Source organism: Abrus precatorius, unplaced genomic scaffold (genome assembly GCF_003935025.1).
Source record: "Abrus precatorius isolate BTA unplaced genomic scaffold, Abrus_2018 Scaffold5, whole genome shotgun sequence".
Taxonomy (NCBI): Eukaryota; Viridiplantae; Streptophyta; class Magnoliopsida; order Fabales; family Fabaceae; genus Abrus; species Abrus precatorius.
The window spans coordinates 18965874-19037962 of NW_020874395.1; the positions used below are offsets into that span (position 1 = coordinate 18965874).

The 72089-nt window shown below is 30.6% G+C and overlaps 4 protein-coding genes across 13 annotated transcripts in view; 2 read left to right on the forward strand and 2 right to left on the reverse strand.

Annotated features, from left to right (window-relative positions):
• The first annotated feature begins 9016 nt into the window (after positions 1-9016).
• On the forward strand, positions 9017-12927 carry LOC113867488 (UDP-rhamnose/UDP-galactose transporter 6). Of its 2 annotated transcripts, XM_027502851.1 has the most exons (6): positions 9017-9168; positions 10367-10592; positions 10733-10917; positions 10993-11193; positions 11334-11495; positions 12351-12927. In XM_027502851.1, exons 2-6 carry the CDS (start codon positions 10463-10465, stop codon positions 12639-12641), a joined length of 969 nt encoding a protein of 322 aa, XP_027358652.1. In that variant the 5' UTR covers positions 9017-9168; positions 10367-10462; the 3' UTR covers positions 12642-12927. The 2 variants fall into 2 exon arrangements, with proteins under 2 accessions (XP_027358652.1, XP_027358653.1); XM_027502852.1 differs by lacking the exon at positions 10367-10592 and having other exon boundaries at positions 12351-12786.
• A 4095-nt stretch (positions 12928-17022) lies between these two features.
• On the reverse strand, positions 17023-17457 carry LOC113866865. Its single transcript, XM_027501663.1, has one exon. The coding sequence runs from the start codon at positions 17455-17457 to the stop codon at positions 17023-17025; it is 435 nt and encodes a 144-aa protein (XP_027357464.1).
• Positions 17458-29794: 12337 nt separating this feature from the next.
• Positions 29795-33822, forward strand: LOC113867505 (receptor-like protein EIX2). Its single transcript, XM_027502875.1, has 2 exons — positions 29795-33190; positions 33581-33822. Exon 1 carries the CDS (start codon positions 29840-29842, stop codon positions 33161-33163), a length of 3324 nt encoding a protein of 1107 aa, XP_027358676.1. The 5' UTR covers positions 29795-29839; the 3' UTR covers positions 33164-33190; positions 33581-33822.
• A 25993-nt stretch (positions 33823-59815) lies between these two features.
• The window catches only part of LOC113867300 (protein GIGANTEA-like), a 13161-nt gene continuing 887 nt past the window's right edge, over positions 59816-72089 (reverse strand). The window contains exons 2-15 of one of the 9 annotated variants that reach the window (XM_027502534.1): positions 71677-71882; positions 70408-70479; positions 70194-70248; positions 69957-70099; positions 69464-69738; positions 68877-68932; positions 68289-68529; positions 68051-68201; positions 66182-66391; positions 64546-66075; positions 62651-62719; positions 61963-62181; positions 61200-61292; positions 59816-60497 (exon numbers count right to left, since the gene is read on the reverse strand). In XM_027502534.1, the coding sequence (XP_027358335.1) occupies positions 60207-60497; positions 61200-61292; positions 61963-62181; positions 62651-62719; positions 64546-66075; positions 66182-66391; positions 68051-68201; positions 68289-68529; positions 68877-68932; positions 69464-69738; positions 69957-70099; positions 70194-70248; positions 70408-70479; positions 71677-71763 (3492 nt within the window). In that variant the 5' untranslated portion in view covers positions 71764-71882 and the 3' untranslated portion in view covers positions 59816-60206. Of the gene's footprint in view, positions 60498-61199; positions 61312-61962; positions 62182-62227; positions 62372-62575; positions 62720-63011; positions 63114-64545; positions 66076-66181; positions 66392-68050; positions 68202-68288; positions 68530-68876; positions 68933-69463; positions 69739-69956; positions 70100-70193; positions 70249-70407; positions 70573-71676; positions 71883-72089 lie in introns of those variants that run through there. The other 8 variants (XM_027502537.1, XM_027502536.1, XM_027502535.1 and 5 more) reach the window with 8 other exon arrangements.

Genomic DNA, 72089 nt, shown 5'->3' on the forward strand with positions numbered 1-72089 from the left:
AACGCGCAGTTGCGCGTAAGCACTCTAGTTATTAAAAGTAGCTACGTGCAAGGCAAATTCACACAGAACACATGTGCGTAGCAACTCTTGCTACTGAAAGTGTCTACGCACAACATCAAAATTTGGGAAACTATTTTTGAGTGTCAACTTTGGGCATTTAAAGTTCCTACTTCAGCCTTAGAAGCTTCTAGAAGGACTTCTACATTACGACTCTCAGTGATTAAAGTGCCAACGTGGAAGAAGGTGAGAAAATTATAAAAAGCAGTTGGAAGTTTAGATTTGTGATCTTTTCTCTTTTTTTTTTTCATTTCTACACCTTAGGAGAGTTAGAAAGGGAGATTGAGGGTGACTTCCAAGCTTTGGACCTAGAGGAATCAGGCTGGAGATTGAATTTATGAAGAAATTCTACAACTCCTCTTCTTCCACTTTTTCTTTATCTTTTTTTTTAGGAACATGTTTTGATTTCCTTTTATTAAGGATTGATGGATTCGATTTTGATATTGTAAATTAATTGTGGATCTGGATTTCAAGATCTTGATTGTATTGAACGTTTAATTCTTTTCTTAATGCAATTCTTGAATTAGCTATTCAATTGAATTGAACCTAGAGGATTTTCATCAATGGAAGTTAAGTTAATTTCTCATATATGAATTGAATGTCAAGGTTATGGATATCTTAGAGATAAGAATTCATGATCTTGTGATCTCTTAATTTTTAATGCCTAATGCAATGTTTGACTGAATTACACTTAAGGAATTAGGGTAGTTTAGTTAGATATTATGATCAATAAGGTAAATAATTGTCCTTTGATTAATCTAGTGAAATTGATCATCAATCAATTAAGGAACTTAGAGTTTATATCTACTTCAGTTTTGCAATTGATAAAGAGGTGAAATCAATCCTAACTTCATTTACATATTATTCCATTACCAAATTCGTCACTCTATTTTGCTGTAATTTTATAATTTCTACACTTTATTACTTTTGTTTGTTAAATGATTCAAAATCTCTCCAAATTCGTTTAGCTCAACTAGTTATTGATTTGTGAAGTGGTAATTGATAGACCTAATCCGTGAGGACGATACTTGGGACTTACATTGATTTCTAAATTTTATTACTTGTAACAACTACCTAGTACACTTGCTAGTTAGTGATTTTATGTAAAGCATTTTGCTGCAATAAAAGCGTAAGAACCTTCTAGTATATGTAGATGACATCATACTAGCAGGGCCAAATATAGATTCTTTGCACATGCCAAACCCTACTTCAAAATTTGTTTAAACTCAACATTGTAGGAGATCTCAAATACTTCTTTGGATTGGAAATTGCTAAGTCAAATCAAGTCATTCATTTATGCTAGAGGAAGTATACTCTTCAACTCTTAGAAGACACAAGTTTCAGCAATGCAAAACTAGCTGTTGTTCCAATTGATCCAAATCAGCATTTCAACTCAACTGATGGTGAACCACTTCAAGACCCATTTGCTTATAGAAGGTTGCTTGGAAGACTCATGTATATAAGCATATGTAGACCTGATGTTTGTTTTGTAGTAAATAAGCCGAATCAATTCATGAGCCAACCCCGAACACCACACCTTCAAGCTGTCCATTAGATTTTGAGATACCTAAAGGCAACTCTTGGGCAAGACATTTTTTTCTCTTTACAGTCCAAGTTAAATCTGAGTGTATATGTAGATGCCGACTAGGGCAGTTGTATTGAAAGCAAAAGGTCTACCACAAGCTTTTGCATCTTCATGGGAGATTCTCTTCTAACATAGAAATCAAAACGGCAAGCTACTGTATCTAGATCTTCAGCAGAAGCTGAGTATATAGCAATTGCTTCTATCACTTCAAAATTATTATGACTTAAACAACTCTCAGATTCTTCTAGAATCAACCTCAAATGTAATGGGGTTATGTGACAATATTTCAGCCATATATCTATTAACTAACCCTATCTCTCATAAAAAATCAAAACACATCAACATTGATGTCCATTTTGTCAGAGAACGCGTTGAATTTGGTTTCATAAGAATTATCAATGTGAAGACACATCAACAAATAGCAGATATATTTACAAAAGCTCTTCCAAGACATAAGTTTGAAGATCTAACAAGCAAGTTGTCTCTCAAAAACATTTTTAGTCCAACTTGAGAGGGGCTATTACAATATACCATTGTCTTTTTATTATTTTTTATTTTTATTTAAGTTGTTAATTAGTTTCTTATTTGTTAGCTGTTAGTTTTAAATCTATTTAGCCGTTAGCCTGTGTACTTTAGTTTTTTTCTATTTTGTTATTTTCCTTAGGTTATATATGACTTTGTATTTTTTTTTACAATATATAATTAATATTTCATTTAGTATCTTTCTCTATTTCTCCTTGATCATCTTTATTTACTTTCTGCTCCTCGCTCATCACCTTCACCATTAAAGGAACCTTGATACACACCCTTGGCAAGCATAATGGGAGCATCGGGTGTGTTCGAAGCACGCCCCAAACAATGGCATCCATTGGACATGTCAATAAAGGCATGCTAATATCCCAACATTCAAAGGGAAAAACAATTTTGAAATAAAGAAAGGACGTTGTTTTATACCTTTCCTTACATCTCAACAGTCATTTTTTTGGACCTTCAATGTCCCAGCTCCACTTTTTAGCATTCTCACATTGAAGTAGCAAAATTCTTAGTATATTATGTCTTCAGATCCACTTTTGAGTGTCTTAGACTCTGAGTGATAGAGTTTTAGACATTAAATGTCTTCACAATCACTTTTGAGTGTAATAATTCATGAAGGGCAAAAAGTTATGTATAAAAGTTCTCACATTCATTTTTAGGTATCCTAACTTATGAGTGGTGGAGATTTAAGAACTTTTATATGATAAACTTTGTTTCTTCTACAATTTTTTTCTTCTCTCATCAGTTGTTTTTGCAATCATACATCAAATTGGTCATCATCATCGTCAATCATTTCTTCTAACCTTTATGTGATTAACAATGAAAAAAAATGTTAATCTTTAATTAAATTCCTAACTATAATTAAAATGAGATTTTTTATAACAAGCATGTGAAAGGAATATGAAATGCCTCCCATAAACACTCCTTTAACATTATTAATATGAAACTTCAATTAACAAATTTAAAATAACTTACTATCTTTATGATCACTTCCTTGTATAAAATAAAATATAAATATGATTATGGAATGACTTCTACCTGGATCCTATTTTAATTTGGAACATAGAAGTCAATTGATTCTTGTAATATAGCTACTAATTTTTTGATCCATGGTTTCAAATATAAATATCCAATGAACAATGAGCTTTTGGCACCTCTCACATGATAAGTCGAATACTCTAAATATCATTCTCTAAAGGCTAGATTACTAGTTTAAAATTTTCTTTCAACGTGATTCTACGTATATGGAGTTTTGGTCCCATCTCTGCTATATAAAAATAGTTTTCACTTTTGCTCTCTATACACTTTAACAACTTCTCTACTTTCACCTTAGTTAACAAAATAGTTCACATTTTGATAAGGTAAACATACTTCATATGTGAAAGTAAGGATTTGTGTTGTAAATTTAGTTTTTTACTGTACTTTTTTTTTTTCATTCTTCTTTTTTAATATAATTAATATTTTTCTTGTATATTGCACGAATATCATAAAATTATATTTTATTTTTGCTAAATAAATACTTAAAATGATATTATATAACTAGTTTAAAAATTAATAAATAGAATAAAATTAAAAAATAAATATTTTAATAATAATATTCACTATATTATTTGAAATTTAAAATAAATATTCAATTTAAAAATAAACATAATGCACAAGAAACAACTTGGTACGATGAAAAAAACTAATCTAAAAAATTGCTCTTATTTGATAATACTTATAAAAATGTTAATGCAAATGCTTTAGAATACTTTTAAAGTGAAAAATGAGTACTTATAAATTATATATAAATTAATTTTATTCATATGAAAAATATTTATACAAATAACTAAAGGATATTAATAGAAATAAAAAAAATGTGACTCAGAAATTAAGAACCCATGAAAACAACAAGTAAAATCGATCATAGAAAAATAATCATGAAATTCGTAACAGTAAAAACTTAATTGACAAAATTTGGATAGATTAAGCCTCTGTTTGTTTTAATGCCAAAAATCATTTTTTACATTTTAATAAAAATATTTTAATATAAATTTATAGTTGAAATTATTCAAATTAATTCTATTTAATTTTAAAATAAATGAGTTATCACTGAAAAATTATTTTCTTTCAAAATAATAATATATCAAAACTAATTAGTAGTTGTACAATTTATGAATATATTTTAAAAAATTTCAAAATTAAACAAATTGATAAATAATTATATATAAATACTAAAAAAATTATTTTTAAAAATCTTTAAAATTATTCTAGTTAATGAAATTTTCTTTTAACGATGAATTATAAACATTTTATTATATTCAACTTTGATTAAATAAATTTAATTATTTATTAATAAAATTTTGAAAATAAAATTAATTAAAAATAAATAAATATTAATTTATCATAAAAACCCATGACATGTGTTATAATAAAAAAAGATTAAATCATATATTTAGTTTCTCCAGATACACATTTATGAATTAATTTCTATACTTAAAAAAGTTATGTTTTACTCTCTCTATATAAAATTTGTTATATTTTGGTCCTTGCCATTATATTAACTATAGAAGAGACCAAATCATAATAAAATAATTGTATATGAATTAAAATGTTTGTTGTTTTAAGTATAAAAACTAACACGTAAGTTTTACTAAGTATAAAGACTAAAACATAAGTTCTTTTAAGTATAAAACTAATTGTAAACATGTCAAATATAGGAAGTAAATATGTATTTTAACTAATTATAATTTTAAAGAAATTGCATAATTTAAATTTAAGTATCCTAATTAAGTATTTGTTCAACTTTTATAGGAACCAAATATTTAATTAAGTCTATATATTTTTTTATATGACATATCAACTTCTATAATATATTTGAAAAACACTTTTTTCATATAAGAAATAAAAAATTTATAATATTTGAGATGTAAAATTACACTATTACTCAAAATTTTAATAGATCAACTTTATTACATAAAAGAGTTTATAAATTTTCTATCATGATAAATAATTCTTATTATATTGATTTAAAATCTTATAAGTTGATTTTTTTTACAATTTTTTCTATCAATTAGATAAAAAAATATTTAAGCATATTTGATAAGTCTGTATTTTAGAATTCTTTATAGCCTATATATTTATTGTGACCATTATTTTATCATATTTTTACACTAATTTCTATTATTATTATTATTATTATTATTATTATTATTATTATTATTATGTAGATTAATATGAGAAGACCACATTTACGTTTTGGACACAAATTGATTGAAAAATAAAGTTTCACACTAGCTAACACGTCCATATAAGGGTTTTCAAACCTTATTAAAAAGACCTCTCTAATTTGGATTTGCATTTACTCTTTGAATAACTATGGATTTATTTATATTGTGTTGGTTTTTTTTTTTTAACTCAGGCCACTCACTTGGATGTGGCGGGTGAATCTATCACTAGAGATTTTTTTCATACATAAGAACTCAAACTCAAGACATCGCTTAAACGATACCGAAATGCTTGCCATTTGGATCAACTTCCATTGGTGTTAGTAAGTTTATTTTACTCCTAAGCCCTAATATTAATAAAATGATTGGCTAACGTCAAGGTTGAGTGAGTTAGCTCATCTATTTTAAAACGTAATTAATAACTTTATATCATTTGTTTATAATATTTATTAAATTATATTCAAATTAATTAAAAATTATATTTTAAATATAAAAATTAATTTTAAAATAAAAAATATTTATTTATTATATTAAAATTTTATCATAAAAATATTAAATATAATTATATTAAAATTTATTATAAAATGAAATTAAATTTTACTTTTACATTTGTCTAATTTTTGTAGTTGAGTTTAATATGGTATGTTAATAATTTATAATTTTAATTAAGAAATAATAATACATATTTTAACTAAACAATAATTAAATGATAAAATAGTATTTTATAAATTACTAGTTAATAATTATTTACTAAAATTTAATCTATTATAGTATGTTTGATATTCTTTAATAACTTATAATAATTATGGATTAATTATAACTTAGATTTATACATGGTATGGTTACTTTTAATATAGATATGAATATGTAAATTTTTAAATGATTATTTTTAATAAATTATATATATATATATATAATTTTGTTATATAAAAAAATATAGTTATTAATATACATTTAAAATTTAATAATGTGTAAATATTTATATAAATTAACAAATAAAAGTATTTAAAAAATTAAATTATTAGTTAATTTATCAATTTATATGTAATATATAATTATGTGTTTTAATTTATTATATCAATAATAGTTTTTGATATTACATTAATGTTATAGTGTAATTAATTTTACGTATATTTATTAGTTTAAAATAATAAATTAATAAAACAAATAAAATTAAATATTCTATAATAATTTATTTTTCTTTTAATATAATAATAATAATAATTATTGTTATGATATATATATATATATATATTTATATTTATATTTATATATTGCATTGAGTTTAAAATTTTATATTATGTTTTATTGCAAATTTTTTGTTAAGATAAAAATTTAGAAACACAAATTATTTTGATTTAAATATAAATTATATTAAATTATGATGAGCCAAGAGTTAAATTATAAACATTCATCAATTTTTAATATGCTCACATGTTATTTTTTTACATCAATAAATTTTTTAATATAAAGTATTTTATGATGAAAATATTTATTTATTTTTTTAAGATAATAACTTTCATTTAGTTGATTCAACCAATTTTGTAAGTATTATTTTTTGTTGTCAAATTTATTTGTTTCCTATGAATTTACTTATTGCACATAAAATGTCTTTACACAAAAAATTATATAAAATCTTTAATACTTTTAATAATTTTATAAAAATAAGTGAAGAAAAATAATAATATAAAAATTTAATAATATGAAAAAAAATTATAGTTAGTACTCAAATAATATTTAAATATTTTTTATAAAATTATAAAAAAATATTAAAATTATTTAATAATTATTAATAATATAGATAAAAATTAAAAAAAATATGTGAAGTAATTTAATGATAAATAATATTTTCATTAATATTATTTAATAACAATAATCATTATAAATATTTAATATTATATGAATTTTATTTTATTTTTATCTTTTTAAAGTAATTTTATTAGTCTACAAGTTAATAATAGAAAATATTATATGAAATAAATATTTTTAATAGATACTCTAATAATTATTGCAATCTATATTGAATTTCTTTAAATCTAGATTTTTTAAAAGTAGATAAATTTTTTTGGCCCATAAGGCCTTGACCCTAACTCTAGCCCACAAGACTTTTTGTTCCATAAAACTTTTAATTTGTTGGGCTTTTTGTCCTGACCCATATGGGTTACAACAAGGGCTAGAGCTGAGTCAAATAGACTTTTTGACAGCTTTACTCTTAAACGCATAATAATTAATTATATTATATGCAATCATATCACATGTAGTTAATAGATTTATAAGGTTAAATAAGATAAAGATTTAGGTGGATTAAACTTAATTTTTCTTTTTCAATCGTTATTAAATTAACATTTCATAAACTTTTTATATTTTTTCTTTTTTTTTACCTTGCATAATCATTGAAGGTGATAGTTTAGAGAGAAGATTATTAACATTGTATAATCATTAGGTGTAATAGATTTAGTATGAGTGATTGACAATTATAAAGAAATTAAAATTACAATTAATCAAAAAGTAAACATAAAGAAGTATAAAAATGAAACTATACGTCATAAGTTCTTTTTAATTAAGTTTATTGTTAGATGTTGTGCTATTTTAATTTCTTTTTAATTAAGTTTTATATTTAAATATTGTTTTATTTACTTTTATATGTTCTTTAAATTCAAACAATCAAATTAAAAAAATTTTGATAATTAAAAATAATCATTGTAAAATGATATTTCAAAAATTTATTTTAAAGTCTTTTATTACTTTTCAACAGAATATCGAATCTCTTTTTTACCTTATTATATTGACTCAAAAAAACTAGATATGTCAAGATTTTTTTTTAACTATAATAAATTTTTTTAATAATATAAAAATTATTGTTAGTCTTTTATTAACTATAATTATTATCTTTTTAATTTATTTATATATTTAATAAATTATTAAAATTTATTATGATCTTAAATTATAAATGATATTTAACTTAAATATATAACTTTTTAAATATTTTTAAAATTTATAATTCTTTTATTTAGTGATTCATTTTTAATATTTTAAATAAATTTACTAAAAATATATTTTTATTTTTAGTAAAAATATATTTTTAATTTTTATAATAATACTTGTTTAACTTAATAAAAATTATTGGTTTAGTCTATTTATAAATACTTTATTATATTTTAGTTCGTAGCATTATAACGTCATAAATACCATTAACAACAAAAGTTAAAAACGTAACAAAATATTTGTATATAGACTAAAACGTAATTTTTTTAAATATAAAAAAATTTAAAAATAAATATTAACTAAATAAATTAAATATATAATTTAACCATAAAAAAAACACAATTTTAAGTGAAGAAACAATATAATATAATTTTATAAAATATCTCAAATTTAATATATAAATACAAGCACAATTATATATAACAAAATATGCCCATGCATCCATTAGCAAGTGAGATTCCAATCCTTTCTTTCCAAAAATGAAATAACTATTACACTCTGTAATGACATTCGAAGAAAGTTAATGTTTAAAATCAATTCATTTTATCAATTGTTATTGTGCAGTAGAAACCAGACACATAATCCATAAAAAAACAAAATAAATAAATAAATAATAAAAACAAAACAGATACATACGGTTTGGTTCAGTCTCTACCTTGGGTGCGTAGGGCGTGCCACTCCTACTGGGAAAACCAAAAAAAGTGAGGAACTCCAACCTCAGACACACAACCAATAGCCACACTTCTCTTCTTTCCATTGTCGGAGGCTACCAACATCAGCATAGTGCCACCTTCACTCACGGTAAGCTTCTCCTTCGCTCTCATTCATCCTTTTCCTTGCATCATTTTCACATCCCATCAAGGATCACAAGAAAGTTGATTTTTTTTCACCCCTTTATTGAGTCTAGTCTTAAAAGGTAGCCATTTGAAGTTGAAATCTAAGAAAAAACATGTCATTTTGTGAGTACGAGGTTGTTCCCTCTCTGATCTCTATTTTTTCTCAATTAGTTTTTAATGCTGCCTTTCTGGATCTGAGGCCCCTCTCCGGATCTGTTTGTGATAAATGTGAAAAATAGAATGCATTGATCTTCTTTCTCTCCTTTTTGTTTATTTTTGTGAATAGAGGTGAAAGTTGTTTTGCATTGTGAAATCTTCATACGGGGTTCTGTGAATGATTAGAGTTCAATTTTATTTGGAATGATATAGCTGATTTGGCTGCCGCCAACGGTGATCAATGAATTTAGTCCTTTTTTTTGTTTTCTTTTATGTATTTTGGCCACCCGTCAGTTAGTAAATCAAATTCAGAATTGGAATAGACATTTTCTATTCAAATGGGTTGTACTGTCTTCAAAATTGTGTTAAATCTATCGGTTTCTCGCAGATCTGATGCTAATTTTGGATTACTATGTTTCTTATAATTAACTTCTGTAAGTTATACCTGGTCATAACGTCATTAGTGGTTGAATTGAAAGCCATGCTATGGACTAGCTTCTAGAGATATGATGTGAATTTAACAGTTAGTTATCTCCTTCATGTTATTCATTTTGTAGTTGGCCAATACATTAGTTGTTTCTGGGTGGTGAATCATTTGGGTAGTTTTTGTGAATAGTCCCTTAAGCCAAAGGATGCAACTTACCTAGTATGAATGAGAAAATGGAGGCTAACGTTTCTTGAAAGTCTTGAATGGATATGATGTGGGTTATTTATTTTGTAAACCATAAAATGATGATATGTAAAGTATTCTGAGTCTTGATTGTATCTTGTTCATGTCACCTTTTTTTATTATTATTTTGTAAATGGGACTGTCTATAGCCATTTTCATATTGTCTTGGTGTCAACTTTCTACCGGTTGAATGATTGTTAGCTTCTGACCCTTTTTGATGGCCAGAAGATGATTTTAGGTTGAAATGGTTTTGTAGAATGATTGATTGTTTTAATAATTTAATTTAGATCTCAAAGTTTCTTGACTCTCCACATTTCTTGGCTTCTTTATTTGCTAGGTGAATTGACTGGCGCATGTTATTTGGATGTGAATGGAATGCTATGGAGTTTAGTTAGGAAGCACCTTTAGTAAAGTTGTTAGAAGCATAGAGAACATGGCTCCAGCTAGTAAGGCTGAGAAAAAGGCTGCAGTGGATGCAGCTGCATGGATGTTCAATGTTGTTACTTCTGTTGGAATTATCATTGTGAACAAAGCTTTGATGGCCACTTATGGCTTCAGTTTTGGTAACTTCCCTTTTCATTTTCTTAATGACATTACTGTCACTAGTCTGCTTTGTCTTTGTCTTTTCCCAGGTAGTATATGACTATACTTTAACATTAATTTCTTATCTTCTTTTAATATGATTATCCTATATTGCCTGCAGCTACCACGTTAACAGGTCTGCACTTTGCTACTACAACTTTGATGACAATTGTACTAAGGATGCTGGGTTATGTCCAGGCTTCTCATTTACCGTTGCCGGATCTTCTAAAATTTGTTCTCTTTGCTAACTTCTCTATTGTTGGAATGAATGTTAGTCTTATGTGGAACTCAGTTGGATTCTATCAAGTGAGTTGGGCTGAGCTTTAGCTATTGATTCATTAATGCCTTCAGAAGTTATATTCATCTTTTAACCGTTGGCAGATTGCAAAATTAAGTATGATTCCTGTATCCTGTCTATTGGAAGTTGTTCTTGACAAGATTCGGTATTCAAGAGACACAAAATTGAGCATAGGTATTGTTCTTTTGGGTGTTGGTGTTTGCACTGTCACTGATGTGAGTGTTAACACGAAAGGGTTCGTTGCTGCCTTTATAGCAGTATGGAGCACTTCGTTACAACAATATGTATGTATGACGTTCCTCTCTGTATAGACAACTTATTTTAGCCTGCTGTTTACTTGTGTTGATTACTATTCATAATCTTTTTTTTATTTATTAATTTGTACCCAGTACTCACTGATTTTCAAATAATTTTTAATGTGCAGTATGTTCATTTCCTTCAACGAAAGTACTCTCTGAGTTCTTTCAACCTATTGGGACACACAGCACCTGCACAGGCTGCATCACTACTGTTATTAGGACCTTTTCTTGATTATTGGTTGACAAACAAAAGAGTTGACAGATATGATTACAACACTGGCTCGTTGGTAAGTTCTGGATATTAGAAAATTTAAAATCAAATTAAATGATTAGAGACTACAAAATTCTTTTTCTTTGAGAAAATGAGTATATTCATATGTAGATGTACGTGATATATATATATATATATATATATATATCTTTTAGTAGATGGCTTGATATGTTAAAATCAATATTGATTTGATATTTTGACCGACAAATGTATTCACATACTTTTGCAAGGGGTGTATAAGGTTTTATTTGCATGCCCAAGTCTCAAACTCTATACATGACTTGTTTCAATGTTTGTCTTTCTTTTAATTTAGATATTTAACCAACATACGTATCTGCCTGGGCTGTTCCATATTCTCTTTTTCACTGATTGTATACCACTATGTAAATTTGTTTAGATCTTTATTTTCTAAATAAAAAATCTCTAGCTACTATAAATGGACCTTTTTTCTGTTACTTTTGGAAATTCTTTAGATTTAGTCTATGATATATTGATATGGAGCTTCTCGGAGGGTTTCTATTTTTAGGAAGCACATCCCTATGTGGATCAAACAAAACAATTGTGTTCTGTCAAAAGCCAAAATTTCAAAGATACCATTTAGATCTAAATCCTCTGTAATGGTTTGTCTTGGAGCTTTTCTTGATGTTCCTCTACCTCTAATTATATTGGGCATTCCTCCATCTGATCAACACTTGTTTCTGGGTGTTTCATTGTCTTCTTCTTGCTTGTTAAAGCCATCTTAGGCATGCACTCATTCTAAATCACGAGGACACACTCATGCATGACCCTTGTTACTCTTATGGGCTGTATTATGGTGGCTAATATTTTCTTAACACAGGCTAAGTGACTCTATTTGTCTTGGTTTTGGCAGATTTTCATATTACTGTCATGCACAATTGCAGTTGGTACCAATCTGAGCCAATTTATCTGCATTGGCAGATTCACTGCTGTTTCTTTTCAAGTGCTGGGACATATGAAGACAATACTTGTTTTAATCATGGGGTTCTTTTTCTTTGGTAAGGAGGGTCTCAATCTTCATGTGGTTTTTGGAATGATCATAGCTGTGGCTGGAATGATTTGGTATGGTAATGCCTCATCCAAGCCTGGTGGAAAAGAGCGCAGGAGTCACTCTCTTCCTACCAACAAAACCGAAACACGATAGTTTAACCTCGTTCACTAATTTTTGTTGTTTTCAAGTGCTTTGGTTTTGGTTTTATTTGCCAAAGTTGAGCATACATGGATAGCTGATTCTAGGAAAGTGTTTTAAATTATTTGAAATCAAAACCTCATTGGTTCTAATTATTTCAACCTCATTTTGTAATTCTTAAAATTTGATTTCTTGTTTTGGATTCTTAGGGCCATTGGATTTGTCCTTATAGATAGGTCTAGGTTCCTTGCAAAATTTTTCATCTTTTGCATCATTAGATGAATATATTTATATTCTTTCTTGACTCATTATTTGAAATCTGTACTTTAATAGTGTGGATTTGACATTGTTTTAGTGATCCATGTGTGAGCACATCAAAGCATGTGAAGAAGTTAAGATATAAGGTTTAGGATTCTCATATTCTATTTATATCAGTTTGAAGAAAATTTTAGATCCAATCTAATCTAATTATAAGTTATTTAGACTAGACTGAATCACTCAATTTTTCTTATATATTTTTAATTCAGTTAGAAGAAAGACAAAAAGTAAATATATTATTTTATTATCTCTTATACACTACTTTTGTTTTTTTAATAAACTAGTAATTCTTTTATTTATTATACATATATTATTAAATTAATATTTTTTAATAAAATAAAAATATGATTACATAATATTATTTTATTGAAAGTATTGTTTTACTAGGTTTAACGCTCAGTGTCATTAGGTCTTTGCCACTATTTTATCATTTTCCAATTTGAATATATAGAATTAATAAAAAAAATAAATGAATGAATAAAAATTATCTGACCACCTCGCTTTTTTACATAATTGTATAATTTATATAGGGCCAAGTCATAATAAGGTCAGATTGTCAGGCAATTTATCCCAAAATTTTGCTGTTTTTTTTCTTAACGAGATTTGAAAATGTTATACTGAAATATAGAATTTTGGAGAGAATTGCAAAATTACGAAGATGAAAGAAAAATGTTACTGGTAATTTTTTATTTTTGAGAACTCAACAATAAAAATTTGTCAATGACACTTTTTCTTACGTCCCCATATTTTAGTATATAACATTTTTAAATTTCATATATTAAACAAAAAACTCCATTTTACATAAAGAATTACTATGTAAAAAGTATGCAATGAATTAGTATAACAAAAGATAATATAATAGCATAAATACAATAAGCAGCTCCTAAGGTGCAATTTCATAACTGAACAAAAAAAGTTCAGGGGAATAAAAAGGAAGAGAAAAGTTTTGCGCAAAGGGAAATTTTTGTTGTTGAATGTGAATTAACCTAAAAAGTTTAAAATTTAATATAATTATACAATTCTTTTAATTCAAAAATAAAATATAACCCCTCTCTTTCATTTCCTTCAAAAACTCAATTCCCATTAATTTATACTGAATTGTAATATTAATTATTATTTATTTATTTTTTATTTCTAATTAATTTAAAATTTTAAACAACTAATTCAATATTATTAAGGGTATATTTGATCTACATGATAAGATAATTAGATAAGATCCTACCTTTTTTTCAGTATTTAGTGATTAACAAAATATAATTGCTTATTCTATTGACTTATCTTAATCTATTATCATAGTTCAAATTCTTATATTCAGAAGAACAATGAGTTAGGAAACATTAGAATATAATAAATAAAAAATTTATTCCATTTTTACTCATATTTTATACCCTTTTGAATATTTTATAAAAAAATTAAGTAGTTTAAAAATATGATTTTAATATTTTTCATAAAAAATTATTTGAACATTTTTTTAATAATTTTTTTTAAAATATCAATGTTATTTTTAAGAAAATTATATTTTTAAAATACATTTATAAAATTTTTTAATCATCTTATAAAATATGTTTAAAATTTTTTATAAGTTTTTATTCTAATTATAATTTCTTAGCTAAAAATAAATTTTAATTATAAAAAATTGAATAAAATATATGCATGTAAAAAGTCTAAGAGGTAGATATGGACCCAAGGCGCAGAGTCAAGGCATATTGCACTAAACTTACCATGACAAAAGTTAGGATCCGGATTCTCTCCAGTTCACGCGGGAACTGGATGTCCAGTCGTTTTTTCGCTTAAAATTATGACAAAATGGCTTAAGCCAATTTTCATAAAACAAATGGCTTAAGTGAAAAAAAATGGCTTAAGCGAAAATAATAGGCTTAAGCAAAAAATGGAGAGAGAGTTTTAATTTTCACTCAATTTTCTCTTCTCCTTTCCCCTAAACATAACATTTTCTCCTCAATAATATTCCGGTACTCTACCGGTTATTACTTGCAACAGAACCAGTATACTTGCCGTGTTTGAAGGAAAATAAACCAACACTTTTATACTTAACTCTTCTCTTTCCCTCCTAACTCTCTTTTCCTTCAACCTCATACCTAACTCCTCTCCTCCTCTTCTCATTCTCACATCACCAAATACCTATCTCTCCTTTTTTTCTCTATACTCAACTCTTCAATTTCCTCTTCTTCCACCGTCACTACTATATCACCCGCTCTCCTTGTCTACATCCATTCTTTATCCTCTATTTTCTCTATAATCAACTCTTCACTTTCTTCTTCCTCTACTGCCAAAATTTTTTTATGCAAAATTAGCTTAAGCTAATTTTTCTGGCTTAAGCGAATTGTGTATTCGCTTAAGTGAATTATTTTATCTTAAGTGAATTTTGTGTGTTTGAAGATATGAAGGCTGAGTGTAGAGAAAAAAGAGGATTAAGAATGGATGTAGACAAGGAGAGCGGATGATATAGTAGTGACGGTGGAAGAAGAGGAAATTGAAGAGTTGAGTATAGAGAAAAAAGGGAGAGATAGGTATTTGGTGATGTGAGAATGAGAAGAGGAGGAGAGGAGTTAGGTATGAGGTTGAAGGAAAAGAGAGTTAGGAAGGAAAGAGAAGAATTAAGTATAAGAGTGTTGGTTTATTTTCCTTCAAACACGGCAAGTATACTGGTTCTGTTGCAAGTAATAACCGGTAGAGTACCGGAATATTGTTGAGGAGAAAATGTTATGTTTACGGGAAAGGAGAAGAGAAAATTGAGTGAAAATTAAAACTCTCTCTCCATTTTTCGCTTAAGCCTATTATTTTCGCTTAAGCCATTTTTTTTCGCTTAAGTCATTTGTTTTATGAAAATTGGCTTAAGCCATTTTGTCATGATTTTAAGCGAAAATAACCTATTTTCGCTTAAGCAAATTTTTTTGCTTAAGCGAAAAAACGACTAGACGTCCAGTTCCCGCGTGAATTGGAGAGAATCCGGATCCCAAATACACACTCCGTCAACAACAACCTTGTCCTCAAGATTAAGACATGGGAAACAGCTCCTTAGATGTTCAAGATCTTCTCGAGTTGCGTTCTCTTGGGCTTGTCTTTCCCATTCAACTAAGACCCTTGTTTTGTCAACACTACCATTTGATAAGGTGCATAACATAGGAATTGGCATTTTAGAGGGTGGGTTGGACGTTGGGGATAGGCCAGTGTCGCGAATGATTGATCCAACATATGATTTTAATAGGGAGATATGGAATACAAGGTGTATTTTGTAGTTTGTGGGTAATAATAGACGATACACAACTTGGCCTATCTGTTGTAAACTGCGGAAAGGCCCATGGAATTTAAGTTCAATCTTTGAATGTTCGTTAGGACAGGTTGTAGTACGCTTATAGGGCAAGATGCGCAGCCAGGTATAGTTTCTGACTAAGAAAGCGTAGTCTTTGCGGCTGCCATCTACTAGCTGTTTCATGTGAGCTTGTGCTTATTATAAGTTGTTGCGCAATAGTTGTTTGATCTTTGTCTTGACTTGTAGAGTATCCTCCAAAGTTCTTGCAATGTCAGATTGTTGTGAGTAGCTAGGCCACAAAGGGGATGATTTCTCTTATACCACCTGATATGGAGAAAGTTTTGTCCCTAGTGGCAGCTTGTATTATAGGAAAATTCTGCCCATTTTAAGTATCAATGCCCCAGTGTTGGTTCATGGTAGGCAAACGTCCTTAGATACTATTTGAGGTATATATTTATAACTTCAATTTGTCCGTCTATTTGCGGATGATAAGCATTGTTGAATTTAAGTAGGATTTCGCATTACTTCATCAATTAGTGCCAGAAGGGCTAATGAATAATGGGTCTCTATCGAAAACAATTGACCTTGGGAATCTGTGATGCTTTACCACAATCTCAGGGAACAGATCTACCACAATTTGAGCTGCGTAACCCGAATAAAGAGCCCTAAAGTGAACAATCTTTGGAAATCAATCCACTTGATGGGGATGCAGTTAAAACCATTGGACATAGGGGAGTGATGTCACAAAGTCCATAGAGATATCCTACTATGAGTCATTTAGGTAGGGCACGGGTTGAAGTCACCCTTTTAAGGTGTTCGGTTGGTAGTTTGACTTGTTGGCATATGGTACATTGAGCCATATACTAGCTCTTGGACGTCCTTCCTCATCAATGGCCAATTAAAATTCTTTGTTAGTCGTGAATATGTCTTAGGAACTCCAACATGCCCTCTTAGAGGTGTGTTATAGAACTCACGCAGGAGTAGAGTTCTCAAGTCGCCTATGGCAGGAACATAAATATGGTCTTGGTCGTATAAGATATCATCTCGAGTTGATAATCTGTTGGAGCTATCTAATTGCAGATTGTCCAATAAGGAGCTAGTTACTAAGTCTTCCGGTAGTGCCTTGTGCAATTCATTGTGCAGATTGCAATTGATGATATGTAGGCTAGTGAGGAAATCAATGTCATTATATTGCCTTAAGAATGCATCAGCCACGATGTTTTGGCGTCCTAGTTTGTACATTATATTGTTGTTAAATCTAATAACTTTCTCAAGTAATGGTGCTGGTTCAGAGTTTGTATTACCTGGTTCACTAACTCTTGTAGTTGTAGGCTACAGTGTTAAAATTTTCTTAATCCATTATGTAATTTTCATTATGCAATGACTATTATGAAATTATCATTTTTTATTAGATCTTGAATTACGTTGTTCTCATAATACAATACATGGTTCTCATACAATTAAGGGTTTAAAGAGCACTAACTTGAATTCATTGTTCTTTTATGTTACCTCTTTTTTAGATATTGTTGATCCCTTTGTATCTTCCACAACTCTTCCTTTCTCTTTTAGCTTCTCTCGGATGGTTGAGAGAAAGTTTCTTTCTTGCGTTTACCGTGAGCACACTTAGAGACCGTGAAAGTGATAGAAAATAGAAAATGTTGCAACCCCTATTTGGTAACTGCTCTTTTATTTATCTGAAGGGATAAGGAAGGGTTTCCTTATAATTGTATTTACAATTATACCCTCTATGACTCTATATTTTATATTTAACCACCATCACATTAAATCATTAATTAGAGTCATGATATAAGTTACATAAGCCACAATAATAAGATTATTAAAAGAATATAATAATCTCTTACTTGGCCTATGTGACGACTTGAAGATTCAATGAACTGTAAGTGCACATATCATTGATAATATCAAGTCATCATCTTTTCATGATTTAAGTTGATCGGATCATGGCGGTCACAAGTCATTTAACGACATGATTCCTTGTAAGTATCATAGAATCAACTCAAATCAAAATAGCATTAATCAGTCATTCTACAGACTGTAACTCTGATGTATTTTTAACACTCAACCTGTTATCAAACTCAAATCATACATGTACATTAACACAATTCAGATAACAAGTAAACAAGCAGAGATAATACTTTTATTGAATTTCCAAAAATGTCTGCAATAATATAAGCAAAACAATCTATACACATATATGTGTATCACACAATCATGTTAACAAAGACTTGTCTATAATGCCCATTCTACCAACATAGCCAGAAAACGTTTTAGGGGGCAATCCCTTAGTTAGCGGATCTACTGTCATTAAATCAGTACTAATATGCTCAATAGACACTTTCTGTTTCCACACTTCTTCTTTCACTGATAAGTATTTTAAGTCCATATGTTTTGCTCCCTTTAAATATTTATCATTATTAGAGAAGAAGACGGCTGCAGAATTATCACAGTATATTCTTAGTGGCTTTTCTATACTATCAACGACACCAAGCCCTAAGACAAAGTTTCGCAGCCACAAAGCATGAATAGTGACCTCAAAGCACGCCACAAATTCCGCTTCCATGGTAGACGTAACAATAATGGACTCCTTTTCGCTCTTCCATGAAATCGCACCTCCAACCGACAAGAAGATGTAGCCAAAGGTTATTTCCTTGAGTCTACACATCCAGCATAGTCTGAATCCGAGTAGCCAATCATTTCCAGGTGACTAGATCTCTTATAAGTAAGCATGTAGTCCTTGGTGCTTTGTAAATACCTAAGGACTTTCTTTGCAGCCTTCTAATGGTCCATTCCGGGATTACTTTGATATCGGCCTAACATTCCAACAGCAAAACTGATATCAGGCCAAGTGCATGTCTGAGCATACATTAAACTCCCGACCACTGATGCATAGAGAATAGATTCCATTACTTTCCGCTCCAACTCATTCTTGGGACATTGCATTTCACTAAACTTGTCTCCCTTTTGAATTGGAACCACTCCTGATGAACACTTTTTCATTTTGAATCTCTTTAATACTTTGTTGATGTAGGCTTTCTGAGACAATCCTAGTAATCCTTATGATCTGTTACGGAATATTTCTATTCCAATCACATAGGAGGCCTCACCCATATCTTTTATTTCAAAATTCTTAAAGAGAAACTCCTTTACATCATGCAACAACCCAACATCATTAGTAGCAAGAAGAATGCAAATCAACATACAAGACTAAAATGATGAACTTGCTCCTACTAACCTTCATATAGATACACCGGTCAACGGTGTTCTCTATAAAATCATATAACGTGATGGTATCATTGAACTTAAGATACCATTATCTGGAAGCCTGTTTTACCCACATATTGATTTCTTTAACTTACACACTAGACTTTCTTTACCTGTGGTCAAGAAGCCATTTGACTGATCCATATAAACTTCCTCTTCCAAGTCACCATTCAGAAAGGCGGTCTTTACATCCATTTGGTGAAGCTCTAAGTAATAATGAGCTACCAAAGCCACAACAATTCTTAAAGAGTTTTTCTTTGAAACCAGAGAGAAGGTCTCTTTATAGTCTATGTCATCCTTTTGAGTGTATCCTTTAGCAACAAGTATAGCCTTGTATTTCTCAATGTTGCCTTCTGAGTCACGTTTGGTCTTAAAGACGCACTTGCAACCGACTCGTTTTGAACCTTCATGCAACTCGACTAGATCCCATACCTTGTTGTCACTCATTGATTTTAACTCTTCTTTCATGACATTCAATCACTTTTCAGAATTGTAACATTCCATGGCTTGCTTAAATAAGATTGGATCCTCATCAATACTCAAGTCATATTCATGTGCAAGTGAGTAAACCACATAATAATTTGAAATGACAGGTCTTTTCTACCTTACAGACCTCCTCAACATTAACTCTTGTGGTTTAGCTTCCTTTAGCTCGTTTGTGACTTGCGCATTGTCAGCTGGTTCATCCTCTATATGTTGTTCTTATGGGTTTGGAACATTAACTACTTGTCTCTTTATGTTGTGTGACCGTGATACAACAAAGGGAACAACAACTTGAGAAGAGACACCAACTACAGGAGTTTCCACATGTGTCTCTATAATTTCTACCTTTCGTGTTTCACCACTCCCACTAAACTGACCATTTTCAATGAACCTTACATTTTCAGACTCAACTATTCTCATACTATGGTTAGGACAATAGAATCTCTCTAATACTCTGTTAAGCAGATATGCAACGATCTTTAACGCGTACATTCACAAAGACATAGGTACAGAACTGTAACTCAATATACTCCTAATCATTTCCATGATAGTACAATTCCGATTTTCAGTCACACCATTTTGTTGTGGTATACCAGGCACAGTATACTGTGTACATATACCTTGACTTTCTAGAAGTTTCGCAAATGGACTTGGATATTGTCCACTTTCATCAGATTTTTCATAATATTCACCACCTCTATCTGACCTCACAACCTTTACCTTTCTATCTAGTTGTCTTTCCACCTCATCAATGAACACCTGTAAGACATCCACTGATTGAGATTTTTCATGCAATACATACAGATAATAATAACGTGAGTAGTCATCAATAAAGGTAATAAAATATTTTTCACCACCCCAAGATGGGACGTCAAACAGACCACAAATATCAGTGTGTATCAACTCTAAGAGTTGACTACTTATTGTGGCTGGATTTTTTGATGTGTGTTTGGTTTGTTTTCCTTCAATACAATCCACACATACATCCCAGTCAACAAAATCCAACTGAGGTAAAATTTTACTTTTCATTAATCTCATCATCCTTTCTTTGGATATGTGACCTAACCTTTGATGCCACAAGAAAGCAGAACATTCATTACGCACATTCAAATTACTACTAACAGCATTCTCAACATGAAACAGAGATTCAGCAAATTTAACATTAAGATTGAAACGATATAAACTATTAATTAATGTACCAGATCCAAAATAGTACGAGTGTTTATATAAAGAAAATGTATCATTTCCAATCTTAAAATTAAAACCAAATTCGTCTAACTTTGCAACAGAAACCAAATTTCTAGCACATTCAGGAATATAGAGACACTTTTCTAGATCTATGCAACAACTAGTATGCAAGATCAATCTGTAAGTCCCTATTCCTTCTATCCGTGCCTTCATTCTGTTCTCCATGTACAAGAATTTTTCAGTTCCGCTTATAGGCTAGATCAAAAGAAATCCCTGCATTACATGTGACACATGAGTAGTTGCACCAGAATCTAACCACCAGGTGTTTTTAGGTACCTCAATAAGATTTGATTCAAAGCATACTGAAACATAACATATACCTTTCCTTTTGAACCAAACCTTTCTCTTCGGACAATCTTTCTTGAAATGACCAGTCTTCTTGCAGAAGAAGCATCTCTGACCCTTCTGGATTCGACCTTCACGAACCTTTAATAAGAAATTATCCTTCTTGTCCTTTTTACCTGGCTTAGCCTTGCTACTACTAGTCCCTTCATGAAATGTGAGATAGACGAAGTGCTCTTTCACCTTCTTTAGTCTCCCTTCCTCCTGAACCAGCATGACCTTAATCTCCTGAATGTTCCATTTATCCTTAATGATGTTGTAATTTACCTGGAACTGACCAAACTCATGAGGGAATGAGTTCAAAATGAACTATACTAGAAAAAATTCTTTTACCTCCATGCCCATTGATTTTAACTTTGTCGCTTGATTGATCATGTCAATCACATGGTCATGAATAAGCCGTGACCAATCAAACTTCTTAGTAGTCAGTTCAGTCAATAGGGAACTTGACACGGACTTGTCAGTAATGTCCGATTGTGCATACTCTTTTACCTTTGCTATAAATTCTCCAGCATTTTCAGTTTTTGGCATTGATGGTTTTACATTTTCAGCCATAGTAATCTTTCGCAAGTTCAAGCTCAGTCTTTTGACCTTTCCCAAGCCTCACGAAGAGTCTTTTCCTCTTCAGTACTAGTCTCTGTGATGGCTGCAGGCTCTTGTTCCATAATGATTGCTAGGTCTAAGTCCATAACACATAACTGGAATTGAACTTGTTCAGCCCAATCATCATAATTGAGCCCATTGAACTTGACTACACCATTGCTCATGCCATACGTATTCATAAGGACAGAAATATTTAACACATGCTTAAACATTTATGCTTTGAATAAACTTAATGGATTCAGACAGCCAACTGTCATCAATTATGTATCTAAGTTTACCTTTGGGTAATGCCTAAATATACAATTTATCTATAATGATGCTAATAAATAACTTTAATTGACAACCAGTCACTCAAAACCAATATGCAAGTCATCTTTGGATATACAAACATATTATGAAGTGCTTACATCTCTCTTTAATGTCATTAATCATATGCAATGATCCACCTTTGGGCAATCTCTTAGCGTTATAATTAATGAGCTAAATTGTTCACTCTTTATGTTTCCATATAGCATCAAACAATTTTGAACAATTTACAACACACAATTAAATGCTTAAAGAACTTTTAAAGTCAGGCCACTTTGGTGACTAACAAACTACCCTTAAAATTAAGCACTAAATTGTGAAGTTCTCATTATGATAATGTAATTTAGAATTAATTAACTTGAGAATTTAATCACTTTGGTGAGTAAAATTCACTTTGATGTAATTCTAAAATTATCTATATATTTTATGAATTATATTCCTTATTCTGTCTTGTTTTTACTTGATGTATGGCCATGCTTTGATGAAGTAAGGCCATGCTCATTTCTGATGCATGACCCTGCTTCCTGAAGCATTTGGATTCCATTGAAAGGCATTTTGTAATACCTTAAATTTAATTCCAATTAAATAATAATTTCACAAATTGGATAACCAAATTTTTCATAAAAGATTTTGAAATAAGTGAAGGGTTATAAATTAATATCAAATAACTGCTACAGGACTAGTTCAATTACAACATTTTTAAAATAAATTCTATGTTTTATAGCAGTCCATCCGTCCCTTCACTGAGTTCGGTGCTGATTGTCTTGATTATCTGAAAAATGAATGTAAGAGTGAGTACTCTACACTACTCAAAAGCACATAGTCAGCATAAAGTCTCACCATGTACGACCATTTATGGTGTAAATCTGTGATCACAGTGTTATAGTGAGACTCTATGCTGACTATGTGCTTGTGGGTAGTGTAGAGTAATCACTTACATTCATTTTTCAGGTAACCAAGACGATCAGCACTGGATTCAGTGAAGGGACGAATGGACTGCTATAGGACATAAAATTTATTTTTAAAATGTTGTAATTAAACTAGTCCTGTAGCAATTATTTGATATTAATTTGTAACCCTTCACTTATTTTGAAATCTTTTATGAAAAATTTGGTTATCCGATTTGTGAAATTATTATTTAATTGGAATTAAATTTAAGGTGTTACATACGCTTAAAGAAAGAAAACCAGTGTTCTCATAATTTTTAGATTTGTAATAATTTAGTTATGAATTTTGAAAAATTTTAATTTTTACAATGTCCATGATATTGATTGTTCTCCTGATATAGAAATGTGATATTGTACTTGTTGGACAAAATAATGGCTATAATGTTCTTTGTAATTGTAAATATGAAAGAGGTTGAATACGTCATGGTACAAGTGATGAACAAATAGTGTTGGTGTAACTATAAGGGATAGAAAAGCGCCAAAGAACTAAAAAGGACCAAGCATGGCTAACTTATGTCGTAGGTAGCAGAAATTTTGCTAGCCTATCCTAACAGACACTAAAGCATACATTGCCTTGTGATATGATTTATGAATATTTATAGTTACCCTTTTTTATTTGAGATGTGTCTACTAAACATATATGGATTCAGAATGAGTAAAGATGTATCAAATATGCCTACGCGAACCTTGACCTTTAGAATGGGAGTGAGATAATGGAGTTCTAATGACTCCAATTAGATTATTATCTTTACCAGTTTTATCATTTTGACTATAATTGTTGTAAATAACTCTTATTTTAACACATTAGTCATATAGGGTCAAATTAGAGTTGAGGTGCATTTTTCTCTCTACTTTGTAGCAACATATTTGAGACTTGATGGTGATCCTCCTCTCAAAGGACTACATGATTGAAGAAGGAATCAAATAGAGAGAAGAAATTTATCCTTTATGTATTATGTATGTGAGACTTTCTTATTAACCTTCTTTTCTTTATTTTGTATAATATTTAAATAATTAGAAAATATAAAAGGTCTATAATAATTTCACACACATTGTCGACATGATGCATATAAGACATTATAATATGTATGATGTTTATGAATGTGTGCTATATTAGACACTGTAATTATAGATATTATTTTTATTTTATTCTTGACTCACCACGAGAATTAAGATAACAATTAAAAAAGAATTAGTGTGAATTAGGGATGTTTGAATTTTTTTTTCTATTTCTTTTTTTCCATTTCAAAAATCAAATTTTTATATGTATAAATTTAACATTAAAATTTTAAATTTATATTATCAAGGTGTAATTAAACATGTAGATAAACTTTAAGAGATACACTAATTTTTTAAAATTAAACAAATATATTTTATTTCAATTAAACAAAATTAATATTTTAGCCTTTCAATTTTGTATTTATTTATTTTTATTTTTTAACTTTCTAATTTTTTTTTTATTTCAGTTTAGTCTTTTAACTTTTTTAAAAATTAGTCATCTAATTCTATTTTTTTTATATTGGTTCTCTAAAATATTCAAATGATTAAACTAATGAGCTAAAAATAGAATAAAAATAGTTAAAAATTAACATAAAATAAAAAATTAATTTTTTAATTAAAATAAATAAAAAAATATAATAAAAATAAAAAATCAAATTTAAATAAAAAGAAAGTTACAAATCATCTTATATTTTTCTATGTATTTAATTCTTTAATCATGACATCCTTCAAAACTAAAATTCTAACTCCGTCCCTTTCGCTAGTTAAGTAATTGAGAGTTACTTGGACAAATAATTTTCTTATATCAGAAAAAAAAATTGGGCCCACAATTTTACTCTTAAATAATTAGATGAATCCAACGACGATATATTACCTTCTTTATTTTTTTAAAAAAATTATCAAATAAAACTCATAAATATTTTACATTTATATATTTTATAAACATATTTTTTAATATTTTATCTTATAATATTAATTTTTTTAAAATTATTGGTCAGTATGTACTTTAATTATAGTTGATATTTTATTTTTAATAATTTAAATATTTCTAATAATTGACTAATGTTATTTAAGTGAGAGAATATTATATTAATATTTTATTAATATTAATATCTTATTTAACTATAAATTAGTATTAATTAATTATTTAAAAAATATATTTAAAATTATTAATATTTTATAATATTATTTATTAATTTTATATAAGATTAATTTATAAATATAATATTATTATTATTATTATTATTATTATTATTATTATTATTATTAAGCTTTAGTAGTAATAGTTTTGCGATAGGGTAAATTATTCAATCTTATAATGTTTGAAAGAGATCTATGATTTTATTTAATGAGTTAAGTGGTTGTCTTCTCATTAAACATGTTAAACAGATAGCTTTCTTTTCTTCAACTTATTAAATATATTATTATTTATTTTCTCCATTTTACATTTATACTGTAAAAAGAATAACAGATGACTTTAATAATTGAATGATAAGTATACATGTCTAACTTTATTTATTTAATTTCATACTATAATTATAAAATTAATATTTTAAATCATTATATATTTTAACATATATGACTTTAGGTGTATATCAATTTCTATATGGATTGTCTATTTAAAGTGTTCGGTAGAAGTTTAGATTTCTCTTTTTTATGTGATTGAAGTGCTAAACTTTTAGTCACTAATTAATTTAAAAATATATATTATTTATATAGAAAATTAATTATTCAGATAGATAAAATATAAAAGATATATTATTATAAAATATTTATTATTTTTATATTATAAAAATTAATTTAATGATAATACATGTATAAAATAATAAAAGAAGAAAAATTCCTTGCCCAACCATTATAGTACATATATAATTTTTTAATGTAAATTCTTACATTAATTTTATCATTTTTGTTTTTTATTTCTTTATCTATTCAAACAATTGGAATGTAATATTTTTTCCTATGGTTTTCTCCTCTGTTTCTTTTCTATCAATTTCAAAAATCATATTTTTATGTGTATAAATTTAATATTAAAATGTTAAATTTATATTATCAAGGTGTAATTAAATATGTAGATAAACTTTAAGAGATATCACTAATTTTTTAAAATTAAACAAATATTTTTTGCATTTCAATTAAACAAAATTAATATTTTAGTCTTTCAATTTTATATTTATTTATTTCATTTTTTTAACTTTCTAACTTTATTTTTTATTTCAGTTTAATCCTATAATTTTATTTAAAAAAATAAAGAACTAAAACTAAAATAAAAATAAAGATAAAACAATGATATATCACCTTCGTTAGTATTGTAGAAATTGCACTCATTATGCTAATGCCATGTCAATTTACAACATTATGGTGCACCTAACTGAGGGCGTTGTGTCAAGTTACTGTGCAATTGAAGTAAATGTATGAAACAACGTTAGAACAAGTCTTCATGCCACCTTTTTGACGTGAAATAAACTTATTAGATGTTAGTTGATCCCTGTTGGTTGCAACCACTTATCCCTCGTTAATGTAGACGTCAACTTACCAAGAAAACCAGCTACAAAGTCTTTTCACAAAGACATTTTCAACAATTTTTACAATGAAAATATTTTTAAAAACTATCTTAAATAAAATTATTTTCTTCCTCGATATCGTACACTTTTCAATCGCTATTTTATAATTTGTTTAAAATTAAAAATTTATCAATATTAATATTTTAAAATTTAAAAATAGTCATTAAAATATTTTAATTTTTTCAAAAACTTATTTTAATATATATGCACATCAATGGAGGGTTTTTTTTTTATACATGGCAACAAGAAAAATAAAGGAAAACAACGACTTAAGTCAAAGAATTGCAAGACCCATCACATCTTAAAGGACATGTGTGCTCCTTAACCTCCACATCTTAAATTTGTTGCACCACTCTTTACTAAGTGATCAACAATCACATTAATTACTTTGACGAAGGATATGTTAAAAGCTAATTTGCCAAATCTTATCTTTAAAATATTTATATCGTAAAATTTAAATATAGTCATTGATGTATTTTTAATATTTTATTGAAAATATTATTTTAATTTAATATTATTTATATAGTGTATGAATTATTCATTATGTAGATAATATATTTCAGAAATAGAAAAAGGTAAGAGTGAAAAAATATACTAAAACCCAAACGATTTGATGAAAATGTTTGTTAGTTTTTTCCCCTTATGAGAGGCATTTTACTCATTCAAAATACATTATTTATTCGTTCGTTGTAGGTGTTTTGTTCAACTACGTAAATTATTGTTGTAGGCCATTATTTATTTCACAATAGACGTACAAGACCGAGTCATAGAAGATAAACTTGAAAGAGAATGTGTGCGAGAGAGATTTCAACTCTTGTACCATTTGATAATTTTTAGTTTATTTGCATTTTTTATCCCTATATTTTAAAGCATGTATGATTCTAGTTCTTCTAATCTTTAATTAATCATATTTTGTCCTTTATTTTTTTAAAATATTCAAATTAAATCTTTGACTCCAAATTTAGACTTTTATTAGATTTTATACATTTTATTTTGTATTTTTATTTAAATCCTTGTATATCTTTTCTTTATTTATTTGTAAAAATAAATAAAATGTTATACTTTCCATATATTTTATTAACTATTAGATAAATTTTGGAGTAGAAAACTTAATTTGAGCAATTAAATCTAGAAAGACGAAAATTACACATATATTAAAATATAAAAATTAAAAAAGTGCAATTAGACAACTTTTTATTGAATAATTTAATTTTAAAATTAACTATAAGCTCTAATCATATAATGACGTAGATGATGTCTTCAAAATTTTAACTCAACTAAATTATTTTTGACATTTTGTTTATACATATCAAATTAATGTAATATATACTTTTAAAATATATGTAAATAATATTTTTATTAATTTTTAATGGTTAAATTAATGTAAATTATTTTTTAATGTTAAGTTAATGACAATATAAAAATGATCGGCTTTGTATTCAAATTTTCAAACAAATATAACTTCACGTGTCTCATAAATTCATGATTAATAATAAAAAATTATTCACAAAATATTTTTTTATGTCTAAATTTTAATTTTATCAAAATCTCTTTTATTTGTGCTTTTTTAAGTAACAATTGCCACGTTAATTAAAAAGTTTAAATAAAAAGTAATTAAATTGAGTTGATGCGGAATTTTATTCGACATTAATATTAAAACTACAAATTGGTGAAAGAAATTTAGGGGAAATACAGAAAATTAATTATTGTTTTTCAACGTTGAGAATAGAAAAGCTTTCTGTAGATAGACAACAGACAATGAAACTGTTTTTTAATTATTACTCTCAATTGATAGTTCAGAGAAATGAGTTTTTCTCTATTTTGAAATTTTCTTTTATGTAAAATTAATGAAATATATTAAGTTAGAAGATAAAACAACCGTGAAAGATTTGAAGAGACATAAACAGTTGAACGTCATTTATATAACAATTTTTATATATTTTTTATTTATTTTTCTCAGTTATCTTACATATCTCATACCATAATTTTCTCTTTTTTAAATTCTTTTCCTATATATTTATATCAATTCATAGATTAAAGTGAAACATTTATAAAGTTAATAATTAAAGCGGACAATATTAACAATCTCATATTTATTCTATTTATTTGTTTTTAAATTTTACAAAATTTACTCTCTTTTTTTCTGACCTTTGAAAACTAAGGCTAGATATTACAAATTAAACTTAGTTTCACTAACCCTAAAATGAAATTATAGTCTTAAAATCTTCAGAGGTTGATAGAATGGAGAGAGAGAAGGTTTTACATCTAACAAGTCCCAAATTTGGCATTAAAATCTAAAAAGGTTGATAGAGGGAAATAAGACAAGTCTCATATTTAATTAGTCGCTAGTTCAAATCTTAACTCGTTTTTTCATAGCAACTTAAAAGCAAATTTTACTCTTTGAAACCAACAACTTTTCCTTCCTTGAAATGAGCACTCTCTATTCTTTCTAAAAATTTTAATGAAAACTCTGCAGCCATTGAACCATGTTTTATGCTGTGTAACTATAAATTTTGAGAGAATCTATTGTCACATTCATGTGTATTACACACTCCTTTTTAAGTGGCTTTTGGCTGAAATATTTTTTTTTTCTCTTATAACTATATTAATAATAAGGGTATTTTATATAATTTTTTAAAATTAAAGTAACAATAGACATGTAAGCGTTACAATAAGCATTACCCATAATTTTAGCTATAAGGTTGGCATGGAATGACAAGTCATATTTGCTGAAGTCAATCCAAGCAGTAGGCACTATTACTCAACTATACAATTATAAATATAAACCCTGCCATCCCATTTTTATTGAAAAGCTTGACATAGTTCAGATCATTACATATCAGCAAAATTATGAGTGGTTATCTTCTCATAACATTTCAAGTACTTGTATTGCTTTTATTGAAAACCTCAGAATCCACTCTCCCATTAAATTGGCCAAGTGAAAATGCACAAGTAAAGTGCAAAGGGAAGGAAAGACAAGCACTTCTCGATTTTAAGCAAGGCCTTCTAGATGACTCTGGCTTGCTATCTACTTGGAGGGAGGATGAAAATAATGGAGATTGCTGCAAATGGAAAAGAGTTAAATGCAACAATAAAACAGGTCATGTTCAAATGCTTGATCTTCATGGTCAAGATGCACAATATTTGATAGGAACCAATATCACTGCATTGACTGAATTGCAATATATGGAATACTTGGACCTCAGTTGGAATGAATTTATTTACGCTAACATCCCAAAACTCATAGGCTCCTTAACCAAGTTAAGATATCTCAATCTGTCATATTCTGAAATTGCTGGGAGGATTCCTTATGAAATAGGGAATCTCTCAAAGCTGGAGTATCTTAATCTTGACAATAATCATCTTTTTGGAGAAATTCCTTCTCAACTAGGGAAGCTTATGCGTTTACAATATTTGGATATAAGTCATAATGATGATATTGATGGTGAAATCCCTTTTCAACTTAGAAATCTCTCACATCTATGGTATCTTGATCTTGGAGGAAATTCACTTTATGGAGCAATCCCTTTTGAGATTGGGAATCTTTCTATGTTGCATACTCTTAAGCTTGATGGCAAATTTGATGTCAAAACTATTGATGCAGAGTGGTTGTCTAATCTCTATTCCTTAAGAAATCTTGACTTGAGATCATTGCATAATATTGGCTCCTCTCATCACTGGCTACAAACTCTTAGTAAGCTCATTCCAAACTTAAAGGAATTGAGGCTAGTTGGTTGTAGTCTTTTAGATTATGATATTCGATCTTTGTTCAATTCTCATTCAAACTATTCCACTTCTCTCACCATCTTGGATCTATCTTCTAATATGTTGACATCATCAGCATTTACATGGTTGTTCAACATTAGTCTTAATCTTCAAGAGCTTTATCTTTCACATAATAATTTTGTTTTGTCATCTCCTTTCTATCCGAACTTTCCTTCTCTTGTGATCCTTGACCTCTCTTACAATAATATGACATCATCAATATCACAAGGTAATTTTAACTTCAACTCCAATCTTCAAGAACTTCGGCTAATAAATTGTAGTCTTACAGACGAAAGTTTTCTCATGCCGCCCATTTCCATTTCAAATTCTACATCTTCGCTTTCTACCCTTGATCTCTCCTTTAATATGTTAAAATCACAAACTATATTTCATTGGCTTTCTAGCTTCACCACCAATCTTTATTTCCTTTACCTTTCTGGTAACTTGTTAGAAGGTCCTATACCAGATGGATTTGGGAAAGTAATGAACTCTCTCCAAGTTCTTAACCTTTCCTCTAACAAACTACATGGTGAGATTCCAGCTTCCTTTGGGAATATGTGTACATTGCAAGAATTATACCTCTCAAACAACAGATTCAGTGGGGATATTTCTAGCTTCATTCAAAATAGTTCATGGTGCAATAGACACATTTTTAATACTCTGGATTTATCTTATAACCAGATCACAGGCATGCTACCAAAAAGCATTGGATTACTATCTGAGCTTGAATGTTTGTACTTGGAAGGGAATTCTTTGGAGGGTGAAATAACTGAATTGCATTTCACTAAATTTTCCAACTTACAATGGTTAACCTTATCATACAACTCACTGTCCCTAAAATTTGTCTCTAGCTGGGTTCCTCCTTTCCAACTGGTAGAATTGAGACTAGCATCTTGCAAGTTGGGTTCAAGATTTCCTAATTGGCTTCAGACTCAACGTTCCTTAACAATTCTAGATATTTCTGATTCTGGGCTCAATGACTCTGTACCAGAATGGCTTTGGAATAACTCACAATACATGGAGTTGTTGAATATGTCTCACAACAATCTTGTTGGTGCAATTCCGAACAAACCATTCAAGCTTCCTTGTGGACCATCTGTATATCTGAATTCAAATCAATTTGAGGGTAAAATTCCATCTTTTTTGCTACAAGCTTCAAAGTTAATGCTCTTCGAAAACAAATTTTCTTATTTCTTTTCATTGTTGTGTGACAAAAGCATAGCTGTATACTTGGGAACTCTAGATTTATCAAACAATCATATCAAAGGGAAACTGCCAAATTGTTGGAAATCTTTAAAGTTACTATTGTTTCTTGATTTAAGTAATAATAATTTGTCTGGGAAGATTCCACCATCTATGGGCAACCTTGGTAAATTGGAAGCTTTGGTTTTAAGAAACAATAGTCTAGAGGGTGAACTACCTTCCACTTTAAAGAATTGTAACAGTTTAATGCTGTTGGATGTGGGTGAAAATTTGTTCTCTGGTCCAGTACCATCATGGATTGGAGAAAGTATGCAGCAACTGATAATCTTGAGCATGAAAGAGAATCACTTCTCTGGAAATATTCCTATCCAGCTCTGTTATTTAAGGCATATTCAATTGTTGGATCTTTCAAGGAATAACTTATCAAAAGGAATTCCATCATGCTTAACGAATTTTACAGCATTGTCTGAAAAGAACATTAACTCAACTGAAATTCAAAGTCATGTATATTGGTACAACAGCACTTATGTAGAAAATTATGGTGGTATTACTCAGGATGGTTATACACTCAACATAACGTTGATGTGGAAAGGTGTGGAATATGGGTTCAAGGATCCACAGGTGAGACTTAAGAGCATTGATATCTCGTGCAATAGTTTAACTGGTGAAATACCAAAAGAAGTTGGATATTTGCTTGGATTGGTTTCTTTGAATTTATCAAGAAACAATTTGAGTGGAGAAATTCCTGCTGAGATTGGGAATTTAAAGTCACTAGAATTTCTTGATTTGTCAAGAAATCATTTCTTTGGCAAAATTCCTTCTTCTCTTTCCAAAATTGACCGTCTTGCTGTGTTAGATTTGTCAAGTAACTCTCTCTCTGGAGAAATCCCTTTTGGAAGACAGTTGCAGACCTTTGATGCCTCTAGTTTTGAAGGAAATCTTGATCTTTGTGGTACACCACTCAATAAAAGTTGTCCTGATAATGAGATACTAATACAGACTCAAGAATCAACAAGACATGAAACAAATGATATTTCAGTTTTCTACGAAGCATTATACATGAGCATGGGCATAGGATACTTCACAGGCTTCTTGGGCTTATTAGGATCAACACTGTTTTGGAGACGTTGGAGAAATGCTTACATGAGGTTCTTAAATAAATTGACAGACTATATATGCATAATGGTTGCAGTGAATGTGGCATAGTATCACATGTGGCTCAAATGCTAGTGGGTATGTAATTCTAATAACTTTTTTCTTTGAAGTTCATCATGTTTTATTAATAGTTGATGTTAGATGAATCAATAATACCTATGGATATTGAAAAGCAGAGTAATTGTTTATTTTTTTTTCATGCCTCTAATAATCGTACTTGCTTCTTCATTGAATGGTCGTTTCATGAACATAATTAAATTAGAGTTTGTCTTTGCAGGTTTAATTTAGAGTTGTCATGTTTTTAGATGACTTCTCTAATGTTTAAACCTCCAAATATGTGCTTACAGTTAAATACATTTTTTGAAACTCAGTTCCAATTATTACCGATTTGTTTTTCTAATTTGGTGAAAATATTAAGTTTCCATTTTTTTTCTACCAGACTGTTATGTCTTACCATAAAATTTGCAGTTTATTGCGGATCAGCTACGCACTTGTGATGTGGGATGAAAGCGTCAAGGATTGCAGAAAGTGAAATATATATACTGTTGAAGTTTACAATATATGTGTGAAATTAACTTGCAAATAACCGTTCCAAGAAACTTTATGATTTGGTAGTGTTTTATTAGATGATCTATCAGTAAGTTATGCTATTTTCCTTTGTAAGTTAAGACTACTGATATATAAGATATGAAGGTTTTGCTTTCCATCTTGAAGAATGCTCCTTGTTTTTAGTATCTCCTGCATTCAAAACAGGAAAATTCTATGGTGCCTTCCAAGTTTGATGGATTTTGGTACATTTATGAGGTGGATTAATAAAAAATTAATATTTGTAAATTAATTAATTGTGTCGTTAGCTAATGTGTAAAAAATTAAAATTAATATGAATAATTTTTTAAAATAATTTACAGTTATGTTGAAACTCCTATGGGCTCAAATTCATAAATGTGCAAAATTTAACAATTTTAATTCTAATTTTTAAGAATTTGAGTAACAAATCTCAATCCATGATTTGAAGAAGAAAAGTTAAAAAACACCTCCACATCCTCACCCTAATATTGATATATGTTCACAATTCCTACAATAAATCTTTATAAAAAAAATGTTAAAAAGGTGCTCTGCAGTTCATATCATCTCTTCATTATGACATAAGCCCTAACGAATTAGGTTAAGTCAAAATAATCCAATACAAAACAATAGTTTCACCCTATACTTGCACTGACCATTTGTCTGTCCAGTCTTCATGTACAAATAATTTGATATTTTTGTTGTAAACAAAAAATTAGATTAACCTCATTATTTTTTGATGAATAGATTAATACAATTTGGGGGGGGGGGGGGGGGGGGGAGACACAAATCAACTTGCCCCCTTTCTTGAACTGAAGTTGCATTTTGTAATGCTTCAATAGAATTATTAATCATGCTTGCCAATCCACATTCAGTTTAAATAAGGGCCTAGGGTTTTATCTCCATCAAATTCATAAAATTTACCCAGATTATTTTTAAAATTTGAAATAAAAATAAAATAAAATAAAATAAAAGTAAGATAATGATATCGTTAATTTCTTTACACATGTTAATATTTTATTGATTCGTTAGGTACGTACCTTAACCCATTAAATTTTATAATTACCACAGCAAACACCTTCAGAACAACTATCTCGAATTTGTATATATCCACGAAATGCAATCCAAGATCCACAAATGCTGGTAGATCCCGATAGTATTTAGGCAAATAAAATATACAAACAATACTATGGATTGCATGTTATTAGGCAATAACAGTGGTTGGACTAAAAAAGTTAATAACTAATAACTGATTTCTATTGTATAAAGTGAACGAAGTTACTACCTCTCGCCCTATTTAATTTATAAAAAAAAAACAAACAATTAATTCATTGATACCAATTAAAACAGTTACATCATATTAAATGACTACATTAGTGACTAATGAAAAGAATAAGTGAGTGCTTAGTTAACATAACTATATAATAAATTAAGAGTGTAAAAAGAATTTAGAAATTAATATGTTTGTAAATAGAATTAGAGGTAATACTAGATATTACTAAGTGTCTGTTTGGTGAAGGGAATTGAGTATGTAATTGAACGTTAGAATTGAAATTGGATTTCAGAATTTTAATTATCATGTTTAGATGTCCATTTAGAATTGGGATTATAATTCCATAGATCAATTTTATGGAATTCTATAACAACTAAATTTGACTCACTTCAGTTCTTAACATGTACCTTAGGAATTTAAATTTCTAATGTCATAATTGACAAATATACTCTCTCGTATTGTGTCTCCTCCTCGTCTCGTATTCCTTGTCTTCATGGTTCTTGTTCTTCTTAGATACTTTCTTCCTCATGTACTTTCTTCCTCTCTCTCTTTCTTTGTTTTTTTTTTTTTCGAGCATCTTTTGTAACGCTCCTAATTTTCTAATAATAATTATTGTTATTTATATAAATCTAATACATATATATGTGTGTACAAGTGTAAATGAATGTTATGAATTTACCTTGGATGCGTAATGATGGTGTTTTGTGTGTAATGAGTATGAATATATGTGCATATATGTATGTTGGGGATGTGTGTATGTATATACGTGTATGCATGACTGGATAGGGCTGAAATGGGCTAAGTGCCTAAGTGCATGGCGTGATACTGGGTTGTTCTCGCTGCAACGAAAGGACTCTCGCTACCCTGGGAGAAAGGACTGAAACTGTCACCTTCTCGCTATAGCGAGAGACGTCTCGCTGTAGCGAGAAAATGACAGTTTGGGGTGCATTTCTGGGTGTAGTCTCGCTGTAGCGAGATTCTGCAGAAACCAGAGTATAGTTTTCTTTGATTTTTTTTCTGTAGTAAGAGTGTCGCGACCAAAAAAGGATTTAAAGTGGGTTAGGGTTAGGGGAGAGTTATTTCTCCCTCTCCCTTCGAAATTCCTTTGATCCTCTCGTTTCCAAAGCCCTATTCCACCAATTAATTGCCTCCAAAGCCGTTCGGGAGCTTGATTGAAGGTTGAATCCATGTGGAGAATGCTTGGAGGTAAGTTTTAATGGTTAGGATTTCGATTTTTCATCCCCTTTCTGTATTTTCATGGTTCTCCTGGGTTCTCATGGAGTTTCTCCATGTGTTTAGAGCAAAATTCGTGAGGGGGAACACTTCTTGGTGGATTTAGCGCGTGGGACGTCAATCCAAGGTAAGGGGGGACTCTATCCTACTCTTTTGTGCAGTGAATTATTGTTATTTTGCTTAATATTGTGTTGTGGCTGAGTTAGGGGGTAGGAAATTGCTGAGAAATGTTGCATGATAGATGAATATTGGCTATATGCCGTGTGATGTGAAATGAATATGGGCCTAGTGCCGTGTATTTGAATGCAATGTGGGCCGTGTACCGTGTGTAAGCATGATCATTGCATGCGTGAATGAAATATATGTGTGAATGGGCGTATTAGCGCCATTGTGATGTGCTGTAAATGGTTCAGCGATACACTGGGGGTATGGAAGATGAGGACGGTAGGAATACCTTGGGGAGGAGAGAGTGGTGGTGACACCAACTACAGAACGGGTGCACCACAGGCCACACATTCTCTTCCTGACTAGACCTCTGACCACTATCCTTACTGAGCGACTCGTGACTGCCCATGTGGTATCCGTGAGGTGGGAGTAACCGGCAACCATTCATGGTGTAAATCTGTGATCACAGTACTATAGTGAGTGTGACTGACATGCGTATGCATAGATCTTTGTTTTGTACTTATGGATGTGAATTGCTTCCTGTGATTATGTTTGTTGAATGTATTGAAAAGGTTCTTAAGGTGAGACTCTATGTTGATTATGTGTTTTGGGTAGTGTAGAGTACTCATCCTTGCATTCATTTTTCAGGTAATCAAGACGATCAGCATCAGACTCAGTGAAGGGATGGATGGACTGCTATAGGACTTAGTTTTTATTTTAAAATTTGTTGTAACTAAACTAGTCTTATAGCAGTCATTTAATATTAATTTGTAACCCTTTCCTTATTTTGAAGTATTTTATGAAAATTGGTTATTTGAATTTGTGAAATTCCTATTAAACCGAAATTAAATTTAAGGTGTTACATCTTTCTTCCTCTTCTTATGTTCTTTTATTTTTCTGTATTCTTTTCTCTTTTTAACTCCACTTTTACATTGATTTTTAGTACAATTTATTTTCCTATTTTCTCTTATTTTTCTCTATTCTTTTTTCCTCGTTTTATATTGATTATTGATAAAAGTAATTTTTCTCAAAAAATTTTCTTCTTGTTCTTTCTATTCTTCTTTTATGTCTTTTTTTTTTTTATATTTATTTCCTATTTTTTGTTTACATCTTATTTTTTCTTTCTCCTGATTCGTATTGCTATTCTGCAGTTACTATAAACTATATTGTATTGCTATTCTATACTTTTTACACTTGTTGTAGACTATATTATTTATGTTAATTGTATAATAAATTATTTAATACTTTTCTTGAATTGTTAAATGTTGGAAGAAATATTAAAAATTAATTCAAGAATTATTAAGGATACAAGAGAAATAAAAAAGAGAAAATTAGTGCCAAATGCAACAAAGTGATAAAGTCACAATAAAAAGTATATACTTTTGAGGTGATTATATTATGGGACTAATGAGAATTGCTATAATCAATTACTTTTTACTAAACAAGTTTTTTTTTTTTTTTTTTAGCTTTGCAATATTTTACATGAAAAAGGAGGACTACATAATACTTATCACGTAGAAGAATCTGTTGCAATGTTTCTACTTATTTTAACTTATGGTCTTAAAATAAGAGTTTTTCGAAGCACTTATATTCAATTTATATTTTTAATTTTAATAATTAAATTGTATTTGTGAGCATTCATATGTTTTCATCTAGTTTATGAGTAAAATAGTTCATAATATAATATTAAATTTTAGTAATAAATTAAATATAAAAATAAATTTATTGTGTCATAATTTTTAAAAAAATATTAAGTTATCATCTTTAACAATTTATTTAATAATTATTTTATATTTTTAATTAATATATTATTTTTGAAAAAGTTATTAAATAAAATTTTAATACAAAATAATTTTTTTTTAAAAAAATTTAGATCCTACATCATACTATAGAATTTGATTTCAACTTATAATTCTAATTGTACATTCTAATTCTTTAAATACGCTAAACATAGAATTGTGATTCTGAACTAATTTCAATTCTGATGGAATTGAAATTATAATTCTAAATATCATTTCTAATTCCATGCACTAAATGAGTCCTAATATAAAATTGATAGGAATATATATTGGATATGATGATAATACAACATATCAGCTAGTATTAAAGTATTAATCCTTAGAGTTTGATAAGGGTTGACAAAGTGACAGATGCCACTCGTCAACAAGTAGTTATGTGTGAAGCAGAAAAAAGAATAATAGTGTTTATTAATCCAAGATTTGGAGCAATGAGTTGACTAAATTTTAGGTTAAGAATGCCAATTGTAGAAGTGGGGCATAATTAAAATCAAGGCTGGGGCAAAAATTAAAATATCCCATCAGATTCACAAAAATGAAAAATTTCAAGTTTGTTTGAGAAAATGTGAATAGTTAGATATCCAAATATGAAAGATTATTTGCAGTGGATGACATGCTCAAAATGAATAAGGTAGCACTAGCTACTATAGTTATTAATGAAGTGTCCTGTCAATGGTTCTAGGGTTTTGAACAGAGTCTTGGTGGAATATTAACATGAACGTTGTTAGTTGATGCCATACAAGTTCGGTTTAGGGTTGTGTATGAGGATCTCATGGAGGATTTAGTGCAATTGTGACAAATTAGTTTCCTAGATGAGTATTATGAGGCTTTTGATGGGTTGGCATGCAATGTGAACCTAAATGATGCACAAAAACTGAGTTGTTATATGGCTAGATTGAAACTAGATGTGGTAGTAGGGGTGAAATTATTTACAACAAGAGCTTTGTTGGAGGTCACTAGGCTGGCTAAACTACAAGAAAGAAACATGTCTTTGTTGTTGGGATAGGAACCAGCAGTCACAAATGGAGTGGTTCTAAGATTTCCTCTTCTTAAATCCTCCAAGAAAGATACAAGAAGGTAATGGAAAGAGAAAGAAAATAGGAGCCAAGGGACTTGAAAACAATAGTGATCAAAAGGGAATTTGAGTAAACCCAACTTTAAAGTACAATGGTAATTGTCACCCAAAGAATTAGAGGAACAAAGACAGAAAGGAATTTATTACTTTTGCCATGAAAAGTTTGGTCTAGGACATGAATGTTCGCAAAAGAATAAAATGCATGTGTTTATTATGGAGGCTAAGAAGGATGGAGAATTGATTGGGGAAGTATTTTCAAAGAAGAAGGTATTGGAAGAAAGAGAAGATCCAATGGTGTTTATAAATGCTAGATACCCCATAATGAGAATTAGTGGGTGACTAAGAAAAAGAAGAATATATATTTTAGTGGTGGATACAGGAAGCAATAACAACTTTGTAGATGACAAATAATAAAAGAAGAGGTGGGAGTTGTGAAGGAAGTTAAGCCACTTTGCATTATAGTGGTCGATGGAGGTCAATTATAAGCAAACAATGTGTGAAAAGACATTAAATGAAAAATTCAGGACCATCAATTTTAAACTGATGCCATTATCATTACTTCGGTAGGCTGTGACATGGTTTTAGAAATGCATTGGTTAAGAGGAATAGGGAAGATTGAGTTAGACTACAACATTTTAAAAATAAAGTTTAATAGAGGGGTCATATGGTGAAATTTTTTACTATAAAGGAGTTTAAAAGTAAAGTAATTTCTAAAGCAAGACTTAATATAAACTAGTGGAAGAAAATTGTCATGGGCTAAGACGGTTGGTTCTTTATTCAGTCGAGAGAGTTTGTTGTGTTATTAAAGGAGGCCTTGATCAAATTGATCATGAACAATTGCAAGTGTTATTGCAAGAGTTTGGAGATGGTTTTCCTAAGCCTAAACAATTACCACTTAATAGGAAAATATATGACAACAAAATTTCTTTGAAGGAAAGTGCAAATCTCATATGTAACATCGTTAATTTATATTAAAAATCATGATATAAATTATATCGAAGGAAAGTAATTAACATAAACACTTTTATTTTTATGGTTAAAAAAATTAAAGAAAGGTCGAACGTTCCTTTAGTATTATTTAGTTTTATGAAAATCTGAAGATATTCAAAATTTTCAAAGAAAACATTTAAAAAATTTAAATTTGTAAAGAGAATGAAAACTAAAACTTTCTTTTTATGAATTTACCTAGTCCACGATATATACGTGTAAATTTGAAATGTAAACAAACAAAGCCTCTTGACATAGCAAATTTCTTTTTAAAAATGAATATAAACTTCAATTAAAATGGTTGACTATTAATATTACAGATATACTTAAAATTCATAAAACTTTCTTTTTATGAATATACTTAGTCCACGATATATACATGTAAATTTAAAATATAAACAAATAAAGCCTTCTAGCATATCAAATTTTTATTTAAAAATAAATATGAACTTCAGTTTTAATGGCTGACTATTAATATTACACATATATTTCAAATTAATATTTACGACTAAACTTATCAAAGTATTATAAATTCAAAATCGATATTTAAAACAACACTATGCCAGAAATTAACTTTTGGAGCGTCAACTTAGATAGCAGTTAGTAAAAATCGCTTTGTATAAAACACTAAGAGAACGATTTTGCCCTAACTGCTCTCCGAATTTAACTTCTTAGAGCAGTTCCAGAGGAACCGCTCTCTAATATATACTTATGAGAGCGATTCATTTGGAATCGGTCTCTAATATGTACTTCTGAGAGTAATTCATCTGGAACCGCTCTTGTAAGTGTATTTTGGAGAGCAATTGAAATAACCACTCTCAAAAATGCTATATTTTAAAAAGTGGTTCACACGTAGAACTGCTCTTAGAACTTTACAGAGCGGTTGACACATGGAACCACTTTGAAAGGTGTAGATTTGAGAGCGGTTATTTCTTAACTACTCTCAGATGTTGTATTTCAAATTAAATCCTAAACCCTAAATCTAGTTATCCTTGTCCCTGCGCTAAGTTTGTACCTCAAATTTGTCTGTGTTCAGTGTTTTTTGAGAAGTTTTTGCAGAAGAACAAGCACTGTTGACATAACATTCACAGTTTTAAGGTATATTCATAATCGTTTCTTTGTTTTCTAGCTGTGTTTGGACATTCCCACTCTCTCATTCTCTTTGTTCACTGAACGCACCTGTATTATTGACATTGAATAGCTACAAATGTCCCTCCTCCATACTTGACTTTAAGTGAACTCGACAAATTAGTAGAACTTCTTTCATTCTAAGTTACTGCTGTTGTGTTCGCATGAATTGATTATATTTAAATGTTGACCATTGCTGCATGACAGAGAGCATGAAATTAGTTTTTATTTTGTAAAAGTTGATTTGAAAAGGTTGAACCTTAGGTTAGTTAACCTCTAAAATATTGTTGGAATGATTATTTAGGATTTGTTGAAGATGATATTAGGACATTAGTTGACTGTAATGCAAGAGATTAACGTGAAAATGCAACCTGTGATATTGTTGAAATGATTATTTAGGATTTGTTGAACATGATATTTGGACACCGGTTCACTGTAATGCAGGTGATTAATGTGAAAATGCATTTGATTGTTGTGAAAATTGATGTTCTGAATTGAAGTGTCATGTTCTGTTCTATTTTTGTTGTTGTTCCAATATAAATAGAAAGCAGAGAACATAATGTTATGTTGTTCTGGGAATTGAACTAAGTTTATGTATTGAAGAAGATATTGTTGTTTGTTTTACCCCTGTTATGTATATTTGTTCTGTGTATGAATGAAATTGATGTTCTGTCTTATAGAATGTTATGAATGCATGATTATTGTTAATGATTAAACTTTGTAGGGTATGATTTGAAATATAAAATTGAGTGAAACCTTAGTTTCCCGTTTGAGATTGAAAATAATGATTTATTAATCATTATTATCAATCTCAAATTGTCCAAGTTGGACAATTTGTGAACAAACTTATTCTTTCATTAGTTAGCATTTGCTTCTCATAATGTTGTATTTAATACTTAACAAAATTTGAGTTTGGAGCATTTCTCATTGTCTCTTGGTGCAGGCTTAATTGACGTAAATCATCTCATATTCAAGTTGTGTACTAGGAGACTAATGTCAAATGTTCCCCAAATTTTGTCAAGTAAAAAATACAACATTTAAGTAACAATTAATTAAGGTATGAAAATGTTTATTCTCAAATGGGATAGAGCCCTACCATGTAAGAGTTAATAAAACATTCACATTTGTAATTATTGTAATTGTAGTTGGAGCAAATATGGATCGAAGTTGGATAGTAACTGATTGTTTAAGTGAAGAATATAAAGATAGAGTCAAGGAGTTTATTAGATTTGCAATTACATGCAACTGATGTCAACCTTATTCCCTGTCCTTGGTGTTGTTTGAATATGTTACAAATAAATGCAGAATAATTGGAAGAACATCTAATGTTTAATGGGATAGATGAGAAATATACTTGTTGAACAAAGCATGGTGAAATACAAGGTGGAAGTACATCAACTAACATGAAATCGAGTGTCAATTACTCAGAGACATTTAGAGATTGTCCAAAGATGTTAAAGAGACTGAAAGATGATGCGGAAACATCATTGTATAATGAATGCACAATGTTCATAAGATTGAGTTCTGTTTTAATGCTTTATACCTTAAAAGCCTAGAATGGATGGACTGATAAGAGCTTCACAGACTTGCTAAGTTTATTACATAAGATGCTACCAGAGAATAATGTGCTACCAAAGAGAACATATGATACTAAATAAGTACTTGCTTCCATTGGATCGACCCATAAAAAGATACATGCTTGTCTTAATGACTACATTTTGTTCCGAAATGAGTATGCATTACTAACTCAATGTCCAAAGTGTAATGTATCACTATACCTAAAGAAAGAATCAACACCTGCAAAGGTCATGTGGTATTTTTCAGTAATACCCAGATTAAGACGTCAATTTTGTAGTGTAGAAAATGCAACGCAAATGATTTGACATGCTGAAGGCAGAATTAGAGATGGAAAGCTTAGGCATCCAGCAGATTCTCCGCAACAGAAAAAATTTGATGACGAATATGAAGAGTTTGCAATTGAAACAAGGAATATACATTTTGTGTTAGCAACCGATGAAATGAATCCCCATGGCATGCAAAGTAGCACCTATAGTACATGGCCGGTAATTTTAATAATGTATAACTTACCTCTATGGCTTTGCATGAAGCGAAAATATATGATGCTTTCTTTGTTAATCTCTGGTCCTAAACAACCTGGAAATGACATTGATGTGTACTTGTCTCCTTTAATTAAAGATTTGAAGTTGTTGTGGGATATTGGCATAGAAGTATATGACAGGTTTACAGATGAATCTTTCACGGTCAAGGCAATGTTGTATGGAACAATTAATTATTTTTCTGCATATGAAAATCTTTCTAATTACAGCATAAAAGGTCGAAGTGCATGTCCAATATGTGAAAAAAAAAGATTATATAAGACTAGAGCACTATCACAAGAATGTTTTCATGGAGCATCGTAGGTGTTTGGCACGAAATCATGCTTTCAAAAAACATGAAAAAAGCTTTTAATAGAAGTTGTGAAGAAAGACGATGTCAAGTGGAGAAGAAATCTTTTGATGAGGTTAAACATATAAGAATAACATTCGAAAAAAATTTTCCCAAACAAATTCCAACTGCAAGTTGGAAAAAGATGTCAATTTTATTTCAGTTACCTTACTGGAAATCTTTATAAGTAAAACACTTTGTTGATATTATGCATGTTGAAAAAAATGTTTATGAAAGTGTAACTAATACATTATTGAACATTGTGGGAAAAAAGAAAGATGACATCAATGCAAGACTTGACTTGGTAAAACTGGAAATATGATTCAATTTGGCTCCAATGAAGAAGGGAAAACAAACTTTTTTACCGCCAATAGCATGTACCATGTCTAGAAATAAGAAACGTGCTTTATGTGAGACTCTTTATTCAGTTAAGATTCCAGAGGGATATTCATCAAATATTAAAAGTCTTGTATCATTTAAGGACATAAGGTTAAAAGGATTGAAGTCTCATGAATGTCATATCTTAATGCAGAATTTATTTCCTATTGCTATACGGTCTATTCTATCCAAAAAGGTTCATGCGGCAATCACTAAGTTGTGTTTCTTTTTCAAGACAATATGTAGCAAAGTGATTGATCCTGAAAGATTACCAGCTTTGCAAAACCAAATAGCTGAAACTTTATATAAGCTTGAAATGTATTTTTTACTGTCATTCTTTGATATCATGGTTCATTTAACCATTCACTTGGTAGAAAAGATAAAATTGTGTGGCCCTATATATATGAGATGGATGTATCCCGTTAAAAGATATATGAAGATTTTAAAAGGGTATATTAAGAATAGAAACAGATTAGAGGATTGTAGTGCTGAACGATATTCAGTGGAAGAAACAATTGAATTTTGTAATGAATACCTATCAAATGTTGAATCATGTGGTATTCCAAAATCACATCACACAGGAAGGACTTTTGGGGGAAGGTAGCAGTGGTTGTCAACAAATAGAGGTCCTTAGACTACAATGGGATCAAGCACACTTGTATGTATTACAAAACTTCCTTGAAATTGAACCTTATATAAGTATGCACAAAGATATTCTAAAGTGTAGAAATCCTAATAGAGGTGAGAATTGGATAATAAAAGAACATAACCAGCGATTCATTGTATGCTACAATAATATGTTTGTAAATAGTTGATACAGAAGAATAATTTTGTTACAGAAAAGATTCGATGGTTGTCAAAAGGTCCATATATTGATGCTTTTTCATACACTTCTTACTTAGTCAATGGGTTCACATGTTACACCAAAAAGCATGACGACCAAAGTACAATATAGAATATTGGGTAACTCTTGTTGCTGAATCATTACATATCTCCAGTGAAAAGGATAGAAATTCAATATATGCGAATATGTCATACTTTGGAGTCATTGAACACATATGGAAGTTGAACTACACTAAGTTTTGAGTAGCAGTGTTTGGATGCAAGTGATTGGACAACAATAGTGGAATTTGAATTGATGACTTAGGGTTTATAAGGGTCGATTTTAAAAAAGTGGTTTGCCAAGATGATTTGTTTATCCTTGCATCACAGGCTCAACAAGTCTTTTACATCCCAGATCCTGTTGACAAGTCATGGTCAATTGTCTTGTTGTCTAATAAAATAAATGCTTTCACCGATGGAGAATTAATGGAAGAAGAAGTTAATGTGGAGGACGATCCTTTGAGAAGTGTTGGACACATATCAATTACAGATACATTGAAGATGGCAAGAATTTTTATGCAAGACATGATCATTAAGAAGATATTTGGTTAAATCCATCATTTCATTCCATAAAAAGTCATGGAAAACTTAGTAAGGCTCCTAAAAAAAGAAAAAGGTGCATCTATTACTAAATTTGAATTAATTATATTATATTTTTATGATTTTACTTCTTACTTGAATGTAATTATTTAATGTTAACCTTTATATTTTTTCTTGCAGAGATGATTTCTTCAGATAACATAGACGGAGGTTGCCCTCATCACTACACCGAGACAAAAAAGAAGAAGGGTCGAGGAATTACCAAACTGAAGTCCATTAGCAAATCAAGGAAGTTAGGACAAAAGCTACAGGTAATTTGAAACCATCAATTAATATTATTGATCTTGCATCTCTTTTATGCTAATATTAGTAACACTTGTATGTCTCATCGCTTATATTTTCATATAGATCGGCTGGAATGCAAAAGGGCAACTGATTGACTCTAACAGATCAAAATTTGCACATTTCATTGGATTTGTTACAAGGAGTAAAATGCCAATCAGTTATTCTGATTGGACAAATGTCCCTAGTAATCTTAAAAAACACATTTGGGAGCAGGTAAAGGTACACATTATTGTTTTCAGTAATTTTATATTAGTTTAGGGTGATGGTAGTATCTGATATGTTTTTTGTTTCCATTGTAGCAAACTTTTGAGGTGAAATCTATCCACAAAGATATTGTTCTTTCATTAGTAGGACGGAATCTTCGTGCATTCCGCACATGAATGAGGAAACATATCTTCAACAAAAATAGAAATTGTGTCTCCCATCCTCTAGAGAAGTATCAGAGATTCATCACAGTCACTGATCACTGGATGGACTTTGTCAACCAAAGCTGCATAGAAGATTTTAAGATAATTTGTCTTTTATTTACTTCAATTATCACTCCATCTATAGTTGGTTATTGATTTGGTACGTTTTTGAATGCCTAATTTCAGAAAGAAAGTGAGGCTAATGCAGTAAAGGCAAAATGAATGTCGTACAGATACAGGCGATCATCTATGGGATATGCTTAGTTAGAGCAAGATTTGGTATATAATTTTGTGTCATATGTAACCTTATAACAAAATTTTTACTCTTATGTTTTCTTTAATGAGGGCATTTAATCTTAATTTTTGTGTAGATTGCTACATCTGGATCTAATTTGACCTCAGTATGTTGACATATCCTATGGAAAGCTGCTAGAGTAAACAAACAAGGTGGCATTGATGACGAAGAAGTTCAAAAAATGGTTCAAAAAGTGGTTTAGCCTAATGTGTTAGTATATTCGTCATATATAAAGTTGTATTTGAATTCTCCTTTAATGAACTTTGAGTTTATGTTATTTTTATTGTAAGAAACCCTTTCACAGGTCACTTCAAAGGCTGAGTCTGAATCAATAGCCTGAAATGACATAGTCTCTTAAGCACTTGGTGTAAGAGAGCATCCAGGTCGTGTGAGGGTTGTAGGTTTTGGGGTGACCCAATAATCTGCATTTAGGCCAGCATCATCATATTCACATCCATCATCTACTAAGTGGCAGAACATGAAGCATTGGATAGTGCATTTGACCAATGTAGTGACACAATTAACAGGGGTCAGGGACTGCCCCCATTCATGTCAGGTCAGATATCATTCAACCGACTTATAACACCTTAATTTTACTTTCTAAAATAATGAATTTCACAAAAATAGGGGGAATAAACATTTTCATTCAAATAAAGTCCTCATTAAAATGTTTCAAATTTAAGGAAAGGGGTTATATCAAATCACTGTTACAGGATTAATTCAAATACATTAATTGCAAAATGATATCCTAAGTCCTATAGCAGTTTCATCTACCCCTTCACTGAGACAGATGTTGATCGTCTTGATTACCTAAAAACTAAATATATGGGTGAGTACTCTACACTACTCGTTACACAAACAAACATAGAGTCTCACCTTGCACCTATTTTACATCATTTCCAACACAATTCATAAAATATATTCACATGCAGCAATATTACTCCACTCAATTTAATTCAAACACCGATGTACTCACGGCATCAAACAGTTTACACATGCACAAAATTAACAAATAATAATCTCATGTACTCATTGCACGCCAACCATGCTCACAGTGGTACTGTGATCACAGATTTTCAATATGGATGGTTGTCAGTTACTTCCGCCTCATGGATACCACGTGGGCAGTCACGGGTCGCTCAGCAAAGGTAGTGGTCAGAGGTCTAGTCAGGAAGAGAGTGTGTGGCCCGTAGTGCACCCACACTCACTGTTGGTGTCACCACCACTCTCTCTTCCCCAAGGTATTTCTACCGTCTCCATCTTTCACACCCCTAGTGTATCGCTGAACCATTCACAACACGATATAATGACGTTAATACGCCCTATCCGCACACATTTCATCATTTAGTTACAATTCATAGCACAAAGCCCACAATAATTTATTTTACACGACTCTTAGGCCCACATTTGTTTGCAATAATCGTTCTCAATACATGGCACAAGTGCCCACATGCATTTACAATATAGATCATTTCAACCACACACACAATATTCACCATTGTACAAGGCTCTCAGCCTACACTTATTCACATTGCACGACACACACATTGCCCTTCTTTACTCACACAATATTTTCAACAAAGTTCACATTTACACTCCTTATTCATCAAGTATTAGCATACTCATACCACACAACACATAGCAAATTTCATCAAATACATATTTTTTACCCTCTATCTCAATTACATTGTAATATTCATCAAAATACACGACAAACAAACCCAAAGAGATAGGGTAGAGTCTCCCCTTACCTTAGATTGAAGACCCACACTCGAATTCAACCATGGAAGTGCTCCCTACACGGATTTCGGTCTAAATACATGGAAGAATTCCATGAGAATCCAAGGAAACCGAGAAACAGAAAAAGGGGATGAAAAATGAAAACCATAACCATTAAAACTCACCTCCAAGCATTCTCAACACAAATTCAACCTTCAATCAAGCTCCCAAACGGCTTTGGAGACAATTTAATCGTTGGGATAGGATTTTGGATCGAGAGAATCGAAGAAATTTCGAAAGGAAGGTGAAAAATAACCTTTCTCGAACCCTAACTCCCTTTAAATCCTCTCTGATCGCGACACTCTCGCTACAGCGAAATATTCTCCCCTCACTGCAGCGACTCCCTTCCTCGTTACAGCGAAAAACTCAAACAAAAATGCACTTTGGTTTCTGTAAAATCTCGCTATAGCAAGACTGCATCCAAAAATATAGCCCAAACTGTGACTTTGTCACTACAGCGAAAGACCTCTCGCTACAGCGACAAAGCGACAGTTTCATCCTTCTCCCCAGTGCCCTCTCGCTACAGCGAGAAAGGCACAGTTTCATGCCTCACACCCAAGGGCATCTTGCTACAGCGAGAATGCCCTACAACAGCATTCACACTTAGCCTGTTTTCAGCCCAATCAATCTAATCCAATTATATATATATACACACACACACACATATCCATATACAGTATATCCAGAAACATCATCATTATGCATTCAAATGCAAATTACATCTTTCACATTTACACGTACATATAAACACATATACATATATCAATAATAATTAATATTACAAAATTCGGAGCGTTACACTACTGCCTCCCCACCACCATATATGTCACCCCTTTCAAATGCAACCAATAGCGGAGATTGGTCCCAAAATACCTGGAGATGCACTTTTTACCAGCCATAAAGGCAGCTGCACACCAATTGCATTTGTTGAGATTCCAGAGGTATTTAAGCTCCACTAAATCATTATTTACCTTTTAATGTTTACTGCTTTTGATTTAATTAGAAAAGAATATAACAAACTTATTTTTGTAGGGTGATCATGATTGCATGCGATACTTGAACACCCTTTTTTGCCTGATTGTAAGAGGGAGGGTATATCATACAGTGGTTGAGGACTCCTTACATAATATGGCTCTACCTCCAGAGCATGGTAAGGTTTTAATAGAGGTAGTGGAACAACATGAAGAGGACTTTGCATTGCCTACCTTAAATGAACAAGCAAACCTAATTTGCCTGAGAGATGTCATTGGTACTTATGTTGCTTGGCCATTGTCCCTAATCACTTTAAGACTCAAGGTATGTATGCAAGCTTCTTTATAGTTTGAAAGACTTTAATATATTTCAGGTTCCCCTTCATCAAGTAAAAGGTTAGGAAAAAAGACAAGCTACTTAAAAGAGTCCATTGCTGGTCCATCCAATAAAGGTAGCAGAGCTTATGTATCATCAGAGATTCTTCAGTTAGCAGAAGCCCAAGGTACTGCATGCTTGGATATGATGAAGCTTTTTGTGAGAAGTGATCAAGCCATTGATACAGCTACAATTCATCTGACAACTGAGGACTAGGATAAAGAGTTTTATGACATTGTAGGGAAGAAAAATATTTTATAGGTCATACATTGATATTGGTTGAGTGCCTCTAGCATTAACCTTTACACACTTTACAAATTATGTAATTCTTTAGTAATTTATAACTTTTTGTACATTTCATTGTATAATGCATTTCAATTCTACTTTTGCAATACAAGATATTTGTGTGAAACTTACTTGCATGGGACAATAATTGCAAGTAGATTCTCATTTATATCTCTGTAAGAAATGGACGAAAAGCTCAATCTAAACCCACATCAACATTTCACTTTAAGAAATGTTGAAGCGTCATATTGATGAAGATCACTTCATTTTTACACCTTATAATGTTGGGTAAGTCCATCTAATTGGGACTCTACTTTATATTTTATAATTTAACATATAAGTTTTAATTCTTGTAATCTTAAACATATATTTATACTCTTGGTAGGTAGCATAGTGTCTTGGTTGCCATTAGTACCTCTGATGAGACTATGTATTATATGGATCCTCTGCGCAAGTAGCTGAAGATCAGAATACATATGCAAAACTTATTTAATAAGTAAACATTCATTTATGTTAAACAACTATGATTAATGTTAAGTGGTTCAAATGTATCTAAGTTCCTTCATGCATCATTGTTAGTGCTCTTGTCACGTTGATGATGGTTTATTTTAAGGTGTTTAAAAGATTTGTCGCAAATCCTCATCAAAATTTAAATAATTTAATGTAGTACTAGGGTTACCCTAGATTGTCTCCCGTGAACATTGGCTATTAATCTTCATTAAACATGTTGAAGGCATTAATTGAACAAGCAATTAAAATGGGGGGGTTTGTGGTTTCAAATCAAAATAAAGAGTAACGAACAAACGAGTTTAATTAGTTCAAACAATAGAAAGCAGCAATCCTTAGTTCATCCACAAAGATTCTATCCTCATTCCACTCAAGATTTAACATTCATCCTCTCTTCCATGAATTAGGTTAATTTAACAAGCGAAAACCAACCTTATGGTCCCAACAAAATTACGCAATTTGTTAGGCTCTAATCTCTCATCCCAAAATTACGCAACCTTAGAATTAAACCTAGGATTAAGCAATCCCTAGTTTAGAATCTCCTTAAAACGAAATTAGGGTTAATTGAGCAATACTCCCCTCATTCACCATTAATTCAATTCAAAAGACAAGGAAGAAGTAATTCATGAAAAGAAAGGAATTATATTATCATTAAATTCAAGGAATTTAAGAATCTATGCGAACTTACTAAGGATTACACAAAATTTAGCCCTCCATGGAAATGGGGGTCAAAAACGTAGTTGGGAAATGCAGAAAACTCATTAACATTAATGTAAAAGCAAGAGAAATGAGAAACCAAACCCTAGGTTGGACCCTTGGCTGTCACCCAAGGTTGCCCTAAGCTCTGGAAAATATCCTAAATTGAGTAAAGAAGAGAAAAGGTTCAAAAAGTGTAAGAACTCCCTTACCCTAATTTGGTAAAAATCTATTTATACTAAAGTTGGCACCCTCTAAAGTAGTTACTCTCATTCTTTCATAGTAAACACGCGCAGCATCAGTTGGGTTTTGCCTCTCTGGAGTGATTACTATGAATATTCATAGTAATCACGCGCAGCACTGGGACATTTTGAACTCTCTAGAGTTGTCACTATGAATTTTGATTGTAACTACGCGCATCACCTTCAATTCTGCATGCTCTGGAGTGACTACTATGAATATTCATAGTAACCACACGCAGGTTTAGTGGATTCTGAGTTGCTATAGTTGTCACTTTAAGCTTTGAAAGTGATCACTTTAGTCCCTTTGCTGGAAATGGCTTACTGTAGTTGTCACTATCAATTTTGAAAGTAGTTACTTTCATCTCAAATTCCTCAAAATCCAATAATTCTTCAAAATAAGCATGGGGATTCCTGCCACATTATTCAAATGATCAAAACATGTAAAATAAACTATCTAAATCAATGTAAATTAACCAAAAACTAAGAAACCTATATTATTTAGCCTAATTGGAATATTCATCTTATTTTCACTATCTAAGTCTATAATTTTCTATAAAGAGTAATAAATGATGTATAAAAATTTAGTAAAATGTGGATTCATCACACGTATCAAGCATAGAGGGAACTATAGTCCTCTAGGACAAAGATGCATCAAACAAAATGGGTCACTGTACAAGTAACACTATATCATACAATATATTTTTAATTTTCAGGTTAATATTAATTACACTTTATATCTCTGTGTTAATGTTGGTTTATTTGTTTTTATCTTCCACACAATGGCCAAAGCAAACAAATAATGATGATTGTGGATATTACGTGTGTTTATTCATTGGGAATGCTTTGCACCATGGACAAACTGTAATCCCAGTTAATGTAAGACCTTTACATACACTAATTATCTGTCATATACTTATTATTTAACTTAATTAATTAAGCTTTACGTTTTATTGCTTTGTATTCAGTATTTTCTAGAGGTGCAAATGCCAACTTCTCCTAACAACAAAATTCATCCAGTGCAAAAGGAGTGGTGTGCATATTTGTACTATAGCTATCTAAAGAACACATTAAGCACAATAGATTTGTAGTGTTTTTTTACAATACTTAGACAATTTTCTTTCAAGATATTAGGCAAAAAGTGTAAATCTAAGATTATTTTTCTCCTGTTAATGTAAACTCTGATTGTAATATGTACATATGAATTGTAATTGAATAATGTAATGTGCAATTACTTTGAAATTTTGGTATATCAAGCTCTGTCTATAATTTATATTCTGATTGAACTGGTTTTGAATACAATATGCTTTATCAAGTATGCTAAAAATTGAAATAATAACAATTTTATTAAAGTAATTTAAAAATTTTCCTTAACTTTGGAGAGAAGTTCATGAACAGCTGCTTTGCAAAGTCCACTTGCGAGAGCTGTTCACCAAATAACCGCTCTCAAAAGTACACTTAAGAAAGCGATTATGAGTGAACCACTCTTAGAAGTAGACTTTGTAGGCTCTTATAAGTTCAAGATTAGGGAGCAGTTAGCTGTGAATTGCTCTCTTTGGTCCAGCTTTTGAGAGTGGTTAACTCATAACTGCTCTCCAAAGTGCTATATACATATAGAGAGCAGTTACACGGTTAACCGCGCTATTTAGTACACTTCTGAGAGTGGTTATGCGCGTAATTGCTCTCTAAAATATATATTTGATAGCAGTTAAATAACCGTTTTTCAAAATTCAAGATATTGCATAGCCTGAAATTTTTATAGCACTTATAACCGCTCTCTATGTTCAACCGAAACCGCTCTAACTTCTCATTTCTGGCGTAGTGCAATTACATGCTTTATCAATTTAAACTAAAAGCTTATTAAAGTATTACAATTTCGAATGATTTAAATTCTACAAAGTAGTCTTTCCTTTTAAAGTCACTGGGCTATAATTTTAAAACGGCTTAATCTTCCTTTTATTCTCCTCAAAGTCCATTCCCTGAAAATATTTAGTAATGGTGAGTATTCTCTGCCCTACTAAGTCTCTTATTTGACAAAAAAGATTATATAATATTAAAAATATCTAATGCATTTTTAAAATACATTAATTAACAATAACACAAATCATTCTCATAATAGAGCACATACATTTTCATATTAAGTTGTATGTCATAATACATATATTATTATATTATATCAATTAGTATATCACAATATATGTGTCTTAATTACACTCGTCGATGTATTACAACACATATATCATAATAACACTAATTGATATGTTACAATGCATATATTATAATTACATGATTTCTATACTACTTCACATTCATCACCATTGCCCCCTGAAATCTTTTGAGGACTTCATAGTATAAATAGTTGTTGATTAGCTGCTACACATGGATACAACGTATGCCAACCCAATCCCTTTTGGCAAAAATGTTGGTTAAATGTTTAGGTCAAGAAATGAGTGTGAGGTCTATTATGTCTTTTCCCTCTATTTTTATTAATTATGTGCATTTAAAAAAAAGCATCACCACTCTCATTTTTCTCAGATTTTCAAAATCGCCCCCATCTTCTACATCCCTAGTGTATCTCTATGACTATCTATACTCATTCTCAGAATTTCTCATATTATTCTTTTTCTCAGCATTTCTCATTTTATTTCCACATTCTTTTTCATAGATCAACATGTCATAATACGTGAATCATGCTTTATATAAATCTATGTATTGCAATACATGTATTATAAGTACACCCTTCAATGTACTACAATACATGTATCATAATCATACCCATCAGTCTGTTAGAACTCACGTATTATAATAACACATCTCATAATTCCACAATCATGTCATATTATTCACTTTTTTTCAATAATCCAAATCTACTAATTTCAACATACATTATTCATCAGACAAATATTCACATTTATCGTATTATATCATTCTATCACAAAAAGATCATCAATCAATTTCACACAACACAGATCAATACAATGTGCTAAAGATCAGATACCTCCGGACTCAGACAAATTATACAATTCAATATACACACTTTCTTAGTATTAATAAAGTCGCCTATCTTTAAGTTCAGTATCTTCTAATACATGTATCATGTAAAATAATAATTTACTATTGCTTGTACATACTTAAATAATGGTAAACTCTTAAAAATTCTTCAGAAACTTAGTTACTCATAATTTTCATTATAAAATTTTGTTGAGATAATCTTTGAAATAAATATCGGTTTCTCAAACTCAAAATTTCATTTTTATACTAAACTCTTAAGTTATTAGGGTTCTATTACCCAAAATGAAAATACTAGAGTTAGGGTTTAAAACGAGGTTTTCTCTCTAAAAATTTCTTTTTAACATATAGTTTCAAGGAAATCTTGTAACTTTGCTATTTAGATTTAAGTAGTTTGAGTTCTCTATGTTAAATTACATAAAGAAGACTTAATTTTTGGGATTAACTCCCTTTACCTAAAAATGAGTCTCTCAGACTGAGTTTTTCTAGAGATCCAAAGAAGAGGCACAACGTCCTGATAGAGGATATCATCTTAAGGGTTAAGGTTTCCTTGAGTATCATAAAGCATAAAACTTTAGATCAGAGAAAACTAAGAAAAGGGGAATGAAGTTGGAGAACTAGGCTCCAAGAAAATTACTTGGATCTGTATGAAATAGACGTTTAAGCTCGAATCTAAAAGAGATCTGGAGTTCGAGAAAGTTTTTTCTAAGAAAAGAATGTAAGAAAACAGAGAGAAACGAGGAAGGAAAGTGGTTTGATGAGAAAATGAAACTTCCAGCATTTAGGTCCTTTAAATACTCCTCAAGATCCTCACATTCTTGCTTGAGCAAGCAGATTCTTACTTGAGTAAGCCACCATCCTCGCCTCAACGAGAAAATTAGACAATAGAACTACTAAATTTTATGTTATTCTTACCTGAGCGAGCTGCATCTCACCTGGGCAAAAGACATTCTCGCTTGAGCGAGAATAGAGCCAAAGACCTCCCTATTTTTCTTGCAACTTTTCGCTTAGGCAAGCTCCATCTCGCCTGAACGAAACCCTTTCTTGCTTAAATGAGAGGACAGTTGAGGCAACTTTATCCTATCTCGCTTGAACAAGATTCATCTCACTTGAGCGAGAATGATCCAAAACCCCTTCCTTTAAAAAACTCTATCTTGCTTGAGCGAGAAATCCTGCACCAAAATTCTTATTTTTCCTATACAAGGACAACAAAATTAAGAGTGTTACACCATAAGTCTTAGATCATATCGATATTCACTTACACAAAAGGATATTATAGAGAAAATGGTAAAGAAACTATTGGAGGCAAGATTTATCCATGTGTATTAATAATAAAGGTCTCAACAAGAAGAAAGATAATTGTTAGCCCATGTGTATTGATAATAAAGGTCTCAACAAGAACATAGTTAGAAATAGTTTTTCTATTCCATTAGTAAAGACTTGTTTGATGAATTAAGTCATACTTGTATTTACTCAAGCTGGATTTAAAGTATGGGTATAATCAAATTTGGATGAAGACTGAAGATATATAGAAGACTATTTTTCAGACACAAATGCCCCCAACAACTTTCTAAGATTGCTATTTTTGCAAAGCAACTTAAAAAGTCAATGTTTATGTTTTTTTTTTATGATATGTTTGTTTATAAAAATGGAAAAAAAATAATGTTTATGCATTTAATGATGATACTTTGACACTACAAATGTACCTTTATGTTGAGAAAGGTGGAGTAATTAGGGCATTTCATATTTGCTAAAGGTGTTACCACTGACCCTGCAAAGTAGAAGCTCTCAAGGCTTGTCCTGGACCAATAAGAATGTGAAACAACTATGCAACTTTTGAGCTTGCTATTACTATAGATGATTTATTAGAGAATACTATCCTTTTGATTGATATGCTAAAGAAAAAGGCATTTGTGTGGACCCTTTTAGCTAAGGAAGCATTTATCTACCTGAAATAGGCTCTCACAAATGCTTGTGTTCTTGCTCTTCCCAAGCTATAAAAACCATTTGAGGTGAAAATAGATGTGTCAGACACTAAGTATAGGAGTGGTGCTCATGCAAGAAAGACACCCTGTTACATTTATTAGCAAGGTCTTGTCTATAAGGAATAGGCTCTTATCTATTTATGATAAGGAACTCTTGACTCTGGAACATGTAGTAAGGAAGTAGCACTAATACCTTTTTGTTCAATCGTTCACCATCCTTAAAGACCACTAAAGTTTGAAGCATCTTCTTGAATAGACTCTTCACACCAGCACAATATGCATGAGTTACATAACTCATGGGACTAAAGTTTGACATCAAATATAAGAGGAGACGAGAGAATGCAATAGCTGATACTCTATCCAAAGCTTCTCATGAGAAACTATTGCAGATTTCAATCTCTACAATGTCATTTAAGTTATGACGGGAAATATTTGCTTACACAATAGATGCAATTATGCAACAACTTATAGAGCAAATTCTTGATGACCTAGGTGCGCATCAAAAGTATCAAGATGGTTACATTCATCGCATTTAAAGGGAAGATTCAAGGATTTGAGCAACTAAAAAGTGAATCAAACAAGTGTTTTACTAAAATCGAATGTTAAATGGTATTCAGAAATTCATCCAATCATGTGAAACCTATCTTAGATACAAATATGAAACAGTGGTAACACTTAATACTCTACAGCCCTTACCAATACATGATGAAGTGTGGCTATGAATTTTATTCATGGCCTTCAAACGGCAAAGACCCTATACGATTGATTGACTAAGCAAATATGCTCATTTTATTCTTAGTCTACCCTTTTACTATCTCTCAACTTGTCCAAATCTTTGAGTCAAGCATTCAAACTATATGGGACACCAACCAATATTGTTAGTGATAAAGACTCAACATTTATTAGTAAATTTTAGTTTGCTTTTTTCCAACCGTTAGGAGTATCTCAAAGCTTTTTTCTCTTTGTACCACCCTTAATCCAATGGTCAAAGTGAGGTTCTTAATAGATGCTTAGAATATTTCTTTTGCTACATGTTTAGGATTCCCCACAAAATTAGGTGAAATGGTTACCATTTACAAAATGGTGATATAACACCAATTATCACATTGTTCCAGGCCATACTCCTCATGAAATCTTACATGGTCAACCACCTTCTATTCATCTTCCCTACTTTCTCCGAGTGTTTTGTAATCTTCCCTACATTCTCCGAGTGTTTTGTGAATGTTGTTGATCATACATTTACAGCTACAAAGCTTATGCTTCAAAAACTTAAAAGTAATTTACAAAAAGTCACTCACAAAATGAAACAGAAAGCTAATAAACATATCAAAACATGTATTCCAAATTGGTTACTAGGTGCTATTGAAACTCTACCCTTATCGACGACAATTTGTTCATTTAAGAAAAACAGAAAATTTTGCACCTCACTATTAGGGGTATTCATAGATTGGATTTTCAAAAATCCAATCTAAATCCGTTTATAATCCAATTATATAGATTGGATTATAAACCAATCTATTTTAATTTTTTTAAAATTGGTTTAAATTTAGTTTTAAAATTTAGATTTGGTTTAAAACCGATTTTAAACCATTTTTACCATATAGTAAAAATATATTATAATTTTTTATATTATTATTAAATTATTATATTAAAACATATTTAAATTTTATAATAAATAAAATAACATTATATTTATATATATATATATATATATATATATATATATATATTACTTTAACTCATTACATCTCTAAAAAAATTAATAATACATATAAAAAAATATTTGCATATATTTTAATTTATTAATAATTTTTTTAATATTTTGTTAAAGTAATAAATATTTAAATATATTCTAGTTTTTATCATCTATTCATCATATAAATTAATTATATGAGTTAAACTTTAAATTATTTTATTTTATTTTATTTTTTAATCAGTTCAAAAATAGTTTTAAAATTTAAATTTACTTTAAAATTAATTTTAAATTTAATTTTTATTTAAACTAGTTTTAAATTTAATTTTTATACATTTATAAATTTTATTTTTAAGGTAAAACTAATTTATTATATAAAACGTTGTATAAAATCAGGGCATTTCAAAAAGATTTGAACAATATTTATTAATATATTATGTTTTATAGAAGTGTATAAAATATTTATTATTATTTTTAACTTATTTTTAATGAATAAAATTTATAGTGAAAGTTAAAATTAAAACTTATAAAAATAAAAATTAATAATATAAATAATAATAAAATTATTGTAATATTTTAAAAGTTAAAAAGTAAACATAAATATAAAAAAAACAGTAGTCATTAATTTAAAAATATTTTTTATATTTTAATATCTTTAATTATTTTGAATATTTTAATTTTAATTATAAGAATTAATAAAAAAATATTAGTGGTAAAATATAATTATAATAAAATTTTATAATATATATATATATATATTTATATATATATATATATATATATGAATTTAGATAATTAAAAAAAATTCAATTTTAAAAAATAGATTTGAACATTAAACCAGTTACACAAATACAGTTAATAAAAAAACCGGTTTAATATAAATCTAGATTTTTAAAACTAGTTTAATATTAGTTATGGATTAAATTTGTAAAATCGAATTTTTCTACTCACTATTTTGGGCCGACCTGGTGCTTACATGCTGAAATTACTAGAGCAGAGTAAAATTCACTCTCCATTGTATGTTTCATTACTCAAACCTGAAAATCCAAAATTCCCAGAAGGCAAGTCCTAACTGAATAGAGTCATGTAAAACACTGCAAAGGTACCTTCTTGGACAAGAGGATGGTTCAAAGACAACAAACAACTATCACTCAAGTACTAGTTCAATGAGAGGGATAATTAGAAGAGGAACAACTTGGAAGACTTGATTCCATATCTAACAACGATGCCTTTGGTACTGATTTGTAAGAAATAAATATGGCCCTATTTGGATGAACTGAACTTATGGATATGTATTTGAAAGAGAAGAAAAACAATATAAAAAATAAAGAAAAAATTTCCCATAAACTAAAAATTACTCATCTCTTCAAGTTTTTATATCTTTCTGTCTATTTCCAATAAAAAATTACTGAGACTCACAGCGTGCAGGAGGAAAACTGGCGAGTCAAGTAACAGAAGATTAGGTCAACCAATTTAACAAAGCAAGAGAAAAGGAACGGTTGAAAACGGCTTCAACGCTTATCCATTAAGCATCATTATCTCCCGCTCTTAACATGCAGAAAAATCACTAAAAAATAGGAACTAATCACTAAATATCACATATAACAGAAATAGCAAACAGGAAGAAAACTGCTAGTACCAGGTTTGATGACGAACCAAATCTACCAATGAAAGGGTTGAAAAAAAATATGGCTATTGGCTTATCTTTCTTGTACATGTTAGTAAGCAGAACACGAACCCGATTCCTAAATAAATAGCAACGGAAATATTCTCCAATTAATTACAACACATGAGCATAATATAAAAGTGAGCCTTACCATAGTTCCAGTGTCACCCTTATCTACACTATCATCCTTGCATGATGTCATGTTTTAGAAAAAAAGAGCTGGAATAACAACTGTGACCTTGTAATAGAACTAGCATAAAGAGAAGATACTTATTTGCAAACCAATAAGTTCCTAAGATAAATAACGTTAAATTTCCTACATGTGGGGAGATGAAAAAAATTGTCAAAGGTAAAATGGTTACACATGGTTTCATTTCAGATGGAAATAGCGAAACCTAAATCCTTCGCAGCAGTATTGAGATACTCAATAGGCAATCCATTTGAAAGCCGGCTGTGAGCTTCCCATGTTAAGCATTTTTCTACGTCAGCTTTCCAGTCAATAAGATCCAAATTGAAGTACTGATTATGGATGCCATTCTTTTGTGGCAGTTTAGGACCAGAACTAATGGAACTAGTAAGCAAAATGTCACGAAGAACAGAAATGCTCAGAGCTCGGACATGTGCACTGGGATGAGAAAGGCATCTGATTGTAGCCGGTAGGCGACACTGCATGTGTATTATGCACAAAGATATTGGTCAGCAGTTCTATTTAATTACAAAACAAGCACACAAGTTATTTGTTTCGAACTTAATTTCTTTTCTCAAATCAAATAGAGCATTTTTGCATAAAGTCATTGCCGATTAAAAATTTAGAATAATATTAAAATAATTTCAGCATAGGTTTTGTTGTCCATTTTTGTCATGGAATAATTACACAGGCCTCTCTTTAAGTTAGCTACATAGTGGTAATTCCACTTAGACTTTGTTTATTTAAGAAACTACAACTACTTCCTTGTAAGTCCCTTGATTTGTTAACTATTATTAGTATGGTTTACATATGTATGAAAAAAGGGAGGTATGTGTAATACTTATAAGAATAAGGGGTGTCTATGCTTTATGAAAAAAGGGAGGTATGTGTAATACTTATAAAATAAGAGATGTATGTTTAATTTTCAAATAAAGCAGGGTCTAGGTGCCATTACCTACCACTAATCTCGGGACATTAGAGTAATCATCCCTTTCATTATTGTTTCAATGTATCTTTAGTATTTTATTGATTGTGCCTACAAAATATGTGTTCATGTAAAAATTAACCTCTAAAAAAATGCAGGTATAATTTAGGATCAGATTTTCAAAGTTCAACTGAAAAATATTCATTCAGTTTAGGCCAGCTCAAATTAGAAGTTCAAATGAGGGAAGTTTGCTTACCTTTAACAGGTTCGAAAGGCCATCTGCAACTGCAAGTCCAGATTCTCCCAACTCAATCACTGGCTGAACTGCTTTAGCCATTGCTTCCAATAGCTGGCCAGTTGTACCAAAACATAAAATATGAATATCATTAAAGCTTAAGCATAAATCTGAAAATATATTAAATACTAAATCCTACTTTACAGTACCAAAAATCATTGTTCAATGAGTTATAACTAAGACTTGGTTTATGCCAGTGGCAATTTCTTTAGGTCAATAGTTTGAAAGTTTCGAATCAAAAGGCTACAAAAGGAAGTATTTGTGCTATAGTTGAGCAAAAATTCCACACTTGGTTCCATGAATTTATTTCCTTATATGCTTCCCACAAATGGTCTTGAATGTAGCATAAAATTTCATTTTTGGTATTTTAACTCTGGTATTTTAACTATGGGTAAAAAAACATTGCCTGCTTCAAAGTGTATATGCAGGAGTGTGTGTGTCTATATGTGTGCCAAAGAATGATAAGAAGGATTTATCTCAAAATAATTGGTATTCCTATATGTTCATCAAAGAGAATTAAATTTACAAATTTCAAGTTAAATAGTTCAAGGAGTCAAATTAAAATTGAATGACAAGTAGTCAGTAAATTTTAAAATAGAAACATTACTATCTGTTTCTTGTTTTGAAAAACAGTCTTTATTACCACGTGGTCATGAATTGAAGACAGTTTTCTGGTTGAAAGACATTGAAAGTACATGGAAAAGTTGATGTTTTAACATGTTACCTTTAGCTGTGGTAAAGTGCAAGCTTCTCCATCCACCAGCATTCCATCTGTGGCTCGTAGTAGTAGATCTGATGCACTTGCCACGATTACTAATGATTCTAAATTATCATGATTCCTCATTAGTTCAACTATCAATTTCACGATCCGCTGATTGATTTTCCAAATCTTCTGACCTAGATCATCATCTTCGGCAATCCATGGATGCAATTCTTTCTCAGCCTGACAAGTAATAAGCACAGGGAAGTAAAATGAAATGTTTTAATTTGAAGAAAATATCAGGAAAAAGAAGCTAGCTGATTTGGACATAATTAGATGAGATCTAAGTTAGATATTTAAACTTTCTAAACATTAAGAGTCATGTCTCAGGTACAGAAATGAGAATTCAAAGTTTCTGTAATGTGTCCCAAAAAATAGCGTTCAATTATCTGAAAGAGAATTTTCCAAAAAATGGTTGATAGACTGTATTTAGATAAAAATCTTATTTCCTTTTTGTCAGAAACCTTGGCACAGATCTAAGTTACAATCCAATGAAAAGGAAAAAGATTGAATGAAAAAAAAAAAGTGAAAAAAAAAGAACTTCTGGTTTTTAACAATTTGGGGAAGGGAAGTCAAATAAACAAAATAGATGTCCGAGTCAACAGCCAAAGTCATTATTCATGCAACATTTCATAAAAAGACAAAAATAAACCTGAAAAACAACTGCTGTAGCTGCTTTCATTGGGGATGCAGATACAACCTTGCATAATGCATCAACAACCTGCATTGGATTAAATCACAAAATGGTTAATAATGATCATTTTTCAGTGGAAAATAGGAATATAATTGAGGTATTTGAATTCACACAAATATATGGCATACACATACAAATTTATAACTTCTGACAGAAATGTAGTTGAGAAAATTGAGTTTTGTGCTGCACACTAATGTGTTATTTGTAGCATATAATCATTAGTCAATCAAGGAGAAGATCACTAGTTCATTTTTGCAGACAGACGTCAACTATGTATTTACACATGCTAAAACCAACAAGAATTATAATTAGGTTGAGCAAGTGTTACAAATAATAGCATGTGTCAGGTTACTAAATTGCGTGAGTGCTTGAGACAGTTTGTGATCAGCGCCTATGATTCTCTCTGTTTTTTCTTTATCTCTTAACAGAATCAAAGGGAAAACAGGAAAAATGAAATATGAAAAATTTTAATGGCAACTCAATCAGTGGAAATAGTAGACACTCTTCACATTAGATGTTACTTTCAGAATTTTTATATGCTCAAAAGCTATAGAGGATATTGTTGTAAATCTCTGATTGATGCTGCTTATAATTCAGCAATTGATTCTCTCTCATAATTATTGGATATTTTCATAGTTAAGCTAAATAATATTTAGTAGATAATTATGCCGATACTGTACAGATTTATCCTTTCCCAGTTACTGGTTTTAGGATTATAAATAGATGTACAAATTCTGTAAATGAATTATCTGGCAATGATACATTCTTTTCTCATTTGGTACAAAATGGTTTGTAACTTTCATAGATGATTGTACTTGGGTCACTTGGATTATACTTAATGAAGGATAAATCTGAAGTCACTAAGTTAGTTTCCAACTTCCATTGCATAATTTGGAAAAACAATTAAACGTCTCATCACTGATAATGGGCATGAGTATGTGAACCAAAGTCTAACCCAATTTTTCTAGGAAAAGGGCATTGTTTATGAATTGACTTGTGTTGATACCTATTAAGAAACTTGGGCCTAACTCACACCCAAAAGTTAGTTCATAAGAAGAGGGCTGCCCTAGCCCTTATAAGGAGTATTTTGGCTCTATTCCTAACTAATGTGGGACATCTTAATTATAATTTAGCAATTGATTCTCTCATAATTATTGGATATTTCCATAATTAGGCCAAAGAATATTTTGTAGATAATTACGCCAATACTGTGCAGATGTATTTTTTCCCAGTTACGGGTTTTAGGATGATTTTTCCCTATAAATAGATGTACAAATTCTGTAAACAAATTATCACGCAATAATACATTTTTTTCTCATCTGCTCTGTTGTCAACTGATATATCTTGATAATTGATAACAGAAGATTGTTCTAGGATGTTGCTTTTTACTATTGAATGTTCATTATTTGGCTTGAGCACAATGGTTTACCTTGAATGACAAGTATAGATATTTAGTTGTTTAAAAATTAAATATATTACACTTCTTGTTTAAAGGATGTTACATGCGCAGTTATCTCTCCCAAGGGATTAATTTCAATTATTTAGATTTTGGAGTCTGATTTTCTTCATGTGTTGCTGTTTAATCTATTTTGTCTTACATTTGTCTACCTATTCTGGAGGCAATATTACTATACTACTATGAATTCAAATTATCATTAGTCTCTATCACCAGAAGCTTTAAGAATCTAATGTCTATGGTAAACAAGAATTAAGCTATTCCATTTGTGTTACAGATTAAAAGCATGCTTAAGTCTAGCGTTGGGAAGAAAAGAGGATAAGTAATGATTCACCACTGAAAAAAACACAAAGAAAAGAGGATAACAGTTGTAGAAGTATAATATATGCAATAGTACCTGTCTCCATCCCTGTTGAGCAGAAGTGCTTTCTGCAAAAAGTTGAGTCTCAGGAGATGCAATCAACTTGTGCCATAGTAGTGACACTACAGAGAAACATAACTCTTGCTTCTCTGCCAGCATGGATCTCAGAAAAATTTGGGCACTGCAATTAAATCCTATATGCCTATCCATTGTTAGGAAGTTGGCTAGATCAGAAGCATCCAATGGGAGAGTTGTGGCATCTTTTCCAAAGGTACATCCTGATGCTTCATTTGAATATGAAGTTCTCTTAGATTTTTGACTCTGTAATGAGGGAGCTGAATCCTCAGAAGGTGAGACAGATGTCTGCCCAGGGAAGCTATTACTTTCATATAGATTCTGTCTTTTAACACTATGACAGGGGTCTTTACAAATACGAGTATTAATCAAGGTTGCTCTCAATGGCTCTGCCTTGTTAACTATGGATGCAACAGCTTTGCTGTGAATATCTATGAGGTTGTACAATGAGGATGCCCTAGAGTGAATTTCATCATCCCATTTGCAACGCATCAAAACAGACAGAGCACGCATGCAAGCTTTTGACCTCCTAAATAGCTCAGAAATATGTGCAGCCACCATAGCTGCTGCAACAATTTCATTTGAGCTGTAACTCCATGAGGTACCAACAGAAGATGGCTTCAATGAAAATAATGCCTCTAAAATTGCTAAAATTCTGTGAGTATGACGTATTGCTGAATCTATGCCATTCTGCAACTCATGGGAGGATCCATCTACTTTGACAGGCTTGGCTTTATCTTGTACAGTATTGGGGATTGAGTGATTGTCCCCCTGTGAGACCAGAGGGAACAGCTGAAGCTCACAGGCAAGAGCACAAACAGCAGCCAGAACATAAGAATCAAATGCTGCTACAGGACCTTGTTTCTTCGTTTTCCTATATTTTGTGTGTCTCTGGCTTTCAGAAACTGCTTGCAAATCCTCAATAATTTCTTCCACTGAATAATTATCTTCACCTCTTGGTTTCTTGCTTCCATTGAATTGGACTTCATGACTAACACAAACAGTTAAGATAACAAATAGCAGACGCGAAGCAAGCTCAAGAGATGCATGTGATTCTAAGAAAAGCGAATGCACCATGGTACGAAGTTCTGCCACCGCAAGGTTTTTGGAGGCAGACCCCATGCCATAGTATCTTGTTTTCCGTTTTTGGTCATTAATGGACTCAGCTGGAAATGTCCTCTGAAGTATAGCTTCCACTGTGGCAACAAATATTTTCATGAGACATGCTTCAGATGGACTTCCACGAGGAAGATATTCTAGAACCTTGAGTAGGGGTATGTACAAATTCCATGAGAGTATGGGAGGTTGAAGTGGTGTAGCAACTACAATTTCTGGAAGATCAACAGCCAAGGAATTTAAGGGAATCAGGCCATAGGCAGCTTCCCAAATGGTACAAATTCTCCATTCAACCTCTGGTCCATGGGCACAAAGCATTGATGCAATACCTTGGGCTGTAGCATCAATAGTGGCTTCAGCTGCAGCAGCTTCAATCTGATCAACAAATTTATATCATGGATCTTCAGCATGAATAAAGAATCAACTCCACAATACCATACAAAATGAGAAAAAAAGAAAGGTAACTTAAGTGGTAGAGTACCTGTTTTCTGTTGGAAGAAATATAGCCACCCAAAGGTTCATGTTGAACTTCTACACCATCAACTTGTCTTAGCGGAGGAAAAAGTAATGCAGGCTGAGAAAGTACACGAAAAAGCAGAGCAGCTGCAGCATCTGCTGCTACACCAGCTTTCATAGACATTGCAGTCCCTATGGCACGCAAGAAGTGAAAATGCATCCAGTTTCTAGGAAGCTGTATTAACAGAGAAAGGGGAAAAAACTGAATCAGTCAATTGGTTTTTAAGCTTTTGAGAGATTTTTGTGGTTGAAAACACCAAAATGCACAACAGTATATGCATACACACACATACATTGTATACTGCATCTATTCAGAAGCTATGAATAAGCATGAAAAACTAAAACATATTATGTACAAACTGTTGGTTTTGCCTCATCAAGGGTGTTAAGATGTATTACTATTCTGTTACTTCTAGCAGATTTGGTGAGTTAGTCAGTTAGGTTGTTAGCTTAGGGTTAACACTGCTAACCATTAATCCTCTTGTACATAAACATTGTACAACTCATTAGTCAATGAAAACACATTATTCAGATTCAAGTTGGTATTATAGCATTATGATCCAATTAGTCGCTGTTTTTAGTTTTTGGTTAGTTTCATGGCCTCTTATGGGATTGTTCATCAAAAATCTGGTCCTCATACTCCTCAACAAAATGAGGTTGTTGAACATAAAACAGACATCCTCAGGTCTTTGGTTCCACCTATTTTGTTTACAATGTAAGTCCTATGTTATACAAACTCTACTTACTCCCACAAATGTGTCTTTCTCAATTATATTCAATCTCAAAAAGGGCACGGGCACAAGTGTTACCCTCCTGAACTTCATCTTTATTTTATATCCTATGATGTTTCCTTTTTTGAATGTGACATGTTTTATAATTTCATGTCTTCTTCTGAGTCCTCAAATGATTCCTTCCAAATCTCTGTTTATTTTTCTACTCTTGAGAAGTCTACAGTATCATCTGCTTCACTTTCAACTCGCTCATAGCAAGTTTATCAATGTAGACAGTTTTCCTTGGCTCCACCATCAACAAATGACCTCCTTACTACTGACCCACCTGCAGGGCCACATCATCTACCCCCACCAAACCTCACTTAATGAGTCAAACCTTCCCATTGCAATTTGTAAAAGTATATGTTCTCATAATCCTTCTTCTCACTATGTTAATATGATTAGGTTATGACTGTTAGCTAGGGAATACCTTTAGTATACACCGTAAATAGAAAGTAGAACTTTTGTACTGTACTCTTGTACTACACAATCTCACTATAATCCAGCCTCTCATTTTTCTACAAATAATACAGCGATGCAAGGTGGTAGACAAATATGTAATCATCAATTTTTATATAATTTATATTTGAACAATTATATTAATATGTGAAACTAAAGATAAGACCAAATTGCAACCTGAATTGCTAAATTGTTGGACTTGATTGAAGGATTTCATTTGGCAACTAAATTAAAAATACAAGTGATAAATATCTGGCAGAAGAACAGAGATTCAACCATCAAAATGAACAAATGAATTGACCTTTGAATTCATATTTGAGATTTTTCTTTTCTCACACAATGATGAATTTCTAACTTTATTTAGAACTCATTCAGAAGTGCTTTATTAAACCTTTATTAAACCTGTAATGATGAAATCTTGGTTTATACATCAATGCTATCATCACAAAACTGTACAAAAATTAGGTTCCATTTAACTAGTGCCTTAGGGGAGCACCAAATGCTTCTAATTACTAAAGAAAGCAAGTATTTAATGGTTTTTGTGTCTTTGATATAATAAATATTTTTATTCAACTTAGCATTTGCATAAAGATTATACAGCTTACCCTTATTCCACAAGCATAGTCTTCCGCAGCTCGAAGAAGCTCTACAAGCTGCACAGCAGCATCAAGTGCATCTGGAGCCCATGATGGAGGAGCTTCTAAAAGTCCAAGAAGAAGTCTTTGAGTTGCACTAGGTGTTGCAATGGCATAATATCTACATAATTCATGCATATGAATTTTTTCAGGCTAATGCACACCAAGAACAACAAAATAACTAGAAAGGTATTGAGTTCATAATAACCTATGAAATAAACGTGCATATGGTTCTAGAGCTGGTAATCCAGCAACAAGATGCTCGTCTAAAGCTGTTGCTGGAGGAGGAAGTAGTAGTGCAGGGACAGCAGCGGCTGTCAAAGTAGCAGTCTCATAACGAGCAACTTCATCATCACAAACACTCAATATAACACCAGCACCATTAGCAACAGCCCATCTCGGAGTTGAAGGCATGAGTTGAGGATGTTTCCCAGAACCACGTGAAGAAACTAAGATGAAAAATAAATTCAATTAAGAAAAAATCTTCTTTAATATAAATCCTGCTTTTATAGAATCAAAATATTGATGGCTTTTGATATTGCTGTTCAATGGAAAATTGGAAATGAAGGAATCAAATTCCTACAGTGTACTAAGTAGGTTCAAATAAGGTTTCACTAGATTTATCTTAAAAATTACAAAAGTGGGAAGAAAAAAAAATTTATTTTAAGTGTCATGACTCAATTACACACAAAAATAAGCAGTAAAAAGAAATGAAAACTCCAAAATATTCAAAAAATCATATTAACAGAAGTACAAAGTCAGAAAACTTGACTTCAATTATATAAGGATAACATACCAGTTGTAGGTGGCTTGAGTTCTCCTGCAGCATATTTACCCATTACACCACTGCACCTGTCAATGCATGGGAATTTCCACTGATTTCAGCAAAAATTTAATTGGAGCCAAGAGGAAACAAAATAAATAAACACTTGATTCAATCATATTGATGTAATCAAACATTTTGTACTCAGATTACAAGAGAATCAAACCAAAAGAATTAGATAAATCATAGTTTGTAGGTTGCTCTAATATATCCAACTGACAAAAAAAAAGAATGATATTGCAGACCCCAGAATTTCTGAGACATTGACAAAGTACTATAACCAAACTCAGAATTGGAGACATTGACACCAATAAACCATGGTTCAAAACTGAAAAACCGTGAATTGTTGTATATTTTGGTCTCAAAAAAAAATTTATGAGCCAAGAAATACAATTGCCTGTGAGTTTGAACCTTGAACTGAAACAGCCTAGACTATGAAAACGCCTAGAACCTGCAGGCAGAGCTAAAATATACATGTCACATGATTAAAAATCATCTACTTAAACTAATAGAAGAAGCAAAGCATATGTGACTTTGTAGATGTAGCCAAAAATACTCACCACCGGAAATAGTCACTTCTAATGCCCAAAGGTGCAGCCAGTAATATATCAGTAATCCAAGGGGACAAGAGCCTTATTGGTTTCTTCTCTTGCTGCATCATAGAATTATGGCCAGACTCCCCATCTACATAATCACTAGTCATTGCATGGCTGCTACTACTGCTTCCTTCTGTTTCATGATATTGTCTTTCTATTTTGTATATGGGCCGGTTATAATGAGTTAAAATACGCAAAATTTCTCCACATGCCAGAGCCCATTGTTCTGAGTATTCATTCTGCAAAATTAGACAGAGTAATGAAAAGCTTGACGGAACATTTTCTGCAGATGCTTAAGCTGATTAAATGATATGCTTAAAATAAATTAGAAACCAAAAGTCAAAACAATTTTATAAAGTAAATAATTTCTGTCTGCATTTCACATACTATAAACTTATTTTTGTATGAATTTGAATTATATACAAGGAAAAACAAAATATTAGCCAAGGGATTATACCTCACTTTTTGGGCAGACTAAAGAAATGAAAGAAGCAAATGGAGGACTAGTCTTATCATAGACCAGCGTACCATCAATAATACATGAAATAATTGGATGTACAACTGCATGCCCATGCTCTGAATGATGAAGAACCAGTACCGCTGGATGTACATGTGAATGCATAAAGAAGTCATTAAGAAATAAATTATTATTGAGTAAATCATAATTTAAACAGATATAGTATAATATAAATACCCAAGACATCATCAAAGAGGAGCATTTCTTTCGATGGATAACGGTTCCGAATCAACTGTCAAAGATATACAGACCAGTGAGTGATGTTTGATACAAACTCTTGGATTTCATAAGTCAAAACAGAATTTTTTAGTTGAATCTAAGGAAATAATTTGTAGGTATTTCTAAACCAATTTTCAATGTTTATCTTTAAATATAGTTGCATTTTTCATACCTCAGCAATATCATTAGGAAATTGTTCTGATGTAAATTGACCGATGTACTCAACATATGCCGCAATTTGATCCTAAGAAAAATCAGAAATATATGTCATAACAATCAAGTAAATGGAAAAAAAATGTGCAACATAAAACTTCATCCATGTAGGTTTGGAAACATATATCCAGTTACAAATGACTAAATCTCTGCTGCTATCTGACTAGTATGATATATAAAGAATGAAAGGAAAAAGAATGTAACACATTATTATTCATTATCTTAAGGGACAGAGCATTCAAAACAACCTTTTAGGAGTAGTGGTACTAAAGTTAGGGTAACAAAGGCAAATAAAAACCCTTAAATGAGAGAAATCTGATGGCATTGTGTAGTCTGTACATTCCAGTAAATCAAGGTTCTATAGATTAGTGCACTCATCTGTCACATATTAAGTCTCAAAAGTATAACAACTGCTTAATAACTAAATTAGCATCCCAAAACTTTTATCAAATGACATCCTTTAACACATGAAAAGATTCAATATTCCCCTACCAATGGTTTTTTATGGTTAGTTGAAGGCTGTCATGTCTAATTGGGTAAACCTTCGGTGCACAGAGCACTATTCTCTTTAGAAAGATTTCAATCAACAGATAATAAAATATTAAAAGTCTAAATCTGTATATTTAAAGCCTCAATAGAAAATCAAAACGTTATCAGCTACTTCTCAAAGATTATTCATGGAGAGTTTTCTTTCCAAGTAAACAAAAGGGCTTCAAATTTCTTCCTTTCTTCTACATTAACTGCTCATTTCTATAAGTTTAATATGAAACGTTATAACACTATATAGTATTAGTAGAAATATAATTAAGGTTTAAGTAAGTTTTTGGTCTTCATATTTTCTCAAGATTTTTATTTTAATTCCTGAAAAAGAAAATTGGTTTTAGTCCCTTATATTTCTAAATTTAATGTTTAGTCCTCATTGATGATGTAGCGAACTAAGAGGTTATCATGTGCCATTTTTTGTGCCACATGTCAACTATTTTAGGTCATATTATCACTAGGGAGTAGGGATAAAAGCATTGAATTTTGAAAAATTAGGGACTTAAATCAAAATTTACAAAAATATAGGAACGAAAAACATATTTTAGCCTACAATTATTAATATTATTACTGCTATTATTTGAATATACATAAGTAGAACAGATATTACTATAATTACAAGATGAAAAGTCATTCAATGCACACTAGTTACAATATATTATTATCTTTGTAAATAATAACAAGGAACCTTTCTTTGTTGATCATCTGATGGGGGAGGCCAGAACAACGAGGAAAACTGAAGGCGGTCAATCCACCTTTCACTGGAAGCAGCCATTGAAGCAGAAATCTACTTTTAAGTTTTTCCTTTCTGCTTCTGATATCAAAACCAACAACCCAAAATCCAGCCAAAACCGGCTACCAATCAAGAATTAAAATATCGTAATTCAACATTCCCTGTTTAGCATGCCCACATATTTTCACCTTAGTATCCATCGACAAGGATTGGTGCACTAAAATAAAATTTTACCAAATAGGAATAATAAAAGAAATTAATCAAAGACATTACAAACTAATGCATCTATCAGAAAATTATAGCTTTTAGCTATAGTAAGTTACTTTATGAGGCTTAAACCTCTGCACTTGAAAATGTTGAAACGTGAA

Coding starts and splice junctions, on each gene's coding strand:
- LOC113867505 (XM_027502875.1), top strand. CDS start 29,840: ATGAGTGGTTATCTTCTCATAACATTTCAAGTACTTGTATTGCTTTTA.
- LOC113866865 (XM_027501663.1), bottom strand. CDS start 17,457: ATGTACAAACTAGGACGCCAAAACATCGTGGCTGATGCATTCTTAAGG.
- LOC113867488 (XM_027502851.1), top strand. CDS start 10,463: ATGGCTCCAGCTAGTAAGGCTGAGAAAAAGGCTGCAGTGGATGCAGCT. Junction 10,918..10,992: donor ACTCAGTTGGATTCTATCAA/GTGAGTTGGGCT, acceptor AACCGTTGGCAG/ATTGCAAAATTAAGTATGAT. Junction 11,496..12,350: donor ATTACAACACTGGCTCGTTG/GTAAGTTCTGGA, acceptor TGGTTTTGGCAG/ATTTTCATATTACTGTCATG.